The sequence below is a fragment of the Crotalus tigris genome, unplaced genomic scaffold, assembly GCF_016545835.1.
Source record: "Crotalus tigris isolate CLP2741 ecotype Arizona unplaced genomic scaffold, ASM1654583v1 scf7180000021643.52994198:917841, whole genome shotgun sequence".
Taxonomy (NCBI): domain Eukaryota; kingdom Metazoa; phylum Chordata; class Lepidosauria; order Squamata; family Viperidae; genus Crotalus; species Crotalus tigris.
Genome location: NW_024098611.1, coordinates 270,265 through 340,716, shown reverse-complemented (window position 1 = coordinate 340,716; position 70,452 = coordinate 270,265). Strand labels below are relative to the sequence as shown.

Below are 70,452 nucleotides of genomic sequence, written 5' to 3'. Positions count from 1 at the left end.
ATGACCGCCTTCTTCACCAGTGTTCCCAATTGGATTCAAGATGCCAAGCAGGAAGAGGAGGAGGAGGTGGGCTGGAAACTAGTGCCCAGGCCCAGAACCCGAGAGAGCCAGAGCCCAGGCAAGTGCCAGTATGAGCTGTCAGAAGCTGCCTTCCCTGGCGTGGAGAAGCTGAGAGCCAGTCCGGAACCCAGACCCTATTGCTGCCCTCAGCTGCACTGCGGCAAGGCCTTTGCCTCCAAGTACAAGCTCTACAGGTATGCTGGGCGATGTGAGGGGAGTTTAGGGCCGGGCAGGGCCGGGTTCAAATCCTCCGAGCTCACCTGGTTTGGGGGTGGGAGGGAGGGAGGGAATATTGGCAGGTAGGCTGAGCTGCCCAAGAGCCAGTTTGCAGGGGGGAGGGTTGGAATGGAAAATAAATGGAATGGAATGGAATGGAATCAGAATAGAATAGAATAGAATAGAATAGAATAGAATAGAATAGAATAGAATAGAATAGAATAGAACAGAATAGAAAATATGGAATGGAATGCAATACAAATAGAATAGAAAAGAAAATATGGAATGGAATGGGATAGAAAATATAGAATGGAATAGAAAATATGGAATTGAATAGAAAATATGGAATGGAATAGAATAGAAACAGAACAGAATAGAATTAAAAGAATAGAATTAAAAGAATAGAATTAAAAGAATAGAATAGAATTCAGAATAGAATAGAATTCAGAATATTCTATTCCATTCCATAATTTCATTCAATTCCATTCTATTCTATTCTATTCTATTTTTATTTCTTACTCTGTTCTATTCTATTCTTATTTCTTATTCTGTTTTATTCTATTCTATTCTATTCTTATTTCTTATTCTTTCTGTTCTATTCTTTTCTTATTTCTTATTCTGTTCTGTTCTATTCTTATTTCTTATTCTGTTCTGTTCTATTCTTATTTCTTATTTATTCGGTTCAAATCTTATTTCTTATTCTGTTCTATTCTTATTTCTTGTTCTATTCTATTCTGTTTTAATTCTATTCTATTCTATTCTGTTTTTATTCCATTCCATTCCACTCCGTTCTGTTCTGCATTGCAATACCTATCCTATCCTGCTCTGTTCTGTTCTCCATTCCCTTCCTTGCTCCTTGTTTCATTCCGTTCTCTTCCGTCCATGTCCAGCAAAGGCAGAGACGGCAGCTACAGTTATTCTTCCCTTCCTTCTTCCTTTCCCGAAAAGGCACCTGGCCACCCACTCGGCCCAGAAGCCCCACCAATGCATGTACTGTGAGAAGATGTTCCATCGGAAGGACCACCTCCGCAACCATCTCCACACCCACGACCCCAACAAGGAGGCCCTGCACTGCCCCGAGTGCGGCAAGAACTACAACACCAAGCTGGGCTACCGGCGCCACCTGGCCATGCACGCGGCGGCCAGCGGCGACCTGAGCTGCAAGGTCTGCCTGCAGGTGTTCGAGAGCACCCAGGCGCTGCTGGAGCACCTGAAGGCCCACTCGCGCAGGCCCTCGGGCGGCGCCAAGGAGAAGAAGCATCCCTGCGACCACTGCGACCGCCGCTTCTACACCCGCAAGGACGTGCGGCGCCACCTGGTGGTGCACACGGGGCGGAAGGACTTCCTGTGCCAGTACTGCGCCCAGCGCTTCGGCCGGAAGGACCACCTGACCCGGCACGTGAAGAAGAGCCACTCCCAGGAGCTGCTGAAGATCAAGGCGGAGCCCGTGGACATGTTGGGCCTGCTCAGCTGCAGCTCGGCCGTGGCGGTCAAGGAGGAGCTCAGCCCGGTCTTGTGCATGGCCTCCCGGGAGGTGATGGGCGGCAAGGCCTTTCCTGGCATGTTGCCCATGGGCATGTACGGGGCGCACGTCCCGGCCCTGCCTGGCTCAGGGATGCCCCCTTCGCTAGTCCCCAACCCTCTCCCGATGGGAATGAGCTACCCTCTGGAACCTTCGTCCCCGCAGCCGCCCCCCAAATACCAGCTCGGATCTACCTCATACTTCCCCGACAAAATCCCCAAAGCAGAGGTGGACAGCGGCCTGGCAGAGCTGCCCGGCAGCCTTTCGCTGATCGCGGGCGAGCCCTCCTCCTCCCCCCCTCAGCCGGCCAGCCTGGAGGACAGCCTGCTCTCCAAGAGCCCGGCTCTCCTATCGGAAGCGCTCTGTGCTGCTAACATGGATTTTTCCCACCTCCTGGGCTTCTTGCCCTTGAACCTGCCCTCCTGCACCCCCCCGGTCTCCTCGGGGGGGCTGGTGATGGGGTATTCCCAGGGAGAGACCCAGTCCCTCCTCACCGCCCTGCCGCCGCAGGAGTCCCCTCCGGGAGCCGCCCCCTCGCTCGGCTTTGGGGCGCTGCATCCCTTGCCCTCCATGTTCTCCCCGGGCCTGGGGGCCACCACTTTGCCACGTTTCCACCAAGCATTCCAGTGAGCGCGCTGGACGAAAGCAGAGCGTCTCCGGGCAAAGGCGGATTCGGGGGCACCGCCAGCGTGCTCGGCTTCGTCGTCTTTCCAGCAGGGGGGGAGAGGGGAAAAAAAAACAGCTCGAGGGGGGGAACTGGAACTTGTGTACACCCCAAATCCTGGACAGGGGAAATAGGTTGCAGTGAATAGCATTTCAGGTATTTTATTATTATTTTTTTTCCTTCTTCTTTTTACGTTGTTGGTAATCGGGAACCTCGCCGGAGTCTTTTTTTTTTCTCCCCCCCCCCTCCCCAGCCTCGCTCCGTGTTCGGAGGAGCTGAAGTCACGGTCGATTCCCAACGAGGGCCCAACGCGCCTCCTGCAGTTGTGTGTCGCTTGGTCCGTGCGGCAGGAATCCCCTTTTTCTCTCCCCTCCCTCACCTCTCTCTCCCCCACGACTTCCGGCGGCGGTAGCGGCGATTCCCGCGACGCCGCCTTTGTAAACCGAGACTCTTTTTTTCCCCCGACCCCCCACCCCTTTTGGATCCGTTTCCCGACCATGCCTGGCTGCAGGATCATGTTTACTCCACCGTTTCCCGCTATTACGAATCAGGTAGTGTCGCAGAGATCCGTCAGGGTCCCGGGCACGGCGAAGACACTGTTTACACCGTGAAAGCGGCTAGCTCCAGTTTCACCTCACTACTACTACTTCCATATCTTCCCCTGTGGGGAAATCAAACTGACTGGGAATGGCTTCAGCTTTTGCCAATTTAGTTTAGCACTCTAGAGGGTTGTGTGTGCGCGCGCGTGTGTGTGTGTGTTTTTTTTTTTTCTTTCCTCCCAGATCTCTGAGCGGGTCAAAAGAACCCTTCAACAGAAGAATCCTCCCTGTGATTGTCTGCTTTTTTGTTTTCTCGTTTTGAGTGGGTTTCCCAAAGGATGTTAGGGTCTAGCAACAGCAGCCATCGGCCGTGGTCTTTTCCCGAAAAGACTTAACTGATCAGGAGCCAGGCTCGTCGTTCTGCCCGGCTGAGATTTCCTCTTTTTTTTTTTTTTTTTCCCTAAATCTCGGCCGTTTGGACACAAGCAAGCTTATTGAGGGATGAGGGTGTTTGGCCTCGGGGCTCAAGAAAAACAAAGTTTGTTTCAGCTTCTCGGTGCCTTCGGGGCAATTTTCGATAGCGAGTGTGCAAATCACCTTTTCACCAGCAGCCGCCGTGCCCCTCCCCCCGAGCCCCACCCGCAGCCTGAGCACGCCAACCTTGCAGGAAGGGAAAAACGTGGGGTGCAGCGGAGGTGAGGCAGCCTTGCTTTCTGCGGACTCAGCTTCTTAGCGGGGAAGTCAGTAACCTTTTTTGAATGGGGGGGGCGAGTGTAACCCAACAGCCTCTTATTTGCACACCCCCTTCCTTCCCTGCACGGTTGGCTCGCCTCTTGAGCTCCAGAGCCTTGATGCTCCCTTCTGTCTCCCTGCAAGGTGCCCAGCTGTGGCCTCCCGGGGCCTCACATTCCTAACATGAACTCGGCCCGGAGCAAAAATCAGAACGAGGATCATGGCCTGCGGCATTTGTTTCTGCCTTAGCAAGCGACGGGCGATTCGGAGAGGGTCGACACGGCAAAAGCGAGCCGAGTCCTCCGTTACGCTTCCCGTCGTGCAGAGTTGTTTCCCAGCCTTTCCAGTTTTGCAGTCTGGGGGCGGAGGGGGACTGGGATGGTCCCGCAAGCGGGCGAGTAGCTCCCTTTGCACGAAGGGGTTGGGCACGCACGCCTGCCGCTTGTGCCGATGGAGCACGCGCACGTGCCCTGCTGCTCGTGCAAGGGGGAAGCACGCGCGTGCTTGCTCTCCTCTGCTTCTGTGGCTGGGTTTGAAACGGCTTGTGGCCCGGTAGTGGGCTGTGGGTCTGGGGTTGGGGACCCCCGCCATAGTGTCTGCCTGCTGTCTTCTTTCTCCTCCGTTCCTTCCCAGGCTTAATTTAGAAGACGTTCAGCCGCCCGATCTCCCCGAGGGCTGCAGGACGTCGCTGAGAAGGGGCGGCAGGAGGTGCCCCCATTTTTTTAATTACTGAGCCTGCTCAGAATGTCACCTGTAACTGATTTAATCCTGGGGGATTAAATACGGGAATTAACAGGGACTTTCAAAGGGGTCCTGTTCCCATTCTCACCTTCAACTCTCCCCTCCCCAGCTCAGGGCTCTTGTGCAAATTCCAGGTCAGCCATCTCTGTCTTACTTGCCCGTAGTTTCCTGAGCGAGCAGTCTTACTGTCTTATTACAGTGAATACCTCATGATAAGAGCCTCTGCTCTTAACCTCTCAATGCCTCTCCAGTGGCTGCCGGAGGCCTCATTTGGGGAGGGTCCACCTCCATCCATTTCAGGGGTACCCCCACAGGCCCCTTCCTTTTACCTCACTGCGTAGGGAGCAGCGCTAAGGGGGTCTGCTGTGGCTCTCCTACTTGCCCAGATACGTTAAGGTGATCTCTGCAGTGCATTTGCTGGCTTCTTTCAACGCCTGTCCTTAGCAGATGCTTTAAAAAGAAAAAACACCTGTTCATTTCTTCCTTGTAATTCCAGATTGCTTTGGAAAATCTAGCCTCCATCCCCGTCGGCAGGATCCCGTCTGTCCCAGGCGTAGGCCTTCTGCGTCGGGCGTAGACGGCCTTGTTCTTTCTCGCGGCGTGTCCTTCGCGATCTGTCTCGAGATTTTTGTGTAAGACTTACCTCATCGACGGCATGTGGCCTTGAGTTCCACAGGCCCTGCTTCCTGGTCTTTCGCGGTCAGACGTTGCCTTTCCGATTTCAGCGTGTGCCTTCTTGCCCTGGAGAACGGCTGGGCGTCTCCGGATGGTTTCAGTATTCTTAAATACCTCGGTTGCATTTCCTGTTAACTCCCTTTCCAGATAGAGTTGCACATTGTCCTCTTATGCAATCCTCACATCCCTACCTCAAAACTTAACGAGAAGGAAAAAAAAAAAAAAAAAAGAAAGATTATTCCACGTTTTCAGTTTCTCCAGGATGGCATTGGACTTAGACATAAAAGCTGATTCAAGAGATCCTGTTTTGCCGAGTTGGCTTAGTTCGCAGCTTCGGGCACTTCTCCGTCTCTTCTCTGTCCTTCCGCTCGATCGTTTTAGCAAACGCGACATGCCAAGAGTGCGTTCTGGCTCATAAGCCCTCCTCCGTTGGGGCTGCTTGTCCCTTTGTTTCAGGACCCAACCAAAGATAATTAAAAACAGGGAAAAAAAGACAGAGCATTCCTGTCCGTATCAAAAGACGACTCTTTCCTAACGAGAAAAATGGGTTTATTTCAGCCCTAGATTCAACGCCGATGCTGAAACAGCAGCGGTGAGTGAGTCTTCTATCCACCCCGATCTCTCTGCTGCTGTAGAACAGTGTTTCCCAAACTTGACAATTTTAAGGCATGTGGACTTCAACTCCCAGAATTCCACAGCCAGCAACGCTGGCTGTGGAATTCTGGGAGTTGAAGTCCTCATGCCTTAAAATTGTCAAGTTTGGGAAACACTGCTATAGAAAATGGCATTCAGTTTAAAAACAAAAAACAAAAAAACCTACAAGAAAAGATGGGGGAGATCTAAGCTTCAGTCATCTTTCTTACAAAAGAGCTGTAAGATCAAATATTCCTAAGTACTACTGATCCAAACTCTCTCCAAACTCCAGTTTTCCAAAGGAAGGCGGTGATCCTGCAGAGGATCCACAAATATTTTTTGGGGGGTTGGTCGGTTTTTGTGCAGCGTGACGGGCAATGAAAAGGACGCTTGTTTAGTCTTTTGGTGAGGTCAAGGACCCAACAGGGGTCTTTATCCATGTAGCTACAGGTGTAGCTTTTTAAAGAAGAGATGGTATAACGTTGTGCCTCGCCAATCCAGGCGTGTGCCGTGGCTTGTATTTTGCTCAGAGCAGACCCCTGGGAGGGAAGAATTTCTGTTCATAAAAAATAAAGCTTTCGATCACGGTGTTGGAAAAAAACAAAAACGAACCCAGAACGAGGGAAAAATAGGATAATATTTCTGCACCGTGGAGGAAAAAGGACCGTCGCTATTCTAGGTGGCTCTCCATTTTGAGCCAAAGTGCTCCCGGTTTGGGGGGGGGGGAGGAAAGAGGACTTTGTAAATGTTCACCCTGGAGTAAAATTAACCAGGCGTGAAGTCAATATCCTGATCAATTGTCACTGCTGGCGAGTGAGCACTTAAAAAGGAAGATTGAGGTCTCTGCCTTTGCCAGGGCTAGGAGGGAGGGAAACTCAAGAGAATTTATTTGTACGTGACCTCATGTTTTGGGGCGCAGGAAAAAAATGGGAGCGCTCTTGCTTTGCCAGTTCATATTTCCTTTTTGGTGACGGGTTTATGTGTTCATCTGCAGGCATTCTCCCCTTACTGGCAAGGAAGTATAAACCATAAAGGGGGGAAAATTCTATTTAAACTCTGGGTGGGTTGGCAACCAACTGGCCTTTCATTAATTGTGCTTTCCAAATAAATGTTTTTTTGTTTTTTTTAAAAGTCTCACATCCTTTCGAAAGGTAGTTTGCGGAAACATCTCTTGTCCCTTTAAGCAGGGTTTGTTTTCCTGGCATGCATTTTGTTGCCGCAAAACTTTATTGGCAAAAAAAAAAAGGTGTTGTCCCAAGCTCCTCGAATTTACAACTGGATCGCTCACTACGGGGTGATCCTTTCTAGGTCCTGAAAGACACGATAGGATCAGATCCTTGGGATCAGGTCTCTGGGGTGGCAGATGCCAGCCGCACAAAAACCGATAACAGAAAGGTGATTTTTAAGACATAGTCAAAGGACAGGAAGGGGGTCAACCACGGCAACTTGGCAACCTGTGGACTTCAATTCCCGGGATTCCTGAGCCGGAAGTAACATTCCAAAGAAAGATGAAGATTCTGTAGAGTGGCCCACAAAACATATTTTGGGTTTTTTTTTTTTTTCCCTGTGGTATGATGCGTAATGGAAAAAAAGCTTGCTTGGTCTTGGGGAGACTTAAAAAGAGTATTTGGATAGCTACAGGTGTAGCCTTTTAAAGTGTGGAGAGTGTAAAGTTGTGCCTCTCCATTCCAAGGAAGTGACTTGTATTCCTCGGCAAGGGAAGAGGCGGCTGTCTCAGGAATGCTGGGAGTTGAAGTCCATGGGTTGTAAAGCCGCCATAGTTGATCACCCGGGTCAAGAGGAATTAATGTGAGGTGCTTCCCTACTCGGTAATCTCATCTCCTGCTTTCTAAAGCCTTTGAACCATTTTTATTAAGGACAGTTGCTCCTGTGGTGGCGCAGTGGTTAGGATGCAGCATTGCAGGCTAACTCTGCCGACTGCCAGCGGTTCGATCGTGACCAGCTCAAAGTTGATTTCAGCCTTCCATCCTTCCGAGGCCGGTAAAACGAGGATCCAGATTGTTGGAAACCCTGACTCTGTAAACCGCTTACACAGGATTGCAAAGCACTGTGAAGTGGTAGATAAGTGCTATGGCTATTTTGCACTCTTTAGTGCCAGGTTTAGCTCGTGTCTCTGGTGTGTGTGTGTGTGTGTGTGTGTGTGTGTGTGTTTCCCCCACCCAAATTTTGCTTTTGCTGGCTTTGTCGTCTCCACCCTGCCGCTCTTTTGTGACGCTAAATCCACAGGATGTTCGAAGCTCTTCGTTCAGAGTCATTTCTTCCCTTTTTCTTAGCGATAAGCAGTGTGACTGTTCGGCTGCTTTTGTGGTGATCTGTTTCCGGTGTATATATTGAAATGTTTCTCTTCGGCTGGCTAAAATCCTGAGATTTTATTTTAGTTCCCCCCCCCCCCCCGTCCCTCCTAAAAGAACAAATTACTCAGGATTTGACAGCAACACCTACTGGGTGCTCCTGTTCCCGTGGTTTTCCATCCTCCCCTTCTGTAATTCAGAATATGCCTTGGATTTAGGGGGGGGGGGGCTGTCCCTCTTAGGAAAACTTCCCCAATTCTTCCCTCACCGCCAGTGGGATTAATTTTAATCTCCCCCATAAGAAAGAGGGCCCTACGTAGTCCTAATGGCTTTTAGAGTGATCTATATGGGAATCAATAACTTAAACTGAAAATAGCCCCACGAAGGGGAAGTATTTTAAGCAAACTCTGTAATAAGAGGATCAACTTTCTCTCTGTTTGTTATTTGTTTTCTTCAGGATTTATTTTATTTGATACCCCCTCTCTTCCCCCCCCCTCCCCCCGTGATTCTGCTTTGTTTGAAGACTTTATGCATTTGATAGTATGGGGACTATGAATTTATTTTGGGTGACAGGTCCCACTGTCCCCTTGTAGTAGTTAAGGCTAATAAAATCCAAAAGATCTGGAAAAGATCCGCCTCTGTGCTAGGCTCACAGCTAGCGTTCCCCTCTCCCGTTCGCACGTCCTGTATTAAACGAATCCAACTTCTCCCAATTATTGTACGTGATTCCTCACCTTGGGACTTCATCCCAAGAAGCCAAACGGAAAAAAAAAAAAAGATTTGGAAAGGGACAATTTGGTGCGGCCAACTCAGCCTACCAGGGACAACTCAACCATTTTTAAGTATTTACACTGATTTAAAAAAATACCATTTTTTTTTTTTTTGGTTCGTTCAGCATTTCAGTTTGACCCTCCCATCATTGCCTCCTCTGCCTTTCAAAATTCTCTTCCGCCATTCCTGCAATATTTAGGGTTAACTCGTGACCTGCAGTGAGTTGTCTCATGGCAATGTTGTCCAAGACCCAAATGGGTTGCTGCTTCAAGCTTTGCAGTCGCCCCAAAGTTAGGCATCTATTCTCCCCCTTTTTAAAAAAGATAATCGAAAACCAATTTTCCGCCCCATTTTTGGGGGATTGGTTCTCAAACTCCATATATATATATATATATATATATATATATATATGTATGTATGTATGTATGTATGTATGTATGTATGTATGTATGTATGTATGTAGGTTTTTGGTTATTCGGGCTTTCTCCCGCATAAAATTGGAAGTGTCTTGGCGACGTTTCGACGAAGTCCCATTTGACGTTTCGACGAAGTCCCATTCGTCATCTTCAGGCTGGTGTTTTCGGCTTCGTGCTTCTAGGAGCTCCTAGAAGCACGAAGCCAAAAACACCAGCCTGAAGATGACGAAGCCAAAAACACCAGCCTGAAGATGACGAATGGGACTTCGTTGAAACGTTGCCAAGACACTTCCAATTTTACGTGGGAGAAAACCCGAATAACCAAAGACCAACATACAAACACCCGCGAAAACCTCAGAATATATATATATATATATATATTATATATCCTTAATAACTATATATATATATATATATTGGTAAGCAGAGGTGGTACAGCGCCCTCTTCCAGTTGTTTGCAACGGGAAAAAATAGCAAGTGTTCCTTGCACAAGGATTACAAAACGGCAGGCAAGACCCACAATGGCCATTTGGGAGGAGGTGGGATATTGACTTCCTCACCCCCGACCCCCCCACCCACAAATAACTCCCCAGAGCTTAAGAGTTTGTGAACTTTCGGTCGGCCTGTCTTGAGGATGGAACAGCTGGCCTCTGCTGTTCTTGCTGATCTGATGATCACGTCTCCCAGGTCTTACCTGTGTGTGAGGAGAGGGCATCTGTGAGAACAGGTGCCTCACCTTGATTTGAAGAGGAACTAGGAATTCAGCCCTTCCGGTTACTCTCTCTGCAATGATTGAACGAGCAGGCCCTGCCAGTTGTTTACACCCGAGTTTTCAACTTGAAGAGGGGTGGGCTTCAACTCCCAGAATTCCTCAGCCAGCGATGCTGGCTGGGGAATTCTGGGAGTTGAAGTCCACCCCTCTTCAAGTGGCCCTGGTTGAGAAACAGTGGCTTATATACAGGTGGCTTTGTTGTACAGAGGAATTTTGTTTGTGTGTGTGTGTGTGCTTTTTTTTTCTTCTTCAAAAAATCGGAGTACACCCACCCTCCTTCCCCCCCCCCGCCCGACATGGAGCCCCTCACCCAACCGAGCACTTTTTTTTTTGTTTTTAATTTTCTAAACACAGCAAATGACCTCTTTTGATCGGAGTAATGTAGGACTTTTTTAGAGTCCCCGGTTTCGACCAGATTTTTTGAAGTGCCATTAGGAAACATAACAGGCTCATCAACTCTTCAGTTAGGTTTTCCTTTTTTTTTTTTTGTTTCTTTTCGTCTTACAGAATTAAGTTTTGAAAATGAAAGAGGGTGTCTGTTGGTGTTCTTTTTTTTTGGTTTTTGTTTTTTAAATGAAATCGCTTATTAAAAAGTTTGAAGTTATGACGCCTTCTGTTTTGTTTTGTTTTGTTTCCTGGCGCCGGGCAGAAATGACTCAGGCGTGTTAAGTAGAGTCCACGACGACGAGCTAAAAAGTCAGGTTCCACATTTTAGGTAAGAAAAACCAAATGCACAGGTGTAGTATGGGTGGTACCTTGCTTAATAGTAGTAACTGTGAAGGGGATCTCGGAGTCCTAGTGGAGAATTCCTTAAATAGGAGCCAGCCGTGTGCTGCAGCTGCCAAAAAAGCCAAAACAGTGCTAGGCTGCATCAACAGAGGGACAGAATCAAGATAACGTGAAGTATTAATACCACTTTACAAGGCCTTGGTAAGGCCACACTTGGAATACGGCATCCAGTTTTGGTCACCACGATGTAAAAAAGATGTTGAGACTCTAGAAAGAGTACAGAGAAGAGCAACAAGGATGATCAGGGAACTGGAGGCTAAAACATAAGGAACGGTTGATAGAATTGGGTATGTCTAGTTTAACGAAGAGAAGGAAAAGGGGGGACATGATAACCGCCTTCCAGTGTCTCAGGGGCTGCCCCAAAGAAGAGGGAGTCAAGCTCTTCAAAGCGCCTGAAGGCTGGACAAGAAACAACGGATGGGAACTAATCAAGGAGAGAAGCAACCTAGAACTAAGGAGAAACTTCCTGACAGGACAATTAATCACGACTTGTCTCCACGTTTTTAAGAAGAGACTGGACAACCATTTGTCTGGAATGTATACTATAGGGCAGTGGTGGTGAACCTATGGCCCGCGTGCCAGAGGCGGCACTCAGAGCCCTCTCTGTTGGCATGCGTGCATGATACTCACCAGCCCTTCCCCGTTCTTGTGTGGTGCAGCGTCTTGTGTCTTGTATGTGCACCCCACGGTGTAGCTTTGGCCGTTTTTGCGCCTTGCAGCACGGTGGCCCCTTTTTGTGCCCCTGGTTTTTGCGTGCCAGAGGCGGCACTCAGAGGCGCCTTCCTGCCCCCCCCCCCCGAGGGCACTACAATGCTGATGCGGCCCTGGCACTTTGCAATAAATAAGTGGGTTTTGGGTTGTAATTTGGGCACTCGGTCTCAAAAAAGTTTGCCATCACTGCTATAGGGTCTCCTGCATGAGCAGGGGGTTGGACTAGAAGATCTCTGAGGTCCCTTCCCACTAACCAAACTAACTAACCAAAAAGAGAAGCAACCTGGAACTAAAGAGAAACTTCCTGACGGTTAGAACAATTAACCAGTGGAACAAAAGCTGTGAATGCTCCAACACTAGAAGTCTTTAAGAAGAGACTGGACAGCCATTTGTCTGAAATAGTATAAAGTTTCCTGCCTGAGCTGGACTAGTTGACCTCCAAGGTCCCTTCCAACTTTATTATTATTATTATTACTCTGTTATTCTGTTACAAGTGTGAATTGCTTTTGCACAGAAAGGAAGGATTTGGCTCCTTACCCATGTAGTAAAGATAGTCCTCGGCTTACAACCACAATTGGGACCAGAATTTCTAAGGCAGGTAGTGGTTAAGCCAGTCGTGCCTGATTATACCACCTTTTCCCCACAGTTGTTAAGTGAACCACACGGTCGTTAAATGAATCCAGCTTCCCTCATTGACTTTTCCTAGTTGGAAGCCGGCTGGGAACATCACAACATGGCGATCCTGTTGTAAATACATGCCAACTGCTGAGTGCCCGTGACTCTGGGATGCTGTGATGGCCATAAAAGCGAGGACCTGCCGTAACCCCCCGTTTTCAGGGCTTTTGTAACTTCAGGCACTAAACAAACAGTTGCAAGTCTACCTGTCGTAGTTTGCAACAAAAGAAGGTGGGTTGAAAGTCCCCCAACCAGGTTTTTAAAGGGGTTTTAAAATTCTCTGCAAAATTGGGCCTTGTTGAGTACAGGGTCAAATGTTCCAGTGCAAAACCAGTGGTGCACTAATAAAGTGCTATTTTTCAATTAAATAATAATAATAGTAGAGTTGGAAGGGACACTGGAAGTCTTCTAGTCCAGCCCCCCACTCAGGCAGGAGATGCTATAAAGTTTCAGAATAACAGAAGGGATCCTGGAGGTTATCTAGTCCAGGGCTTTTCAACCCGTGGTGCAGGTAGCACCTGTGGTACATTGGCACCTGGCAGGTGGGACGCGACCATCCTAGAAAAGGGGTAGCGGGGGAGGGGAATGAGCTGAACCGGTGGCAGCACCGCACAAGCCTGAGCAAGAGACGGCTGGAGCTGTAGGGCTGTCAGGGCTCAGCAGAAGCGCCAGGATCAGTGCTGCTTTCCAGCTGGAAAACAGCACTGATCCTGGGGCTTCCGCTGAGGCCAGAAGCACTGATTAGCTGGAATGTTGCAGCCTCTGCAGGATCTTGTGATTTACATTCAGAGTCTTGGCAACTGATTCCTATTTAGGACGGTCACAGTCTCCCAGGGTCATGTGAAGTGACCCAAACCTGCTGCAACCACCCAGCAGACGGGGGGGGGGAATAAAAACCAAACACCCCCCCACCCCCTCGCTGCCAATCCTCCACAGAAACGCTCACAACCATGAAAACCTCGGACAGGAGGAAGAGCGCCACCGGGTGGGCAGGCAGGGGTCTTGCTCAGCTGTGCCTTGGAGGGCACTTTTTTCAGGGCCATTGTAACTTCGAACAGTCACTAAGCGAACTGTTGTAAGTCGAGGACTACCTGTACTTTATCACTTTTTTTCCTTTTTGGGGGGGGTCATCAAGTTTTTGACACCTTGCTAGGCGACTGGTGGTCCTCGGATGTTGCCATATCCTAAAAGTGGTACAATGGGTGAAAAGGTTGAAAAGCCCTGCTCTAATCCAGCGCCCACCTCAACCCCCCCCCCCCCCCGCTCAAGCAGGAAACCCTAATATCATTTCAGACATTTGAATCTCTTCTTTAAAAACCTCCAGGGTTGTCCTCTTCTATTTAAAATTGGATTGCGATGAAATTAGTTTCATTTTTTTCCATGTTAACTTTTAGCTTTTTGAACGTTCTTAAGTTTAACTTTGGATGTCCGAAATCCAGAAGTTGCTAAAAAAAAAAAAAAAAAAGGCCTCTAAGGCAGTGTTTCTCAACCTTGACCATTTTAAGGCATGTGGACTTCATCTCCCAGAATTCCACAGCCAGCATTGCTGGCTGTGGAATTCTGGGAGTTGAAGTCCACATGCCTTAAAATGGTCAAGGTTGAGAAACACTGCTCTAAGGAAACAAGAGACTAGGCGCAGCTAACTGCCGTCCACAACTCCTCAAAGGTCAAAATAAGAGGAACGGGATGTGGTTGTCGAAGCCAGGCTGGTGCACAAACAGGGAACTCACCGGCCAGGAACGGCGTTGCTGTTTCAGCTGCATGAGCCATGCGCACTTCTCTTAAAAGATGTGCTGACGGTTGGCAACCACAATCACACTGGGTGTTAAGGTTGCGGTTGTCCTGGGAGGGGGAGGGGGTGATCCCAGGCTTTGCAAGCCCTCAATTTCCAATCTCAGGGTTTTATCATTGTGGAAGAGAACCCCAATAAAGGTAGTCCTCGACTTACGACCGCAACTGACCTCCCCGATTTACGTTGCTAAGGGAGACATTCGTTAAATGAGTTTTGCCCCGTTTTCCGGCTTTTTCCTGCCATTAAACCAGCATAATCCCTTGTACTCCAGGCAGCCTCTCTTATTGTTTACCCCAGGATAGTGTTTCTCAACTTGAGCAACTTTTGAGCTGTGCTGGCTGGGGAATTCTGGGAGTTGAAAGTCCACCCAGCTCAAAGCCGCCCGGGTGGAGAATCGCTGAAGGCCGGAAGGCAGTTAAGAGGGATCCAAATTCCTTTGCGGTCTCCATTCCCTCCTCAATTCGGCATTTGCAAAAGGAGCGCTTCTCCTCAATGAGATACAGCAGCTTTAATCTTCTCAAAAGCAGGGAGATTGCTTAGACCAGAGGCCCCCAACCTTTTGGGCACCAGGGACCGGTTCCGTGGAGAGAGGTTTTTCCACGGACCAGAAAGTGTGTGGTTTTGTGTGCTGCCTGCATCCCACAGATGGGGCGTTGCTTATTTGTGTGGACCGGTTGCTGGCATGCTGTGGCCCAGTACCGGTCCATGGACCGGGGCATTGGGGACCCCTGGCTTAAACCACCCGGTGCCACCTAAGAAAGCGTCTTCTCTGCCTTACTCTCCTTGGAGGTGCAAATGCCATTTATCAATTAATTACCAAAGTTAAAGTACGTACTGTCAAGGCCATGGTTTTCCCAGTTGCAAAGTATAGCTGTTTCGTGTCTGGTGTGGAGTTTCCTATATCTGTCGCCCTGCCTGTTTAACTTATATGCAGAGCACATCATGAGAAAGGCAAGGCTAGATGAATCAAAAGTTGGAATTAAGATTGCCGGGAGAAATATCAACCACCTAAGATATGCAGACGATACCACTCTAATGGCAGAAAGTGAAGAGGAACTAAAGAGCCTCTTGATGCGGTTGAAGAAGGAGAGTGCAAAAGTAGGCTTGAAACTCAACATTACGAAAACCAAAATCATGGCATCCGGCCCTCTCAATTCCTGGCCAATTGATGGGGAAGAAATGGAGGTAGTGACAGATTTTATTTTTCTGGGCTCCAAGATCACCTCAGATGGGGACTGCAGCCAAGAAATTAAAAGACGCTGGCTCCTGGGGAGGAAAGCTATAACAAATCTAGACAGCACACTAAAAAGCAGAGACGTCACTCTGCCAACAAAAGGGTGTATAGTCCAAGCCATGGTTTTCCCAGTTGCAATGTACGGCTGTGAAAGTTGGGCCATAAGAAAGGCTGAGCGCCAAAGAATGGAGGCCTTTGAACTCTGGTGCCGGAGAAGACTCCTGCGAGTCCCCTGGACTGCAAGGCGATCCAACCGGTCAGTCCTGGAGGAGATCAACCCCGACTGCTCTTTAGAAGGCCAGATCCTGAAGCTGAAACTCAAGTCCTTTGGCCACCTAAGGAGAAGGAAGGACTCCCTGGAGAAGAGCCTGATGCTGGGAAAGATGGAGGGCGAGAGAAGAAGGGGACGACAGAGAAGGAGGTGGCTGGATGGAGTCCCTGAAGCAGGAGGCGTGAGCTTCAATGGACTCCAGAAGATAGCAGAGGACAGGAAGGCCTGGAGGAACGTGGTCCATGGGGTCGCGATGGGTCGGACACGACCGCAGTTAACAACCCAATTCAGCAAAGCCTCCCATTTTACTTCTGCCTTCTGCAACCAGACGTAACTTCCCCACTGTCAAATGATCTGCACCTTGAAAACCAAGAATCGTGGCAGATATTAAAAAAACACCTACAAGGCGCATGGGGACAACAGAGCATTTATTTACATTTGGGCTCAAACAGGACAGTAAAAATACAGCGTGGCTGGAGCAGATCCCGTGGGGCAGGGGAGAATGACCCACTCAAATCAAACCCAAAAGTTCACCCCCCAAGGAGTCCCTCGGCCCAATCTCGGTCCTGGCTGATGGGGCCTCGGTGTGGTAAGCGAGGAGGTAGCCAGGAGTAGATAGCCAGTCTTTGGGTCTTGGGAGAGAAACCCTTCATCCTTCCAGGCAGGGCAAAAGCTGGGGAGAGGGCCGAGGAAGGGAAGGGGCTGTTAAAACAGAGGTCATAACCGGTGAGAAATGCATTTTGACCTCTTTTTTAAGATACGTTCACCGAAAATGGGAAGCACACGTCGGTTTCACCATCAGGCCCAAAAGAATGGAATTATTTTTTTTATTTTTTTAAAATCCTCAGAGGAAAACCCTGTGAACTGCTCTAGGGTTGGGGGTTTTTGTGTGTGTGTATGTGTGTGTGTGTGGGAAATCTCACTGCAACTTGTGTTTTTTTCTTCGGCGGTCTTAAAAACAAACAGACAAACAAAAAAAAAAAAACCCATTTTCTGTTGGCACAGAAATTAAAAATAAAAGGAAAAACCCAAGGAGCGCCTTTAGTGGGGTTGTTTGTTTGTTTTCCAGCAATTCGATTTCGGGGTGATTTTTGCAAACCCCCTCCAGCATAAGCCAGTTTTCCAAATTGATTCCCCCCCACACACACACCAGTCAGCATCAGGATAAGATGGGCGGTCCTGTGAATTAATCAACTCCCCAGGTCATGTTCCAAATACGGCGACCGATAAAAGAGACAGGACCGAATCTCTTGCTTTCTAAGGACCCAGCTGAACAGGGGAAGGACGGAGGTCTGCTCACTAGAGTGGGGTGCAGGGCAGGGGAGCATGGGTGTACAAATACTTGGGGAACCGATGGCAGCGATTCCCGCAATGCAGAGCTGGCCCCAAGTCCTTCCCTCGCTTCCCCCTTGCTAAAATCTCTTTCTGAGCCATGGATTCCTTGGCACATGAACACGGCAAAAATGGCTGATCTGTTCGCTGTTGTTTTTTTTTGGTTTTTTGGCTCAGGGTCTCTTATAATCCAGAAGATTTGTGTGTGGGGGGTGGGGTGGGGTGGGGGGAAAGTCCCAAAATTTTTCCCCAGCATGTCGTCGTCCTCCAATTTGCTGACTTGTTCGGATCCACAGTCCCGCCGTCCTTTATCGTTCCTCCTGTTAAAACGCGAGCTGCCGTCGCCGTCTCTACCCAATTTTTCGCCACGAAAGAGAGCGAGACGGTGAGAAGATGACGACGGTTTGAACGCCCCTTCTGGAAAAATTGCACTTTTTTTATCTCGCTCGGAAAGAAGCACATCCGCAGCTCCGGATTGAGAGAGTTGCTGAAAGCCGGTTGATCCGAGGAAGGTCAGCAAACCAAGTGTTTAGGCGTCCTCCAGGCACGGCGGCATCCACCGTCTCCTCCCCGGCAAACGGCGACGGGAGAACTCCGGAGGGACCGCTGCCATCGTGGGTGACTGGTCGAAAAAATAGACAGAGGAATATTCGTCCAAAGGGATGGACTGGCGTGTTTTGTTTTTTCCTTAAAAATCCCTTAGATCCAGAATAGCGTAGAATTAAAAGGTAAAGAATCCATACACCCATCCCTCCAGGAGGCTCCCCGATTCCACGGATATTGTGCCAAAAATTACATTCCAAGAGTTGAACTTTTTTTATTATTATTATTGTTATTGTTTCCTGCGTCCTGCTCCCAAAGGATTTATCCTGTCCTTGGGAGAAACAGGAAAAAAAGTTCCCCGCTTTCCTTCCCAGGAAAGAAAACCAAAAGCCTGGTGGTGGCTCGGTGGTTCGTCCGGGCGTGCCGGCATCTTCAGTCTATTTTCACCGCGGCGTAAATTTTGCGGACAAACATGTAAGCTGCATAGAAGCCGATGGTCCCGGTCAGGAGCCAGAAGGACAGCACCATGAGGGCAGTGTAGCCGAAATACAACAGGGAGGGGATGAATTCCACAATGTCCAGCTGGAAGAGAAGAAAAAGGGAGTTAGGGGGAGGGAAATTAAGGGGAGGGGGGAGAGCTGAACCCCAACAGTCCCCTTCAGGGAGGCAAGGAAGGACCAGGGAGGACAGGATAGCAGCCTTCTAGTATCTCAGGGGCTGCCCCAAAGAAGAGGGAGTCAAGCTATTCCCCAAAGCGCCTGAAGGCAGGACAAGAAGCAACGGGTGGGAACTAACCAAAGAGAGAAGCAACCTAGAACTAAGGAGAAACTTCCTAACAGTGAGGGACAATTAACCAGTGGAACTACCTGCCTCCAGAAGCTGTGGGTGCTCCATCACTGGAGGTCTTCAAGAAGAGATTGGACAGCCATTTGTCCAGAATTGTATAGGGTTTCCTGCTTCAGCAGGGGGTTGGACTAGAATAGGGGTCCCCAACCTGTGGGCCGTGGCCACTATTGGGCCGTGGCCTATTAGCCACCAGGCCGCATGAATGGCTGGCAATTGTGGGAGCGTGTGTGGGCATTGCGTCCCCAAACAATAGGTTCACTTAACAATGGTGAGTTCACTTTATGACCATTGCCTTTGGTTTATAACTGCTGCAAAAACAATGGTAATCGTGAGGGCAGTGGTGTAGTATCCTGCTTAACAGCCAGCATGGCTTAGGTCAGTGGTGGCAAACCCATGGCACGGGTGCCAGAGGCGGCACTCCGAGCCCTCTCTGTGGGCACGTGCGCCGTCGCCCCAGTCCTAGGCCTTCAGCTGGGTTTTATAAAACCTTTTCGCTTTAGGCCTCTGCCGCCGTGTGCAAAAAAGAAAGAAAAAGGTTCAATCAATCAGTCAATTTCAACTTCTCGCGGAAAAAAAAAAAGATCTTGCAAAGTTGGAATTGATTGATTGAACTTTTTAGTCCCACCCAGTCTGCCTTTACCACCGCAGCCACGCCCACTCAATGGGCAACACCTACCAGGCACCTGACCAGTTATTTTAAAATAAATAATAAAATAAAATAAATAAAAATAATAAAATAAAATACTAAATAGAATTATAAATTAAAATAAAAAGAATAAAAATACTAAAATAAAATAAATAAGATAAAAATAAAAATACTAAAATAAAAATATTAAAATAAAAAAATAAAAATACTAAAATAAAATAAATAAAATAAAAATGAAAATAATAAATTAAAATACTAAAATAATAAATGAAATAGTAAAATAAAATAAAATACTAAAATAATATAAAATAAACTAAAATACTAAAATAAAATAGATAAAATAAAAATAAAATTAAAACAATAACATAAAAATAAATAAAATAAAAATAAAAAGGAGTACCTTATTCACGAAGTAGAAGACGGCATAGATCAGCACGTAGAAGGCGGATCCTCCGGAGACCAGGAAGGTCCTCCACCACCATCGATAATCCTGCCAAAATGAGCAGACCCACCTTGGATTACCTCCAGTTACAACCGTCATTTAGTGACCGTTCAAAGTTACAAAGGCACCGAAAAAAGGTGACCGGCAACCGGTCCTCGTCATTACAACCATCGCAGCATCGCCATAATGGGTCACATGATCAAAATCCGGGCGCTTGGCATCTACCTAGGACGGTTGCAGTGTCCCTGGGTCACGTGATCACCGTCTGTGACTTTCTTGGATGGCTTCCAACAACCAAAACCAATAGGCAAAGCCAGATTCACGTAATGATCTCATAATTGGCTTAACGACTGCAGTGATTCACTTAAGAATGGTGGCAAAGAAAGGTCGTAGGAGCCCTGGTGGCACTGTGGTTAGAAGGCAGGATTGCAGGTTGACTCTGCCCACAGCCGGGAGTTCGATCCTGACCAGCTCAAGATCGACTCAGCCTTCCATCCTTCCGAGGTCAGTAAAATGGGGACCCAGATTGCTGGTGGCAAATAAGGCTGACTCTATAAGCCGCTTAGAGAGGGCTGTAAAACAGTGTTTCCCAAACTTGACAATTTTAAGGCATGAGGACTTCAACTCCCAGAATTCCACAGCCAGCAACACTGGCTGTGGAATTCTGGGAGTTGAAGTCCACATGCCTTAAAATTGTCAAGTTTGGGAAACACTGCTGTAAAAGAACTGTGAGGCGGTAGATAAGTCTAAGGGCTCTTGCTATAAATGAGGCGCAAGAGCATTTAGCCTTATACATCGCCCCGTGGCGCTTTACAGCGTGGTTTACAAGGACAGCATTCTTGGCATGTTGCCCTCAACCATCTAGGTCCTCATTTTACCGAACTGGGAAGGATGGAGGAAGGCTGAGTCAACCTTGAGCCGGTGAGAATCGAACTGCTGGCAGTCGGCAGAGTTAACCTGCAATGTGGCTGTTATGGTTCCGGCTAATGAAACATTTCAAAGAACTTCCAGGCATTTATTTTCCTAAAAGTCTTTTATTGAATCGAAATGTCAGCACAGGCACAACGGAAGGATGCTAGGATCTAAGTTCTCTTCCTCTGAGCAGTTAAATTACCAGCATGTTCTCTCCCTAAATTAGCCGTCATATATCACATTATCCAATTAGTGTGAAGGTCATAGGTTTTCTTCCTCTTTCTTTCCCGGGCTTTACCCCCAACCCCCCTTCTGCTCTGTATTAACCCCACAAATACCAGACAGTTCTGCATATTGTCAAAAGCAAGAATATACAATATTTGCAGCGTTGACATCGGCATTCTAACTACGTCGCTATCCAACATCCCGAACCTCAGAGAGCACCAAGGACCCCCCACAATTATCTTCCTCCTCCTCCTCCTCCTCCCTTCTAGCACTGATGATGTTCCCTAGTCAGGTCATGAAACGTCTGCAAGAAAACCACCCAGCTCAGAGAGCACCAAGGAGCCCACAATTATCTTCCTCCTCCTCCCTTCTAGCACTGATGATGTTCCCTAGTCAGGTCATGAAACGTCTGCAAGAAAACCACCCAGCTCAGACAGCACCAAGGAGCCCACAGTCATTCCTCCTCCTTCTCCTCCTCCCTTCCAGCACTGATGATGTTCCCTAGTCGGGTCACGAAACGTCTGCAAGAAAACCACCCAGCTCAGAGAGCACCACGGACCCCACATTTCAACCCGAGCTACCAATATTCCCTTCTACTGGGTCTCCCACTGCAGCGGTAAATACTTTCTCTCCGATTTCCTTCTCTGGGTCCCGATCCCTACACCTAGCTCTGCAGGACACAGACTCCTTCCTTGCACCTCAAAGGCCGGGGATTCTGGATCCGTGGCAGACCTCGGTTCCCCAACCCTGCGACCTGCCCCCCCTCGTCCCCCCCCACCTTACCTCGGCACAGAGCTGGAAGTACACCATGACGATGCTGATCTGGGAACAGGAGACCACCAGGATGATGAACACCAGGAATAAGAAGCCAAAGAGGTAGTAGAACTGATTCTCCCAGATGGCCTGGATCGAAGAAAGACCGGCAGATACTCAGGATCTTGGTTAGGACTTTTAAAACTCTTCAGGAACTATCTCACCCCCTCTGTGGATCTCCCCTCGAGGGGGTAACGTGCTCCAGAGGGCAGGGGCCACAGCAGAAAAGACCCTCCCAAAATTCTTTGGCCAACTGGGTTCTCAGCAAGCTCCATCATCCAGGTCCTGGTTGTTCCAAAGGTGCTTTATTCAAAAGACACCTGGAGTTCCTTGTTTCTTCCCCTTTTTTTTTCTCTTGGAAGATGTTTCTATCCCCATCTGAGAAGCTTCTTCAGGTTCTGACTGGATGGTGGGGAAGGGAAGGATTTATACTCCTTGCAGACAGCTGGTCCTTTGCACCCTTTTAGAGAGTCATTGAGGCCACCTGTGTCCTCAGTTTGTCCCAAAGGTGCTTTTTCATGAAGCAACTGGACTGTTTTTCTCTGAAGACCTTTCACTCCTCATCCCAGAAGCTTCCTCTGGATGGTGGGGAATGGAAGGGTTTATACTCCTTGCAGACAGCTGGTCCTTTGCCTTCTTTTTTTTTTTAAAGAGAGTCGTTGAGGCCACCTGGAGGTTTATCTGTGCCCTCGGGGTCACCCGAGCGTTGCAAATGGGGGTGGAGCTTTCTTGGAACCAGGGGTCCAAGAGGTCAAAATTGAACCACCCTCCTTCAACAGAGGGGGAGGGGCACAACATCATCTAGCTCCAGTCTACCACACGGTGCTTCCAGGAAGGCTCCACCCCCATTTGCACCGCTCAGGTGACCCTGAGGACACAGGTAAGCCTCCAGGTGGCCTCAAGGACTCTCTCAAAGACGGCAAAGGACCAGCGGTCTGCAAGGAGTATAAATCCTTCCCTTCCCCTCCATCCAGTCAGAACCTGATGAAGCTTCTGGGATGAGAAGCGAAAGGTCTTCCAAGAAAAACAGTCCAGTTGTCTCCTGAAAAAGCACCATTGAGGACACAGGTGAACCTCCAGGCGGCTTCAACGGCCCCCTAAAAGATTGCAAATGACCAGCTGTCTGCAAGGAGTATAAATCCTTCCCTTCCCCATCATCCAGTCAGAACCTGAACAAGCTTCTCAGATGGGGATAGAAACGTCTTCCAAGAGAAAAAAAAAAAGAGAAGAAACAAGGAACTCCAGGTGTCTTTTGAATAAAGCACCTTTGGAACAACCAGGACCTGGATGATGGAGCTTGCTGAGAACCCAGTTGGCCAAGGAATTTTGGGAGGGTCTTTTCTGCCGTGGCCCCTGCCCTCTGGAGCACGTTACCCCCTCGAGGGGAGATCCACAGAGGCCCTCATCCTGATTAGCCTGGGGTCCTGATGGGTCAGTTCCACGCTGGAGGGAGTCAGTGGGTTAAACACCACTCACCATCATCCCGTCGTAAGCCAATTTTATTAATTTTAATGCGAATACAGGTAGTCCTCAACTTACGACGGTTCATTGAACGGCCACCCAACATTCCAACGGCACTGAAAAAAGTGACTTGCTACTGTTTCTCACTTAGGACCGTTGCAGCCCCCCCCCGTGGTCACGTGATCAAAATTCGGCCGCTTGGCAACCGGCTCGTATTTATGACGGTTTGCAGCATCCCCAGTATGTGTGTGTGTGTGTGTGTGTGTCTGTGTGTGTGTCACATGATCCCCCTTATGCGACCGTCCGAGCAGCAAAGTCAGCGAGGGAAGCCAGATTTGCTTAACGACCGTGTGACTTGTTTAATAACTGCTACGAATTGTTTAACGGGGACAAGGAAGATCGTAAAGCGGGGCCTAATTCACAGACGTCTCGCTTAGCAACGCCAACGTGGTCGTAAGACGAGCACTGCCTGTTCTTCGTTGTTTTGCATTTAAAAAAAAATCTGGCTGGAAGTCGCCCCGAGTCTCTTCACAGCGAGAGGGCCAGCGTAGAAATTTAACGATTCGCTAACTGGAATAGAGAACAACTTGTGGAGAGTGCGATAGGAAGCACCACACTGGGTTGTGAGTTCTCGGTCTGGGCAAGGAATATTTCGCACGAAAGGCGCAAAAGCGGCTGTGGGCCGGAGGGAGGGTGGGTGGGAACACAGGACTTACGCTGAAAATGAAGAAAAGTTCAATAAACATGGCTCCAAAAGGCAGAATTCCAGCCATCAGGATCCTAGGAAGGGAGGGAGAGAGGGAGGGAGGAGAAAGTGTTATGATAGAAGCCTGTGATCTTGTTCAAACGGATCGTTACAAAACTGCTTAAATAAAACCAATAAAATAAAAGGCTGTTATCGCTGTTTAAATAAATAAAACGGCTACTTATTATCCTCCGTTTAAATCGGGGGTGGGTCTTCAAACTTGGCCCTTCGATGACTTGTGGACTTCAACTCCCAGAATTCCTCAGCCAGGCACGCGTGCCTGGCTGAGGAATTCTGGGAGTTGAAGTCCACAAGTCATCGAAGGGCCAAGTTTGAAGACCCCTGGCTGAAATAAATAAACTCTGATTTTATTATCCTCGGTTTAAAACACACACAAGGCTTTTCTGAACTCGGATCAGCACCTAGCTAGGTAGAGTCAGTAATACTTTCTGCTCTGCTGATTCGTTATTGTTATTGTAATTATTAGATTTTTTTTTTGATTCTGTCTTTTCAACTATGACTCAAGGCGGCAAGCGTATCTCCTTCCTCCTCCTGTTTTCCCCACAATGACAACCCTGCGAGGTGGGCTGGGCCAAGACAGAGGGAGTGGCCCAAAATCACCCAGCCAGCTTTCCTGGCTAAGGCAGGACTAGAACTCACCGTCTCCTGGTGACTGGCCCAAAGTCACCCAGAGGCTTTCATGCCTAAGGCAGGACTAGAACTCACCGTCTCCTGCTGATTGGCCCAAAGTCACCCAGCCAGCTTTCATGCCTAAGGCAGGACTAGAATTCACCGTCTCCTGGTGATTGGCCCAGAGTCACCCAGCTGACTTTCATGCCTAAAGCAGGACTAGAACTCACCGTCCTCTGCTGATTGGCCCAGCCAGCTTTTGTGCCTAAGCTGGAACTAGAACTCACAGCCTCCTGGTCCCTAGGCCAATCCCTTTCACCACTATCCCAAGCTGGCTCTGTTATGACAGCTACTTTAGTTCCTATCCCCGACTTGCGACCAGATTGGCCCGGAAGAACTCACCCCACAAACCGGTTCATGTACCACCTCTGCTCCGGGATCTGCCTTGGGATCTGATTGGTCCGCACGGGATTGTCGTAGGGCTGCTTGCGGAAGCCGAAGTAGTAGCCCAGGTACACCAGGGGCAAGGAAATCCCGAACCACATGCAGAGCAGCGCCACCATGGTGGGGAACGGGACCTGGAAGTGAGAGCCGGATCCTCAGACTAGGGGTCTTCAAACTTGGCCCTTTGATGACTGGTGGACTTCAACTCCCAGAATTCCTCAGCCAGCCACGCTGAGGGGAAAGGGAGAGGTTTCCAAGCTGAGCCACGCTGGCTTAGGAATTCTGGGAGTTGAAGTCCACGAGTCATGAGGGGGCCATAATTCCCCCATGCTGGCTCAGGAATTCTGGGAGTTGAAGTCCACGAGTCATGAGGGGGCCATAGTTCCCCCATGCTGGCTCAGGAATTCTGGGAGTTGAAGTCCACGAGTCATGAGGGGGCCATAGTTCCCCCATGCTGGCTCAGGAATTCTGGGAGTTGAAGTCCACGAGTCATGAGGGGGCCATAGTTCCCCATGCTGGCTCAGGAATTCTGGGAGTTGAAGTCCACGAGTCATGAGGGGGCCATAGTTCCCCCATGCTGGCTCAGGAATTCTGGGAATTGAAGTCCACCAGTCATGAGGGGATCATAGTTCCCCCATGCTGGCTGAGCAATTCTGGGAGTTGAAGTCCATGAGTCATGAGGGGGCCATAGTTCCCCCATGCTGGCTGAGGAATTCTGGGAGTTGAAGTCCACCAGTCATAAAAGAGCCCAGGTTGCCTACCCCTGGGCTAGGAGAACAAACCCACCAGGACCAGATACGGCCACCCATCTGTATTTAAGAGACAAAAGCCGCTCTTTTGAAGACAGCAAAGTCCACCTTTTGGACAGAGAGGACCGCTGGTTTGAAAGAGGGGCCCAAGAGGTCATCTAGCAGCTCACAGGTCCCCAACCTTTTGGGCACCAGGCACCGGTTCCTTGGAGAAAGGTTTTTCCGCACACCGGAGGCTGCGTGGTTTTGTGTGCTGCCTGCATCTCACGGATGGGGCTTTGCTTGTTTGTGCGGACCGGTTGCTGGCATGCCGTGGCCCGGTATCGGGGTGTTGGGGATCCCTGATCTAAATTAAAATTAAAAGGCCCTCTCTCAACAGAGGGGGAGGGACACAACATCATCTATTTCCGGTCTACAACACAGTCCTTTCAGCGGTTCCAAGAAGGCTCCACGCCCATTTGCACCACTCAGGTGACCCTGAGGACACAGGCCAACCTCCAGGTGGCCTCAATGACTCTTAGAGAGAGTACAAATGACCAGATGACTGCGAGGAGCATCAATCCTTCCCTTCCCCACCGTTCAGTCAGAACTGAAGAAGCTTCTGGGATGAGCAGCGAAACGTCTTCAAGGAAAAAATCCTGAGAAAAGCACCGTTGAGGTTTCTCTCTCAGACCCACATCACGGAAAGGAGTAAGCCACAGGGGGTAGCAAGGAGAGACCTACCGCCCCCGAGGAGTGTTTGCCCCAGATGAAACAATTCAGGATGAAGCATATGCCAAAGACGACCCCGGGATACAGCATGGCGGTCTGCGAGGGGAAGAATAAACCAAGGTTAGTGGGCTCCAGCTGCGGAAATCTTCTGGTGCCACCCCTGTTTGTGTGCCCGGCAGCCAAAGGGCTCCGGTTCTTCTTCCCGCAATGCTTAAGTCAGCATGAAGAATGTGGCATGGACAGGTAGTCCTAGGCCAGGGGTAGGCCACCTTGGCTCTTTTATGACTCATGGACTTCAACTCCCAGAATTCCCAAGTCAGCCACGCTGAGCGGAAAGGGAGAGGTTTCCAAGCTGAGCCAGGCTGGCTCAGGAATTCTGGGAGTTGAAGTCCACGAGTTCATTAGGGGGCCATAGTTCCCCCATGCTGGCTGAGGAATTCTGGGAGTTGAAGTCCACCAGTCATAAAAGAGCCAAGGTCGTCTACCCCTGCCCAAATGCCTGAATTTTGATCATGTGACCGTGAGGAAAAAATATTTAAATATTTAAACCAGGGGTCTTCAAACTTGGCCCTTTGATGACTCGTGGACTTCAGCTCCCAGAATTCCTGAGCCAGCATGTCTCAGCTTGGAAACCTCTCCCTTTTCCCTCAGCATAGCTGGCTCAGGAATTCTGGGAGTTGAAGTCCACCAGTCATAAAAGAGCCAAGGTTGCTTATCCCTGTCCTAGACTTACAACACACAATTTAGCCCAGACGTTTTGTTGCTAAACAAGACAATTGTGAGTTTGTCTCACTTAAAAGTTTACCATCTTTCCTGCACATTTATTAAGTGAATCACTGCAGTTGTTAAATGAGTAACACCCTACTAGCCCTGATGCCGTTACCTAGCTGGGTCATGAAACGTCCACAAGAAAACCATCCAGCTCAGAGAGCACCAAGGACCCCTCAGTCCTCCTCCTCCTCCTTCTCTCCTCAAACTCCACTCTAGCCATGACAACATTACCTAGTTGGGTCATGAAACATCTACAAGAAAACCACCAAGCTCAGAGAGCATCAAGGACCCCCACAGTCCCCCCCTCCTCCCTTCTAGCTCTGATGATGTTGCCTACTTAGGCCATGAAACGTCCATAAGAAAACCACCCAGCTCAGAGAGCACCAAGGACCTTCAGTCCTCCTCCTCCTTCTCCTCCCTACTAGCCCTGATGACGTTACCTAGTTGGGCCATGAAACGTCTGCAAGAAAACCACCCAGTTCAACCCAAGCTGGAAATATTCTTTTCCACTGGGGCCTGTTTTCTGTTTGGGTTGAAATCATCTTCAAACTCCCGTCGCTTGCAAGGCAGTAGTTCTCCACCTGTGGATCGGGACCCCATTTGGGGTCAAACGACCCTTTCACGGGGGTCGCCAAACAACGCAGTCCGCCATTTCCCCCCCCCCTTTTCCTTAGCTGTGCTCCTCCCTTTTATTCTATTGGCTTTTGAAAGCCAATAGAAGAGACTCTCTTGAATAGAGTTTAATTCTGTTGGCTTTCAAAAGCCAATAGGAATTGTCCAGGCTGTCTCTGCCCTGCTGAGCCCGCCAAAAGCCCCATTCTGCAAATGGTGCTCCACCAGTTGAGTAGTCCTCGACTTACGACCGGTTGAGCAGTCCTCGACTTACGACCGGTTGGGGGGGGGGTCGCGGCATTAAAAAGGTTGAGAATCACTGCCCCAAGGGATTTCCTCTCCCTGTCTGACCCCAGTTAGGCCCCACCTTTTAGTCCTGACCGACAGCCCCCCCCCCAAAACCCCTTCCCCCTCCCCACCCAGAGGCAGCAGCTCCACTCACGCAGAAGGCGCCTTTTTTCCACCGATGCCCTTTGAGGGTGCGGTACAAACGGCCAGCCGAGAAGCCCCCGAAGACCCTGTGTGAAGAGAGAGCAGGGTTACTCCCCTCCCTTTATGGACCCCCCACCCCCGGGAGGAGGGGCGCCCAGGCAGCAACTGCGCTTACTCACCCCATGAACATGAAGAGGAAGCAGGCGGTGGTCATCAGAGCCCCTCGGCTGGAGGGAGACAGCATCCCCAGCATGGCCACAACTGGAAAAACAAGAGGGAAGCGTTGGGGTTTTTTAAAAAGGCCGCTGTCCTCGGGGGTCGCACGAAGCCGCTGGCGGGCCAGGATCCGTTTCTCTTGGTTTTTTCCCAACCCCACCACCTCCACCCCCACACCAGCTGCAATTCAAACCCTGCATTTGAATTGATGTTGAGATGTTGAGACTCTAGTCTAGAAAGAGTGCAGAGAAGAGCAACCCAGATGATCAGGGGACTGGAGGCTAAAACACGTAAGGAATGACTGCTGGAATTGGGGATGTCTAATTTAAGGAAGAGAAGGACGAGGGGGGGATAGGATAGCCGTCTTCCAATATCTCAAGGGCTGGATTAGTAACGAGGAAGAGAAGGGAGAGGAGGGAGAATGAGAAGGGAGATGAAAACGGAGGAGGAAGAGAAGAATGTGTAGAGAAGAGAAAGAGGAGTAGAGAGGAGGAAGAAGAACATAAGTAGACAGGAGTAGGAGGATAAGTAGAGGAGAAGGAGGAAGATAAGTAGAGAAGAAGAGGAGGATAAGTAGAGGAGAAGGTGGATAAGGAGGATAAATAGAGAAGAGGATGATGTAGAGAGGAGAAGGAGGATAAGTAGAGAGGAGGATAAGTAGAGAAGGAGGATGAGGATGAGAAGGAGGAGGATAAGTAGAGAGGAGGATAAGTAGAGAGGATGGTAAGTAGAGAGGAGGAGGATAAGTAGAGAAGAAAAGAAGTAAAAGTAGAGAGGATAAGTAGAGGAGAAAGTGGATGAGGAGGATAGAGAAGAGGATGATGTAGAAAGGAGAAGGAGAATAAGTAGAGAGGAGGATAAGTAGAGAAGGAGGATGGTAAGTAGAGAGGAGGAGGAGGATGAGAAGGAGGATAAGTAGAGAGGAGGAGGATGAGAAGGAGGATAAGTAGAGAGGAGGAGGATGAGAAGGAGGATGGTAAGTAGAGAGGAGGAGGAGGAAGATAAGTAGAGAAGAAGAGAAGTAGAAGTAGAGAGGATAAGTAGAGGAGAAAGTGGATAAGGAGGATAAATAGAAAAGAGGATGATGTAGAGAGGAGGAGGAGGATAAGTAGAGAAGGAGGAGGATAAGTAGAGGAGTATGAGGATAAGTAGAAAGGAGGAGGATGAGAAGGAGGATGGTAAGTAGAGAGGAGGAAGAGCATAAGTAGAGAAGAAGAGAAGTAGAAATAGAGAGGATAAGTAGAGCAGAAGGTGGATAAGGAGAATAAATAGAGAAGAGGATGATGTAGAGAGGAGAAGGAGGATGTAGAGAGGAAGATAAGTAGAGAAGGAGGAGGATAAGTAGAGAGGAGGAGGAGGGTAAATAGAGAAGAAGAGAAGTAGTAGAGAGGAGAAGGTGGATAAGGAGGATAAATAGAGAAGAGGATGATGTAGAGAGGAGAAGGGGGATAAGTAGAGAGAATAAGTAGAGAAGGAGGAGAAGTAGAGAGGAGGAGGAGAAGTAGAGAGGAGGAGGATGAGAAGGAGAAGTAGAGAGGAGGATGGTAAGAAGAGAGGAGGAGGATAAGTAGAGAAGAAGAGAAGTAGAGGATAGGTAGAGAAGGTGGATAAGGAGGATAAATAGAGAAGAGGATGATGTAGAGGGGCGAAGGAGGATAAGTAGAGAGGAGGATAAGTAGAGGAGGAGGAGGAGAGAGGAAGGGCACAGAGGAGCATCATGTTTGTGTTTTGGAAGCACCCTGGGGTCCCCTGGGGCCACAGAGACCAGGCAGGGCCTCCCGAACCAGCAGGTAACCGCCTGGCCGGAGGAGTTGGGAACTGCCATTTCGTGCCACTGGGAGAGGCTGGGAAACAAGACTGGTGGGGAGGGGGACTAAGTGCCCAGCCCTGTCTGGGTTTTGTGGTCCCCCAGCCTCTCCACACGGCAAAACGCTCAGCCCTGCCGGGCTGTACTCACAAATCACAATCAGGATCATGCAGAAGAGCTGGATGCCGGAGCCCAGCAGAGAGCTGAGGATCATGGGATACTGCGGAGGCCGGAAGACGTCCCCGTGCACCAGCTTCCACCCGGATTCCTCCATGGTGTCTTCCTGCAGCGGGCGAAGAGGGCCGCACGATCAGCCGGCAGTCTGCGACAAACCTCCCCTTTTTACCCACACACACAAGTACCCGCACAAAGACACGCAACCAGGTCATGGTTGTCCCAGAGGTTCTTTGTTCCCAAAAGGCAACTGGACTTTCTTGGGTTTTGCTTTGTTTTTTTTTCCCTTTTCTTTTGGAAACCTTTCGCTTCTCCTCCGGAGAAGCTTCTTCAGTTCTAACTGACTCCAGGGGAATGGTAGAATTTAATAAAGGAATGAATGAATGAATGAATGAATGAATGAATGAATGAATGGACAAACAAATACAGTCCCCCGACTTATAACAGTTCATTTAGTCACTGTTTGAAGTTACAACGGCACTGAAAAAAGTGACTTAAGGCCTGAGGAATTCTGGGAGTTGAAGTCCACAAGTCCTGAAAGGGCCAAGTTTGAAGACCGCTAATTTAGGACTACATACCTGTATTACATTCTTTATGAGGGGGAAAAAAGCAGAAATCTTACCCTTGTTCTACATATAGTGATAATTACCTCTCTTCCAGCCGCGGAGCCACAAAGCAGCCAAGAAAAATCTGAACTAGGCCTCTCTCTACTTTTCTTTTCCAAAATGTTCCTTTAAGATTTCCTCAAAATACTCATACCTGCCTTATATATTCTATAGCAGGGGGTTGTCAAACTTGGCCCTTTGATGATTTGTGGACTTCAACTCCCAGAATTCCTCAGCCAGGCACGCCTAGACCCATGTTTCTCAAACCTCCTTAAGATGGGTGGACTTCAACTCCCAGAATTCCCCCCTCGGATCCATGTTTCTCAACCTCAGCCACTTGAAGCACGCTGGCTAAGGAATTCTGGGAATTGAAGTCCAAAGTCATGAAAGGGCCAAGTTTGAAGACTACATATCTGTATTACATTCTTTATGAGGGGAAAAAAAAAGCAGAAATCTTACCCTTGTTCTACATTTAGTGATAATTACCTCTCTTCCAGCCCTGGAGCACAAAGCAGCCCACAAAAATCTGAACTAGGCCTCTTTTTTTCCAGAATGTTCCTTCAAGATTTCCTCAAAATACTCATACCTGCCTTACGTACTCTATAGCAGGGGTCTTCAAACTCGGCCCTTTGATGACTGGTGGACCAACTCCCAGAATTCCTCAGCCCAGGCACGCTGGCTGAGGAATTCTGGGAATTGAAGTCCACCAGTCACGAAAGGGCCAAGTTTGAAGACTGCTGATTTAGGACTACAGACCTGTATTACATTCTTTATGAGGGGGGGAAAAAAAGCAGAAATCTTACCCTTGTTCTACATTTAGTGATAATTACCTCTCTTCCAGCCGCCGAGCCACAAAGCAGCCCACAAAAATCTGAACTAGGCCTGTGTCTACTCTTTTTTTCCAGAATGTTCCTTCAAGATTTCCTCAAAATAGTCATACCTGCCTTACATATTCTATAGCAGGGGTCTCCAAACTCGGTCCTTTGATGACTGGTGGACTTCAACTCCCAGAATTCCTCAGCCCAGGCACGCTGGCTGAGGAATTCTGGGAGTTGAAGTCCACCAGTCATCAAAGGGCCAAGTTGGAAGACCCTTGCCCGTGACTTTTCCAAACACATAAACAAAACCAGCAAAAGCCCGCTATTGCCTACAACAGGGGCCTTCCAACTTGGCCCTTTGATGACTGGTGGACTTCAACTCCCAGAATTCCTCAGCCAGTTGAAGTCCACCAGTCATCAAAGGGCCAAGTGGGAAGACCCCTGATTTAGAGGTTTAAGGTCTGGCAGGTGGCTCTAAACCAGTGTTTCTCAACCTTGGCGACTTTACGACGTGTGGACTTCAATGCCCAGAATTCTCCAGCTAGCAGTCCACACCTTGTAAAGTTGCCAAGGCTGAGAAACACTGCTCTAAACCCAAACCAGGAAGCAGGAAAACCCTTCAGCTGTTGCCTCCAGGAGCTTCTCTCAACGGCAAGAGAGGCACCAATCCGTTGCCAGGTCTCCCCCCAAACCAGAGCTGCAGAACCCGGAGACGGAGAGCCCCATCCCTGCCGGAGAGGCAGCTGGACGTACAATGTCGTCTTCCTTGTTGTAGTTGGCGATGTCTTTCCGGAGGGTCCGGATGATAATCATGCTGAGGATGCCTGCAAAAGAGAAACCCAGGAAGAAGTAGGTCTGCGCCCCCTCCGAGACTCCCCAGGAGGGGTGAGCCTGGGGAGGGGGAGGCAGCCCTTCTGCAGCTTCACAGTCCATCCTGAAGCGCCACTGCCGGTGCTCACAACGGAGAGAGGTCATTAAATGGGTATGCCGCCCCACCTTGCCGTCAGGGGGCTCTACGCAGTTCAGAAGAGGAAAAACAACACTATAAAACCATTTAATCTTAACTTTAAAAATAAAATGTGACACAGGAGGAGAAGGAAGAGGACTGTGGAGTCCTTGGTGCTCTTTGAGCTTGGTGGTTTCCTTGCAGACATTTCATGACCCAACTAGGTAACATCATCAGTGCTAGAAGGGAGGTGAGTGTGTGAGGAGGAGGAGGAGGAGGAAAGAATCATGGTGCTCTCTGAGCTGGGTGGTTTTCTTGCAGACATTTCATTACCCAACTAAGTAACATCATCTGTGCTAGAAGGGAGGTCAGTGTGGAGAGGAGGAGGAGGAAGACTGTGGGGTCCCTGGTGCTCTCTGAGCTGGGTTTTCTTGCAGACATTTCATTACCCAACTAGATAACATCATCAGTGCTAGAAAGGAGGTGAGTGTGTGGAGGAGGAGGAGCCCACAGTTCAACCCTGAGCTACAAATATTCTCTCAGTAAACATTAAAATATGAAGAAAATAAGAAGGTGGATAGATTATATTCAGAATAAATATGGAACTTTAAAGTTCCATTTATTTTATGATTAATTTTTTCTTGAGGTTATAATTACTATTTATAGATTTTTATAATATTTCATTTATAGTAGATTTGTTTATGTTATTATTATTATTATTATTATTATTTTAAGTTTAGAGAGAGTTAAGGGTAATGTATGAATTTGTTTATTGTATAGAATTTTTTTTTTAAAGTTATAGATTGTGTTTGTTTTGTTTATAATAACCCTGTATTTTGCTCTGGGAAGTGGGGGGGTGTTGGGGGGGAGGGGATTAAGTATATATAGAAATATTAAAGTATGAAATAGATGGAGTCATTTAGAGGGAGGTGCCGCTCGGGTGCTTCCCCTGAACTGTATCCGAAGAGGGATAAGAGGGGAGGAGGAGGGAAGGAAGGAAGTTGGATGGGAGGAAGGGGTGAGGGGAGAGAGGAGAGGAGAGGAGAGAGGAAGTAGGGAAGGAAGGAAGGAAGGCTGAGAGGGCGGACGCAGTTGGGGGGGGAGATAGACGAGCGACACCTAAGGTCTTATTTTAAAGGTATTTTTCTCTTTTTTTTAGTTTTATATATAATGTATGGAAAGTATTATATGTATTGAAAATTTAAATAAAATTTAAAAAAAAATATGAAGACAATAAACATTAAAGCTTAACAAAGATGGCTAAGGAAGGAAGCGATACACCAGGCGGTGCAGACAGAATCCCCTCTCAAGCCACTAATCACCTCCAGGAGGCAATATCATCAATGAAGTCATTGATTAATTAATTAATTGGCATTCATCTGTTACGAGTGGAAGGAAAACGCTCTGCCATCCAAAGAGATGCCTCCTGCATCCCAGGGGCTGCTGTTTGAGGTACCCACCTTCCTGTTTTTTTTCAGCACATGGGTGTTCACCAACAGCGGAGGAAACAATTTACTCCTACGTAAACCACTAGTTTCCTCACTGCACTGCACGATGTTTGGGTCCTTCTTTGGCTTAATCAAAGATTCCCCAGGCTTTCAAATGCTCTCAGTCTCCAACCTTGGCAACTTTAAGACAGGTGGACTTCAATTCCCAGAATTCCCCAGACAAGGAGTTGAAGTACACAAGTCTTGAAGCTGTCGAAGCTGTAGATCCCTGGTCTAAGAGAAGGCTGGCTGGGGAATTCTGGGAGTTGAAGTCCACAAGTCTTAAAAGTTGCTAGGATTGGAGATACCTGTCTTAGACAATGGCCTATCCCAGGAGGTAGGCAACCTTGGCTCTTTTATGACTCGTGGACTTCAACTCCCAGAATTCCTGAGCCAGCATGGGGGAACTATGGCCCCCTCATGACTCATGGACTTCAACTCCCAGAATTCCTGAGCCAGCCTGGCTCAGCTTGGAAACCTCTCCCTTTCCCCTCAGCGTGGCTGGCTCAGGAATTCTGGGAGTTGAAGTCCACGAGTCATAAAAAAGCCAAGGTTGCCTACCCCTGGCCTATCCTGTCTCAGGTAGTTTGCTTTGGGCAGGTAACAGACCTGCTAAAGCCTACAAAATGGGCCCTGCCCAGCCAAATAAATAATGACAAAGCAACAAAAAGGAAAGTAAACTGATCTGCAGTCCCAAATCCTGAACCCTCCTTCTGCCTTTAAATTAACCTTCAGTCTGTTTTTTTTAATTCAATTTTGCCTTTTTTTGAATTCTAAATTTTATATACGTGTTAACATTTTATTTGCACGCTTTCCAGAGCCACTCTGTGAAGGAGACAGATTGTTTTCAAAATTTGATCAGCCATTTGTCTGAAATGGTATAGGGTTTCCTGCCTGAGCAGAGGGTTGGACTAGATGACCTCCAAGGTCCCTTCCAACTTTATTATTATTATTATTATTAAATAAATAAATAAGATGAAAGGACGGTGGGAAGAGGAAGGGAAAGGCCGCAGAGCTGAACTGGCCAGGAACTGGTAGATTCCCAGAAGCTGGAGGCTTCTGAGCTTGGCTTTTATTTCAAAAATTAGCGATTGTTCTTGCTCCGAATTATATCAGTTTAATTTTACTTTTGGCTCTTTTAAAAATATCTCATAAACATCTCGACTCCAGAAGTTGTGGGTGCTCCATCACTGGAAGTTTTTAAGAAGAGATTGGACAGCCATTTGTCTGAAATGGATTTCCCGCTTGAGCAGGGGGTTGGACTAGAAGACCTCTCAAGGTCCCTTTCAACTCTGTTATTCTGTTGGTCCTCCTGCTCCTTTTATCCCCCCCCCTTCTTCTTCTCTTTCAATGGAACGACCTGCCTCCAGAAGTTGTGGGTGCTCCAACACTGGAGGTTTTCAAGAAGAGACTGGACAGCCATTTGTTCGAGAGGGTATAGGGTCTCCTGCTTGAGCAGGGGGCTGGACTAGAAGACCTCTAAGGTCCCTTCCAACTCTTGTTATTCTGCTATTCTGTCCCGTGGAGGTTTTAAAGGGCCGTCTCCGCATCCAAAATCCCCTAGCCCCTGCTGGTTCCGAGTGCTTCCAGTTCCCTTCTCACCTGAAAGGAAGAAGACCACCACCACTTCCAGTTCCCTTCTCACCTGAAAGGAAGAAGACCACCACCACGGAGTTCACGATGGAAAACCAATGGATCTGGACGTCGCTCATGGTGAGGTAAGTGTCCCACCGGGAAGCCCACTTGATGTCACTCTCCTGGAAAACAAAAGGGGATGGGGAGGGAAGGGAAGAGACAGATCTGTAGGAGCCCTGCTAAAGGCTGGCCGAGCAGCTACTCCTGATTCAGGGATGGCTGCTTTAAGAAGGGCCCTCCTCCAAGCCCTAGGCCAGGGGTCGGCAACCTTGGCTGTTTTACGACTCCTTCAACTCCCAGAATTCCTGAGCCAGCTCGGAGGGCCATTTTTAGAGATCCTGAGAAAGCACTGAAAACTGAGAACTAGCTTGGTGTAGTGGTTAAGGAACTGGCCTGGAAACTAGGAGATTCTGAGTTCTAGTCCCGCCTTAGGCACGAAGGCCAGCTGGGCGACTTTGGGCCAATCACCAGGAGACGGTGAGTTCTAGTCCCGCCTTAGGCATGAAAGTCAGCTGGGTGACTTTGGATCAGTCACCAGGAGTCGGTGAGTTCTAGTCCCGCCTTAGGCACGAAGGCCAGTTGGGTGACTTTGAGACAATCACCAGGAGACGGTGAGTTCTAGTCCTGCCTTAAGCATGAAAGTCTGCTGGGTGACTTTGGGCCAATCACCAGGAGTCGGTGAGTTCTAGTCCCGCCTTAGGCACGAAAGCCGGCTGGGTGACTTTGGGCCAATCACCAGGAGTCAGTGAGTTCTAGTCCCACCTTAGGCACGAAGGCCAGCTGGGTGACTTTGGGCCAATTACCAGGAGACAGTGAGTTCTAGTCCCGCCTTAGGCATGAAAGTCAGCTGGGTGACTTTGGATCAGTCACCAGGAGACGGTGAGTTCTAGTCCCGCCTTAAGCATGAAAGTCTGCTGGGTGACTTTGGGCCAATCACCAGGAGTCGGTGAGCTAGTCCTGCCTTAAGCAGGGAAGTCTGCTGGGTGACTTTGGGCCAATCACCAGGAGACAGTAAGTTCTAGTCCCGCCTTAGGCATAAAAGCCAGCTGGGTGACTTTGGATCAGTCACCAGGAGTCGGTGAGTTCTAGTCCCGCCTTATGCACGAAGGCCAGTTGGGTGACTTTGGGCCAATCACCAGGAGTCGGTGAGTTGTAGTCCCGCCTTAGGCATGAAGGCCAGTTGGGTGACTTTGGGCCAATCACCAGGAGTCGGTGAGTTGTAGTCCCGCTTTAGGCATGAAAGCTGGCTGGGTGACTTTGGGCCAATCACCAGGAGACAGTGAGTTCTAGTCCCACCTTAGCCATGAAGGCCAGCCAGGCGCCTTTGGGCCAATCACCAGGAGACAGTGAGTTCTAGTCCCGCCTTAGACACGAAGGCCAGCTGGGTGACTTTGGGCCAATCACCAGGAGTCGGTGAGTTGTAGTCCCGCTTTAGGCATGAAAGCTGGCTGGGTGACTTTGGGCCAATCACCAGGAGACAGTGAGTTCTAGTCCCACCTTAGCCATGAAGGCCAGCCAGGCGCCTTTGGGCCAATCACCAGGAGACAGTGAGTTCTAGTCCCGCCTTAGACACGAAGGCCAGCTGGGTGACTTTGGGCCAATCACCAGGTGGCTGTGAGTTCTAGTCCTGCCTTAGGAAAGAAAGCTGGCTGGATGACTTTGGGCCCGTCATTCTCTCTCAGCTCAACCCACCTCACAGGGTGGGTTCTTCTTGTGGCGAAAATAAAAGGGGGAAGGGGTATTCGGTAGGTTTGCTGCCTTGAGTTAAATTTTAACGTGATAAAGGCGGGATGAGAATCTCTTCCCTTTCCTGCCCAGCTCCATTACTCACCTCCCAGTGCACAGAATAGGTGAAAAAAAGCTCATTTGGCTTATTCGGGTCGATTTCTTGAGCGGACGCGCTGCCAGCTTCAGGCAGGACACAGACCCCATTCTCGTCCACCTTCATGTCTGCGGATCGAAGAAAAGAGTCAGGACAGCTAATCTTTCTTTGGCCAAAGATTTCCCCTGTATACAGTCGTGGCCAAAATTGTGGAAACCTTTTGGGAAAAGTGTATTTTTTGCGGTTGGATGGCTAATAACGCCACTTTTTTTGGGGGGGAGCAGTACCATCAAATGATATTATCAATGGAAAGATCATTTAATCGAGAATGTCATGCAACATAGTTTGTTCAATTATCCGTAATGTAGTCTATGAAAAGTTATAGCCAAATAACCAGAAAAAGGAAGCACAACTCGCTTAGGTTGATCTCAGGTAGCTTTCCTTCCTCCGATGGGAGCCAATGAGCACGAATGTTTCGAGAGCCAATCGGGTGTCATCTTGTTTTGGCCATGAGCCAATCAGATCACAGCAGGATCCGGTTATCGATGTCACGTATTGAAGCTGAGAGGAGGACATTTGTCAGTGAGTTATGTGATCGCTATCCAGTTGGCTGGGTGTCAGAATCCAATTATACTTCATCTCCAGTTATCAATTATAGAAAACCCCATTTCTGCCCTCTCTGGATTCTGTCATAAAGAAAGAGAAGGGGGTGAACAAAGGGGCTTTATGGCCCTCACTTCCTTTGGTACAACTTCAAAGGGATTGAATGTGGTTAGCACCAAAAGGCCTTACCATAACAAAGGAGGCTATTTACCTTTCATGTAGTTTATCTGAAGTCTCCATCCAGCCGGAAGAAAGGAAAAAAGGGGTGGGATTGTGATGCCTGAAACTGTCACTGGAAGAGGGGGGTGATTGGGTGGGACTACTGGGGAACCCCTTAAAACCTCGAATGGGAGAGCTTGAACCCCAAGTCCTGTCTAGAACGCCTGCAACCATTTTCTCTTAATAAAGGATTCCTGTTGGAAGAATTATTCCAAGAGTTCTGTCTTCTTAAGATGCAAAGTGGGGTGGGTCCTTACACTGGGGTTTTTTGTGTTCTTTCATTGAGTGAGCTTGTAAAACATAATAAAATTAAAGTCATGGTGCAAAGAGTTGACCGGTCGCCCAGAAAGCGATGTAAAATAGAATTATTAAATGAACGAGGCTACAGTTATAAAGAAATTAGAAGAAACATGGGTGGAAACTTAACCCAAGGGGGCATTTCTACTGTACACTTTTCCCAAAAGGTTTCCACCATTTTGGCCACGACTGAGCCCGGGGCAGCTCAGACCGAACCGAGAAGAGCCGCAGGGCCCTCTTACCTGCCATTGCGATGCTCTGCGGGATGACCTCGAAGCGAACCACCCGATAGGTGGGCTCCTGGCTCTCCTCCACCTCCTCTCGGTGGTAGTAAAGGATGAAGGAAAGATGGTTGTGCAGGAAGAACTAGAACAGAGGACAGGGAAATACACATTAGAAGGCCCGGAACAGGGGAAGCGGAAGAGCGCAACTCGCCACGGGCAACTCGCCACGGGACAATTGAACCATTCAATTTCATTATTTAAAATAATTTTTTTAAAAAAAAAAACACAAATATTTTAAGATTGCAACCAATTTTGGTCACCATACTACAAAAAAGATGTTGAGACTATTGGAAAAAGTTCAGAGAAGAGCAACGAAGACGATCCAAGGCCTGGAGACTAAAATAGACGAAGAACGGCTGCGGGACTTGGGTTTGGCTAGTCCAGGGGTAGGCAACCTTGGCTCTTTTATGACTCATGGACTTCAACTCCCAGAATTCCTGAGCCAGCATGGGGGAACTATGGCCCCCTCATGACTCGTGGACTTCAACTCCCAGAATTCCTGAGCCAGCATGGGGAACTATGGCCCCCTCATGACTCGTGGACTTCAACTCCCAGAATTCCTGAGCCAGCATGGGGGAACTATGGCTCCCTCATGACTCGTGGACTTCAACTCCCAGAATTCCTGAGCCAGCATGGCTCAGCTTGGAAACCCCTCCCTTTCCCCTCAGCATGGCTGGCTCAGGAATTCTGGGAATTGAAGTCCATAAAAGAGCCAAGGTTGCCTACCCCTAGGCTAGTCTAAAGAAAAGAAGAAATAGGGGAGACATTACAGCAGGATTCCAGTATTTGAGAGGCTGCCACAAGGGAGAGGGGGTCACTTTGTTCACCAGAGGGAAGGACGAGAAACAACAGTTGGAAACTGGTCAAGGAGAGAAGCAACCTGGAATTGAAGAGACACTTCCTGACAGTGAGGACAATTAACCAGTGGAACAGCTTGCCACCAGAAATCGTGGGTGTTCCATCACTGGAGATTTTCAAGAAGAGACTGGAGAGTCACCTGTCTAGATGGTATAGGTTCTCCTGCCTGAGCAAGGGGCTGGACTAGAAGACCTCCAAGGTCCCTTCCAGCTCTATTCCAATTGATTGGCTACGGTGAATTATCATAGACCCTGGGGGGGGGGGGACTAGACTTTGGAGTAGACTGTGGGGCAGTTTTTCCCGGATAGTCTCTGGAAAAACCCCTCTGAGATAGTTTTTCAAACTGTGGTCCACGATAGCCAGGATTCCATGAAACGCCTACTGGAGTTCTATAGCCCGGGGTCCCCAACACCCTGGTCCATGGACCGGCACCGGGCCACAGCATGCCAGCCACCAGGCCACACAAACAAACAAAGCTCCACCTGTAGGATGCAGGCAGCACACAAAACCACACACTCTCCGGTCTGCGGAAAAACCTCTCTCCATGGAACTGGTCCCTGGTGCCCAAAAGGTTGGGGTCCTTTGCTATAGCAGATTATACTTATATTTTATTTGGCCAAGTGTGGTTAGACACACAAGGAATTTGTCTCTGGCACAGACCCCACTCAGTGTACTTGTGAATGACAGAATATCACACAGGCAGTCCTCAACTTACAACAGTTCATTTAGCGACCGTTTTGAAGTTACGTCCCTGACAACGGTGCTTTGGATGACCCCTTTTCAGGCTTACGGCCATTGCAGCATCCCCACAATCACCTGATCAAAATTCGGATCATTTTCACCCTGACTCCTATTTATGACGGTCGCAGGGTCCCGGGGGGGGGGGGGCGGGTCACGGGACCCCCTTCCAACACCTTCTGACCAGCCAACTCAATGGGGGGGGGGTGGAAGCCAGATTGCCTGTGACTCACTTAGCGAATCGAATTAATTCACTTAACAAATGTGACAAGTCAAGTCAGAAAATGGGACCAACTTCCCTTCAGAAATGTTTTACTCCGCAATATAAATTTGGGGCTCGTTCATGGCCGTTAACTGGACCCTCCTCCTGACTGCAGTGGGAGGGAAATTTGCCAAGTGTTTCTTTAAAAAGAAAAAAAAAGAAATTAAATATGGCAGGAAGAAAAAGAGATAAATGTGCCTCGCCTTTGTTTCCACCGGCTGAAGGAAAGTTATTTCCCCATTCTCCCACTTACCACAAGGGAGAATTACCCACCTTCCATTGGCTTGCACCAATCTGCGGCGTGCGGTAAAGGTAACACTAATCCGTTGTGTGACCGGGAGACACACCCTTCTGGAGCACAACTCATCAGGTTGCTGTAATCTTTATTGGGTTTTTTTTTTACTGGGGGTTTGAGCAGGACTCACAATTCCTTATTTTTAACATCATAGAGGCCAAGAGAGAGAGAGAGAGAGGGCCCTATCTAGTTAAAAGGGTGTTTCTCAAGGCTGCCCACATGAAGATGGGTGGCCTTCAACTCCCAGAATTCCTCAGCCAGCTAGGCTGGCTGGGGAATTCTGGGAGTTGAAGGCCACCCATCTTCAAAGGCCCAACGTTGGGAAATACTGACTGGAACCCACCCAATATAGATAGTCCTTGATTTACAACTCTTTTAGTGACCGTTCCAAGTTGCAATGGACCCAAGGAAAAAAAAAGGTTGCTTACAACGAGTCCTCGCACTTATGACCGTCACAACATCCCCGAGGCCGCGTGATCAAAGCTTTGGCACTTGGCAGCCAGGATGTACTTACTACAGTTGTAGGTCGTGTGATCGCCATTTGCGGCCTTCCTAACCAGCTTCTGACAAGCAAACTCAGTGGGAAAAGTCAGATTCGTTTAACGACCGCAGGATTCTCTTAACAAGTGCAGTGATTCGCTTAACAACCAGGTCAAAAAATAAAAAAGGCCCAATGAATTACCTCCTGGCTTAGCCACGGAAATTCTGGTCCCAGAATTTGGGAATCCTAAGTCGAGGGTAACTGGAATGAAGGGAGAGAGCAAAAGGCCCCCTCAAGCGTGCACGCGCGCGCGCACACACACACACACACACACACACACACTCACACACACAATGGTCCCTGGTCCCCCTACCCTGTTCTTCTCCATGAACCCAAGTCGGTAGCCATGTTCAAACTGAAGGTCTCGGTCTTTGTTCTTCTCCTCCTCTTCGCGGTTTGAGAAGAATTCCAGCCTCGTGGCCACCGGCAAGTTGTCGGCAATGCTGCAGGGACAAATCCTGGGGTGGTCAGACCCACGGTCTCCCCTCCACTCTAAAGCAGAGCCCCCCCAATCTTTCCAGGAGAGGGGAGAAAGAGGGGATGGTTTTGTGGGAGGGGTAGGCGCGTGCACGCACGAGCACCCGCTGCTCGTGCAAGTGGGGCCAAGAGCACTTGCGGCGCTCGTGTGAGGACCCGGTGGCCCCAAGGCTCATGTGAGTGAGTGGGGCTCCAAGGCTGTGAGTGGGGCTCCAAGGCTCATGTGAGTGAGGCCCCAAAGCTCATGTGAGTGGGGCCCCAAGGCTCATGTGAGTGGGGCCCCAAGGCTCATGTGAATGAGGCCCCAAGGCTCATGTGAGTGAGTGCGGCTCCAAGGCTGTGAATGGGGCTCCAAGGCTCATGTGAGTGAGGCCCCAAAGCTCATGTGAGTGGGGCCCCAAAGCTCATGTGAGTGGGGCCCCAAGGCTCATGTGAGGGAGGCCCCAAGCAGCCACAATGCTCATGTGAGTGAGGCCCCGATGCTCATGTGAGGCCCCGATGCTCATGTGAGGCCCTGATGCTCATGTGAGTGAGGCCCCAATGCCCATGTGAGTGAGGCCCCGGGCAGCCCCGATGCTCATGTGAATGAGGCCCCGGGCAGCCCCGATGCTCATGTGCGGCCCCAAGTGATCACGATACTCGGATGAGTGAGGTCCTGAGTGACCACGATGCTCCTGTCAGGCCCTGATGCTCGTGTGAGTCAGGCCCTGAGTTGTCCTGATGCTTGTGTGAGTGAGGCCCCCAACAGCTACGATGCTAGTGTTAGGCCCTGAATGGCCGGGATGCTCATGTGAGTGTGGCCCCAAAGCTCATGTGAGTGTGGCCCCAAGGCTCGTGTGAGTGGGGCCCCAAGGCTCATGTGAGTGGGGCCCCAAGCAGCCACAATGCTCATGTGAGTGAGGCCCCGATGCACATGTGAGTGTCCCAAGACTCATGTGAGGCCCCAATGCCCATGTGAGTGAGGCCCCGGGCAGCCCCGATGCTCATGTGCGGCCCCAAGTGACCATGATACTTGGATGAGTGAGGTTCCGAGTGACCACGATGCTCGTGTCAGGCCCCGATGCTCGTGTGAGTGAGGCCCTGAGTTGTCCCGATGCTCGTGTGAGTGAGGCCCCCAACAGCTACGATGCTAGTGTTAGGCCCTGAACGGCCGGGATGCTCATGTGAGTGAGGTCCCAAGCGGCCACAACGCTCGCCCGAGCAAGATCCCGCAATGCTGGGGTGAGGGAGGCTGTGCCTGTGGCCCAGTTGCGAAGAGGCCACGGACCGGTAATGGGCAGCGGCCCACAGGTTGGGGACCCCTTCCTCTAAAGGACTCACCCAGCCCCACCGGAGGCAAGGCAGAGCGCCGCTTATTTTGAGGTCAGGAGAACTCACAGGTGAACGTAATATTCTTCCTGGATCCGTTCCACCACCAGTTGGCTGCTCTCCTTGGTCAACATCTGGGGCTTGTTTGAGACATGACACAACACCTTGCACTTCTTTTCCACGTTCATGGAAACGTCGAAGGGCGTGTTGACAATGCGATCTCCTCTCAGGACCTCCCCTGTGAGCAAGGCCAGGCAGGGGTGGAAGAAGAAGAAAACAATTCAGAGATTCAAACCTTAGGGGCAAAACAAAGAGCTATTGACGCAAATATATTTGGCTTATATATAAATGTATAAATAAATTTGAAATATGCTTATAAATTTTATATATTTATATATAAAACCTCAGAAAACACACACACACACACACACACACACACACACATATATGTATATGTATATGTAGGTCTTTGGTTATTCGGGGTTTCTCCCGCGTCAAATTGGAAGTGTCTTGGCGATGTTTCGACGAAGTCCCATTCGTCATCTTCAGGCTGGTGTTTTCAGCTTCGTGCTTCACATTGCTCCTTGAAGCACGAAGCTGAAAACACCAGCCTGAAATGACAAATGGGACTTCGTCGAAACGTCACCAAGACACTTCCAATTTGACGCGGGAGAAACCCCGAATAACCAAAGACCTACATACAAACTGGGCCCTTTGATGACTGGTGGACTTCAACTCCCAGAATTCCTCAGCCAGACAGGCGTGATTCGTCAAGTCAATCTTGACTCCTAATGACTATGTTTCCTTACCCAACTAGGGAATTCTGGGAATTGAAGTCCACAAGTCATCAAAGGGCCAAGTTTGAAGACCCCACTTGTGGACTTCAACTCCCAGAATTCCTCAGCCAGCGTGCCTGGCTGAGGAATTCTGGGAGTTGAAGTCCACCAGTCATTAAAGGGCCAGGTTTGAAGACCCCTGCTATAGAAGGCAGGTAAAAGTATTTTGAGGAAATCTTGACGGAACATTCTGGAAAAAAAAGAATAGACAGAGGCCTAGTTCAGGTTTTTGTGGGCTGCTTTGTGGCTCCACAGCTGGAAGAGAGGTAATTATCACTAAATGTAGAACAAGGGTAAGATTTCTGCTGTTTTTCCCCTCATAAAGAATGCAATACAGGCATGTAGTCCTAAACCAGGGGTCTTCAGACTTGGCCCTTTCATGACTTGTGGACTTCAACTCCCAGAATTCCTCAGCCAGCGTGCCTGGCTCAGGAATTCTGGGAATTGAAGTCCACCAGTCATCGAAGGGCCACGTTTGAAGATCCCTGTTCTATAGAATATGTAAGGCAGGTATGAGTATTTTGAGGAAATCTTGAAGGAACATTCTGGAAAAAAAGAGCATGATTGGTGGACTTCAACTCCCAGAATTCTTCAGTGTGCCTGGCTCAAGGTTGACTCAGCCTTCCACCCTTCTGAGGTTGGTGAAATGAGGACCCAGATTGTTGGGGGCAAATAGACTGACTCTGTAAACTGCTCAGAGAAGGCTGTGAAGCACTGTGGAGCAGTAGATAAGCCTAAGCGCTATTGCTAAGGGGTGCTGGAGATCCGATACCCAGAGGTGTCCATCTTCAGGGACGCCAAACGAGAAGTGCCAGCACCTGGACAATACGGCAGGTGGAAGGCGATGCTAGGGCAAGGCGGACTGGGGCATTACCTAAATTTTCAGCTTTATATTTGATGGTGTCCGGCCGGCAGAAGGGCAGAGAGTAATACTCGTACGGTAACTGTGTCCGCGAACTGGTGAGTTTCACAGCCTGGGAAAAAGAGAGAGAGAGAAAGAGAGGCTGTCTGTCCCAAATCCTCACATCAGAGTGGATCCCAGTGGAGGATCCCCTGATCCTCCTCCTTTCACCCCCCCAAATAAAGTCTGTTTATAGACAAAACATTACAGACCTTTGGCTGGGAGCACTGTTATTGTCTCTCTGTCTAATCTGATCTATAGGTCTATCTAATATATCTGTCTATCATTATCTGTCTGTCTGTCTGTCTGTCTCTCTATCTATCCATCCATATCTTTCTATCTATCTGTCTGTCTGTCTGTCTCTATCTATCTATCTATCTATCTATCTATCTATCTATCTATCTATCTATCTATCTATCCATATCTATCTATCTATCTATCTATCTATCTATCTATCTATCTATCTATCTATCTATCTATCTTCTGTATCATCTCTTATCATCTCTATACGTACCCTCTATCATCTACCTCCTGTTATCTATCTATCTATCTATCTATCTATCTATCTATCTATCTATCTATCTGTCTGTCTGTCTGTCTGTCTCTGTCCATCCTATCTATCTATCTATCTATCTATCTATCTATCTATCTATCTATCTATCTATCTATCTTCTATCTATCCTCTATCAACTGTCTGTCTGTCTGTCTGTCTGATCTATCTATCTATCTATCTATCTATCTATCTATCTATCTATCATCTATCTATCTATCTATCTATCTATCTATCTATCTATCTATCTTCTATCTATCCTCTATCAACTGTCTGTCTGTCTGTCTGTCTGTCTGTCTGTCTGATCTATCTATCTATCTATCTATCTATCTATCTATCTATCTATCTATCTATCTATCTATCTATCTATCTATCTATCTTCTATCCTCTATCAACTGTCTGTCTGTCTGTCTGTCTGTCTGTCTGTCTGTCTGTCTGTCTGTCTGTCTGTCTATCTATCTATCTATCTATCTATCTATCTATCTATCTATCTATCTATCTATCTATCTATCTATCTATCTATCTATCATCTCCTGTATCATCTCTCTGTACGTCCCCCTCTATCATCTACCTATTTATCTATCTGTCTGTCTGTCTATCCTGTCTCTGTCTGTCTCTCCCCCCCCCCCCCTCATCTGCCTGCCTGCCTGCCTACCATAACCCTAGGTCACAAGTATCCCTTCCCAGGGAAGTCCAATGTAATTTTAAACAATCATGTGCCTGTAAAACAAACAAGTGTTAGGAGATATGTGGGGGGGGGGGTTTGGCAACAGCTGTACTCAAATACATCTGGAAGGGATCAGGTTAGAAAAGCTAGTATATATTTCCTATAATCGCTGAATTATTGGACTTACTGAGCTTTTAAATTGCCTCATACTGCATGGCAGGGGTCTTCAAACTTGGCCCTTTGATGACTGGTGGACTTCAACTCCCAGAATTCCTCAGCCAGGCATGCATGCCTGGCTGAGGAATTCTGGGAGTTGAAGTCCACCAGTCATCAAAGGGCCAAGTTTGAGGACCCCTGGCATACAGCAAAGGTATAATGGTGAATGACCCACATGAGAATCTATAGTCAATCTGCCCCAAATACTTTCCCCATACACTGAATGTGCCCTAGAATTCTACCAGACGGGACAGTGCAAGCTTGGGGAACTCATTGTAGATCAATGCAGCTTGCTGGACAGTAGAATGGCTTTAATGAAGCAAAGCTGTGTTAATTTACTCGCTATTTATTTACCCTATATTCATTCATTCATTCATTCAATCAATCTATCAATCAATCTTCATTCATTCTAAGGTTCAGACATCATAAACAGCAACAACTGTCCCATGCATGAATAAGCACAATCTAAGAGGCTGCTAATCACCCCAAATTCTGGCCATTTGTGGTTTTAGAGAAGATAACAACAACTGCATTAATAAAGTTGGAAGGGACTATGGAGGTCATCTAGCCCAACCCTATGCTGAGGCAGGAAACCCTATCCATTTCGGGCAAATGACTGTCCAATCTCTTCTTAAAAACTTCCAGTGTTGGAGCACTCACAGCTTCTGGAGGCAGGTTGCTGTCTCCTATTTAAGTGATTGTCCACTAGGACTCTGAGGTCCCTCTCACAGTTGCTACTATTGAGCAAGGTATCCTCTATACTATATCTGTACATTTGGTTTTTCTTGCCTAAATGTAGAACCTTACTTTTTTCACTACTGAATTTCATTTTGTGAGATAGCGCCCAGTGTTCAAATGTGTCCAGATCCTCCTGTATCCTAAGCCTGTCTCTGGGAGTGTTGGCTATTCCTGCCAGCTTGGTGTCATCTGCAAATTTGATGAGTTCCCCATCTATCCCCTCATCCAAATCACTGATGAACATGTTGAAGAGCATTAGGCCCAGAACAGAGCCCTGGGGCACCCCACTACACACTTCCCTCCATGTAGATGCGGTTCCATTGAGGATCCCACGCTGAGTACGGCCGGTCAGCCAGCTACGAATCCATCTGGTGGTGATGCTGTCTAACCCGCATTTTTCTATCTTATTGAATAGTAGGCTGTGGTCTACTTTATCAAATGCCTTACTGAAGTCCAAGTAAATGATATCCACAGCATTCCTCTGGTCCACTAATTTTGTCACCTGGTCAAAGAATACAATAAGATTTGTCTGGCATGATCTGTTTTTGACAAACCCATGTTGGCTTTTATTAATGACTTTGTTTGCTTCTAGGTGTTTGCTGATTCGTTGTTTGATTATCTTTTCCAGGATCTTCCCAGGTACTGAGGTCAGGCTGATAGGACTGTAGTTTTCTGGATCTATTTTTTTCTCTTTTTTGAAGATGGGAACTACATCAGCTCTTTTCCAGTCCTCCGGTAGTTCCCCAGTGCTCCAGGATCTTTGAAAAATATAGTTCAGTGGTTCTGAGATCACATCTGCCAGTTCCTGGAGAACCTTGGGGTGTAATCCATCTGGTCCTGGCGATTTGAACTCGTCTAGGCTGGACAGGTGCTCACTTACCATCTTTTTCCCGATCTTGTGTTTCTAGTCTGTTTTTTACGGCACTATTTTCCATAGGTTGGACTGTTTTTTCCCTTTGTGTAAAGACAGATGCATAAAATGAGTTAAATAGTTCTGCTTTCTCCCTGTTGCTTGTCACCTTCTTGCCACTTTCCCCCACTAATGGACCAATCATTTCCTTCACTTTTTTCTTGTTTTTTACACGTCGAAAGAAGCTTTTTTTTTTTGTTATATAACTTCCTGCAGTATTTGATTGCATATATTCCAAAATGCTGAAATGCTGAAAGGCAATATCTTCCGTTTCTAGTGGGTACATTCTGTGACCAGAATTACTCAGTTGTGAAAGATCCGGCATCCATAACAAGAAAATCACCTAGATTGAGCGGGAATGATGGAAGCTATAATCCATAATATAATATCTGAAGCTATAATATCTAAAGGGGGCCAGATTGAAGGAAATTCACTCAAAACCCTTCACATATCCACAGTTATCCCTGTAAGGTAACTGAACAGACCAGAAATAACTTTTATTCTTCTGTAATTTGTATAACGATCCAGTCTTCTTTTCATTTTATTTTATGTAAGATGGTATTAATTTTTTCCCATAAATATAAGAGTAAATTTGCTGTCTGAGTTTAAATACACTAATACATATTGAATTCCTAATCCTTTATTCTTTCCTCTAACCCAGTGGTTCTCAACCTGTGGGTCGGGACTCCATTTGGGGTCGAACGACCATTTCACGGGGGTCGCCAAACAACGCAGCCCGCCATTTTTTCCCCCCTTTTCCTTAGCTGTGCTACTCCCTTTTATTCTGTTGGCTTTTGAAAGCCAATAGAATAGACTCTCTTGAATAGAGTCTAATTCTATTGGCTTTCAAAAGCCAATCGGAATTGTCCAGGCTGTCTCTGCCCTGCTGAGCCCGCCAAAAGTCCCATTCTGCAAACGGTGCTGCACCAGTTGAGTAGTCCTCGACTTACGACCGGTTGAGTAGTCCTCGACGTACGACTGGTTGGGGTTCGCGGCATTAAAAAGGTTGAGAACCACTGCTCTAACCATCGGTAAAGCAGGTCCCAAGTTTGATAACATTCTGTTTCTTCTTTTTCTTTTTAGATTCCTTTCCTTGCCTTACAGCTACAATGAGTCAGGAGAAAAACAGTTTCAGGTCAAAATCTGTAAATTCCCCTGCTCCGGGGGGGGGGGGGGGGAGAGCAAAGCTGAAACTAAGCAGGTGAAAGGATCAACAGGTGAAAGCATCTTTTCCCACGTCAATTAAAATATTTGAAAGGCTTAACAGGCGAGACTGCTTGCCGTGAGTCAGAAAAACCACACAAAGCAATCTGTGGCACTCTCAACGTTAACACATGGCGTAACTGGACCTGCAACCACTAAAAGTTAGCAGGAATGTAACCCCTCTGGCAATGTGGGCAAAAGATCAGCCTCCCCCTGGTGAGGTTTTGTGCAGGTCTATTGGGACTATTACTCCCAGTATTCTCCAGTTTTCAACCACCCTAATAATAATAAAGTTGGAAGTAACCTTGGAGGTCATCTAGTCCAACCCCCTGCTCAGGCAGGAAACCCTATACCATTTCGGACAAATGGCTGTCCAGTCTCTTCTTAAAAACCTCCAGCGTTGGAGCATTCACAGCTTCTGGAGGCAAGTAGTTCCACTGGTAATTGTTCTCACTGTCAGGAAGTTTCTTCTTAATTCCAGGTTGCTTCTCTCCTTGATGAGTTTCCATCTGTTGCTTCTTGTTCTGCCTTCAGGCACTTTGGAGAATAGCTTGACTGCCTCTTCTTTGGGGCAGCCCCTGAGAGATTGGAAGGCTGCTATCCTGTCCCTCTTCATCCTTCATTAAACTGGACATAACCAATTCCAGCAGCCGTTCCTTATGTTTTAGCCTCCAGTCCCGATTATCTTTGTTGCTCTTCTCTGCCCTCTTTCTAGAGTCTCAACATATTTTCTACATTGTGTTGAACAAAACTGGATGCAGTATTCCAAGTGTGGCCTTACCAAGGCCTTGTAAAGTGGTATTAACACTTCACGTGATCTTGATTCTGTCCCTCTGTTGATGCAGCCTAGCACTGTGTTGGCCTTTTTGGCAGCTGCAGCACACGGCTGGCTCCTATTTAAGGGATTGTCCACTAGGACTCCCAGATCCCTCTCACAGTTGCTACTATTGAGCAAGTTACCCCCTATACTACACCTGTGCATTTGGTTTTTCTTGCCTAAATGTAGATGTACTTTTTTCACCACTGAATTTTATTTTGTTAGATAGCGCCCAGTCTTCAAGTAGGGTCACTTTAAGAAATGCAGCCGTCTGCAGAAAGGAAAATTTAATTTTTTCTTTCTTTTTCGGGGGGGATGACAAACTACTACAATCAGACTTGGCCAGGATTCTAAACCGGGTCAAGTTATAGAGGACATTAAACTCGGTGCCATCTTACCTTGATTTCTACAGGAGCGTTCCGGTGGAAATTGATGGGAGCCACTCCTGGCACGTAGAAGCAACTCACCCCATGCCACAAGAGGACGAATGGGCACGTAAGCCTCTGTCAAAACATAAAAAAAGACGCTTTGTCACCAGGGTGACCTCTGTTCGGAAGACAGGGAGGAGAGACTCAAAAAGGATCGTCTCCAGGGTCCAGTTTTTGTTTGTTTATTTAGCATATGGCACAAAGCACATGGATAACAGAGCACAGAAGGAGCACACAGTACTATGGTACGTGTATGATAGAATAGAGTAGAGTATAGTAGAGTAGAGTAGAATAGAACAGAATAAGGGATAGAACAGAATAGAGTAGAGTAGAGTAGAGTAGAGTAGAATAGAATAAGGGATAGAATAGAATAGAATAGGGGATAGAATAGAATAGAATAGAATAGAATAGGGGATAGGATAGGATAGGATAGGATAGGATAGAATAGGGGATAGGATAGGATAGGATAGGATAGGATAGAATAGGGGATAGGATAGTATAGGATAGAATAGAATAGGGGATAGGATAGGATAGAATAGAATAAGGAATAGAATAGAATAGAATAGAATAGAATAGAATAGAATAGAATAGAATAGAATAGAACAGAACAAGGAATGGCACATAATATGGAATGGAACAGAATATGGAATTTTTACTGTCTCATGTTTAAACCAATACAATTCTTATTATATCAATTAAATAAACTTCCTTACATTGATCCATAGTGTTTAGTTTATACGTATCCTAATTATTTTAACATTCAATCTTTACAGACTTATCAATGTCCTAGTTAGTTTTTCCCAATGTTTAGTTTCCCATTAATGTTTGAATTTAACATTTAATATTCATCGTTTCCAAGTTTTAAACAACCACAGTTCCCTTGATCCCAATTCATCAACAAAATCTGATGTTCGGGACACACGTCTTATCTACTTGAATATGTTCCTATTTGTCACCATCTTACACCAACCAATTAATAGTGCCGCGTAAGCACAATTTAAGACATTTGGAAATTAATAGAAAATAAGAATGTCATGCTGCGTTATAAATCAATAAAAGTTTTGTTCCATTTTATTCACTTGTAGATCCCAACCCCAAGTTAACCCAAGGTAAGTCAGGACTATGAGCCGGACCCAGAAATAAAACATCAGCCAGTGTAGCCTGAGACAAGGGGAGGGGTTAAGCGTGTCATTAGCCTCGAATCCCTTCGCACCTACAAGAGATCTTAAGTTCAGCCCACCTAGAATTCCGTTCACTCTTATCTACCGCCCATTTGTTTTGACCGTTTTACTTAGCCATATAAATTCGGGGCTCAGTTGTGGTCGTAACTTGAGGACTACCTGTATCATTGGGCTACTGTTGATACCTCAACCTACCCTGAGAGCGGTTCCATGGAGGGGTCCGAAAGCACCTCATGGAACTATTACTAGGATAGAATAGACCTTGGAAGGGACCTTGGAGGTCTTCTAGACCAGCACCCCCAATTCAAGCAGGAGAACCTATACCAGTGGTGGCGAACCTATGGCACGGGTGCCAAGGGCGGCACTCGGAGCCCTCTTTGTGGGCACGCGTGCCGTTGCCCCAGCCTCGCCTCCCCCACGACCCCCTCACCAGCAGCTCCCTTGGAGGAGAATCACCCCTGAGCGTGGGCCACGCGGAGCAGCGCAGCCAAGTGTCAGACCCTGCGAGGCCTTGCCGACCGGAGCTGCTACCTGCTTACAGTTCCGGGGAGGCTTCCGTTCGCCATTCCGCCGCCCCGCGTCTTCCTGCGCCATTGTGGTGGCGCTGATGTCCGACGTCATCAGGAGGTGCCGCTGGCGTCAACAGGGGGCACCCGGCTCCATTTGCAGTTCCAGCGTGATTTGTGGGCGTCCTAGCCTCGCCGGGTCCAACTGCATTTCGGCGGGCTAGGTGGACATGGCAGCTAGGCAGTATGTAGACAAGACTCTGCTCTCACGCCCCATCCCGTACAGTTGATGCTGCGGGGCATGGGCAGAGGGCGGGGCCGCCATGGTGCTGCTGGGCTGCCTGGGCAATCTGCGGCGGGGCCTGCGGGCAGGTGGGATAGGGGCGGGGCCAGTTTTTGGGCACTCGGGTTCGCCATCATTGACCTATACCATTTCAGACAAGTGGCTGTCCAGTCTCTTCTTGGAGAACCTCCAGTGATGGAGCACCCACAACTTCCGGTGGCAAGCAGTTCCACTGATTTAATTGTCCTCGACTGTCAGGAAATTCCTCCTTAATTCCAGGTTGCTTCTCTCCTTGATCAGATTCCATCCATTGCTTCTTGTCCGGCCTTCTGGTGCTTTGGAAAACAGAACAGAGTTGGAAGAGACCTCGGAGGTCATCTAGTCCAACCTCCTGCTCAGGCAGGAGACCCTATAGTATACCATTCCAGACAAGGGATTGTCCAGTCTCTTCTTAACAACGTTCAATGTTGGAGCATCCACAACTTCTGGAGGCAAGTAGTTCCACTGATCAATTGTCCTCACTGTCAGGAAGTTTCTCCTGAGTTCCAGGTTGCTTCTCTCCTTGATGAGTTTCCATCCGTTCCTTCTCGTCTTGCCTTCAGGCGCTTTGGAGAAGAGCTTGACTCCCTCTTCTTTGGGGCAGCCCCTGAGATATTGGAATATTGCTATCATGTCAACCCTCGTCCTTCTTTTCTGTAGACTGGCCATACCCAATTCCTGCAGCCGTGCTTCATCTTGATTCTTCTTCCCACTCAATCAAATGTGAACTGTCTACTTAGGAGTAGGACCTGTGCAGAACCCCAGAAGAATACAGGTAGTCCTCTCCTCAACCCTTCTTGTAGATCAGGGCTTTTCAACCAGTGGGACTGGTACCACCTGTGGTACATTGGCACCTGGCAGGGGATACACGACCATCTTAGAAAAGTAGCAGGGGAGGGGAATGAGCTGAACCGGTGGCAGCACCGTACAAGCCTGAGCGAGAGACGCTGGAGCTGCAGGGCTGTCAGGGTTCAGCGGAAGTGGCAGGATCAGCACCAGGCTCCAGCTGGAGCTCGGCGCTGATCCTGGCGCTTCTGAGCCCAGAAGAAGCACCGATCAGCTGGAATGTTGCAGCATCTCCAGGGTCTTGTGATTTACATTCTGATGCTTGGCAACTGATTCATGTTTATGACGGTCACAGTGTCCCAGGGTCATGGGAAGTGACCAAAACCTGCTGCAACCACCCAGCAGACGCGGGGAATAAAAACCAAACACCCCCCCACCCCACCCCCACTGCCAATCTTCAACAGAAACGCTCACAACCATAAAAACCTGGGACAGGAGGAAGAGTGCTGCGGGGCGGGCGGGCAGGTGTCTTGCTCGGCTGTGGCTTGGGGGGGCACTTTTTTCAGGGCCATTGTCACTTCGAACAGTCACTAAGCAAACTGTTGTAAGTCGAGGACTACCTGTACTTCATCATTTCCCCCCTCTTTTTTGGTCAAGTTTTTGACCCCTTGCTCGTCGACTGGTGGTACTTGGATATTGCCATATCCTACAAGTGGTACAATGGGTGAAAAGGTTGAAAAGCCCTGTTGCAGAGAGCTTTAGTGTGCAATAAACCAATAGTCATTTGAACCACTCTGGCTCCTGATTTCTTACACTTTACCATTGGGACAATCGGTCCTCGATTTACGACCACAATTGAGCTCAAAATTTCTGTTGCTAAGTGAGACATTTTTTTTCCAATGAGTTTTGCCTCGTTTTACTTTCTTGTCGCCCTTGTTAAGCGAATCCCTGCAGCTGTTGAGTTAGTGACACGGTCGTTAAGCGAACCCTGTTGACTTTGCTTGCCAGAAGATCGCGTGACCTCTGGGACGCTGCAACAGTCATAAGTATGAGTCAGTTGCCAAGTGTCCGAATTAGGACCCTGTGACCGTGGGGAGGCTCCAACGGTCGTAAGTGCAAAAAAACAGCCTGTAAATCAGTTGTTTTTTCCAATACCACTGTAACTTCGGTCACTAAATGAATCGCAGTATGCTGAGGACTTTATACATGCCGGTTGCCAAGTGCCTAAATTTGGATCAAGGGACTCTGGGGATGCAGGTGTGAAAAACGGCTGTAGGTCACCTTCCAAGTGAAAACGGGCAGCCTACGAATTTTATACTTCGAATCATCACTAAGTGAACGGCTGCACTACATGGCTGGATCTGGTTTTTGGCTTAATGTCGTGGTTCCAACAGATGAAACTCTTCAAAGAACTTCGAGGCATTGTTTACCTCAAAGAATCTTTTATCCAAGAAGCATAACATCGGCATGAACATAAGCGAAGCCAAAAACTGAATTTCCCCCCCTCCTCCCTTGAGCACATAGTATCAAAGCACAATTCCCTCCTCCAATTAACAGTCATAAATCACATTCTCCAATTAGCTTGAAACACAGGCTTTCCCTCCAGACCTCCAGCCCGCCAATTCTTATCCTCTCTTACTTCAACAACCTTGATTCTCATGCTAGGTTCAGTATTATTCTGTCCAGTTGAACTCGTTGAACCGTTTTCCAAGTTGCAATATATGGCTGTGAAAGCTGGACCATAAGAAAGGCTGAGCGCCAAAGAATGGAGGCCTTTGAACTACAGTGCTGGAGAAGACCCCTGCGAGTCCCCTGGATTGCAAGGCGATCCAACCGGTCAGTCCTAGAGGAGACCAACCTTGACTGCTCTTTAGAAGGCCAGATCCTGAAGTGGAAACTCAAGTCCTTTGGCCACCTAAGGAGAAGGAAGGACTCCCTGGAGAAGAACCTGATGCTGGGAAAGATGGAGGGCAAGAGAAGGAGACGACAGAGAAGGAGGGGGCTGGATGGAGTCCCTGAAGCAGGAGGCGTGAGCTTCATTGGACTCCAGAAGATGGTAGAGGACAGGAAGACCTGGAGGAATGTTGCCCATGGGGTCACGATTCGCAACTAACAACAACAGTTGAATTCCGTGCACATCCCCCCCCAAGCATCATCTAACTCAGTGCTTCTCAACCTTGACAATTTTAAGGCATGTGGACTTCAACTCCCAGAATTCCACAGCCAGCAATGCTGGCTGTGGAATTCTGGGAGTTGAAGTCCACATGCCTTAAAATTGTCAAGGTTGAAAAACACTGACATTCTAACTCTAAGAGCGGAAAGAAGAAAACAGCTGCATCTTCATCTGTTGTCAAAGCAAAAACATCCGGTGTTAGCAGCGTTTGACACTGCCCCTTGGAAGCAGAGGACACCGTGGAAAATAAAGTTTCTGAATCATCTAGGCAGGCTATGCTCCCCCCCCCCCACACACACACCCAGTGCAGAGTGCAAGGCAATGACTGATGACATGGCAAGGTGACAAAAGGGCCTGACTCACACACTTCCTGATCCAGGAAGGACGACAATGGGCAAACCACTTTGCGGTAGATAATGACACCCTTTTGTCTCTGGCACTCCCTGGCAGGAGATCAGGCAGATTCCTCAAATCGCTGACTGGCACCCTTCTCGGAACAATCTTTGAAAAGCGACGTGTGCATCTGGCTGGGATTCTACTCGGAGCTGGCCTGGAGCCACCGTCACAATTTTGAAAGCATTTCCTGCTCGGCCTGTACCTCAGTACAGCCCTTGACTTACAAACAGCTCCCTTAGTTGACCGTTCAAAGTTACGACGGCCCTGGAAAAAAAAGGGATTCGGGACGGATTTCCGCACTTAACGACCGCTTCAGCGTCCCCGTGGTTCACGCGTTCAAACTCCAGACGGTTCAGAGTGATGACGCTCGCAGAATCCCGGGGTCACCTGATCTGCTTTTGCAAACTTCCCACAACTTCCCACGTGCCCCGAAGCACGTCGTCCCATTTTTGTGTCCCAAGGCACAGCGGCAGCCCGTTTTTTGCGCCCCATGGCGCAGCGTCCTGCTTTTGCGCCCCGTGGCCACGGCGCTAGCACAATGAGGGGCTATGTGCCAGCAGCCCACAGGCTGAGGACCACTGCTCTCACTCATTCAAACTGCAACCGCCTGCCTACTGTGTTTCACTAAAAATAAGACCGGGTCTTATATTAATTTTTGCTAATTTTAGGACTTATTTTCCAGTTTGTCTTATTTTGGGGGGAAATACAGTATTAAATTCGTCTGTCTGATGATCTTAACTGGGGCTTATTTTGGGGGTGGGGCTTATATTACGAGCATCCTGAAAAATCACATTAAGGCTTATATACCGGTAGGTCTTATTTGGGGGAAAACACAGTAGGAAGGAGTGGAACCAATGCAGAACTCCGAAAGAACACAGGCAGTCCTCAACGTACGACCACAACTGAGCACGCAGGACATTTGTTAACTGAGTTTTGCTCATTTTACAACCTTTCTCGCCACTGTTAAGTCAATCACTGCAGCTGTTAAGGTAGTAACCTGGTTAAGTGAAGCTGAGTTCCCACAGTTCCACAAGACTTTGCTTGTAAAAATTGATCATACGACACGGGAATCGTCATAGATATGAGCCAACTGCCAAGCGTCCCAATTTCGATTATGTGATCTACGGTCGTGTGAAAAATGGTCCTTTTTTCCCCAGTGCCATTGCAACTATGAACAGCCACTACCCAAATGATCATAAGTCGAGGAATACCTGTAGTTTTTTCCTTCCATCCATGAAGAACCAACTCAAAGGCTGAGGTGACCGGTTTAATTTAGAAACTGGTGCATAAGCCTGCTTCCAGAAACAGATCATTAGATTGTTGGGGTTTTTTTGTGATTCTCCAGACCAGAAACTCTTCACAAAATAAATGTGGGTGATTTGACTTGACAAGACTTCCACATCTTTAATACATACTTCTTCATTCCTGCTCTGGTGGAATTTTTCATTCCAAGTGGAAAGCTCCAGATTGCACTGAGCAATCTGTGGTAGGATGTAGCTTTCCCATGCCATCGAAATGTTCAAAGGCCAACTTTTTTTTTTAACTGCTTTTTTCTATCGTGTAACCACCACATCCTCTGTGGGTTGGAAAAATGAGATTTTTTCTTCCCTTACCAACCCCTAAAAGACTGTCCATCCCAGCTGTAGAACATGCATTTGGATATTTTGAGTACTTCCAACTTGCACTTTTCCTATAAAAGATTACCACTTTTCATATAAAAGATTACCACAGGTAATCTTGCTGAAATGCCAATTACTTTAACGGGCGTCTGCAAAAAGATCCTCACACATTCTACCCACCACAGACGTAAAAGTCAAAAAAAGAACACCGTAAAATAGTTACAATAAATTTGTCAAAAATAAGGGATGGGGGAGCCAATGTAATAATCAACCACTTTTGGATATGAGTAATTTATAAGAATAAACTTCAGGCGATCCCAATCATTCATCTCCCTTAAAGTTTCTAAAAGAGATGACAATTTAAAAGAGAATAAAAGGTAGTGCTGAAAGTATTAAAATGAACTTACAGATAATATAAATAATGTACCATGAGGAATCCAATAGAATAGAATAAAATAGAATAGAATGGAATGAAATAGAATATCTTTATTGTCAGTATGTAACTCACAACGAAATTAAGCACTGTCCACAGTCCACACTACACACAAGTAAAAACCACAAATAAGAACATACATTATATACACACATCCTTCACATTCGATTCACCACTGCGCTGCCATTAATATTGCACTTCAATGTTGCACTATACCAGTGTTTCCCAAATTTGACAATTTTAAGGCATGTGGAGTTCAACTCCCAGAATTCCATAGCCAGCATTGCTGGCTGTGGAATTCTGGGAGTTGAAGTCCACATGCCTTAAAATTCTCAAGTTTGGGAAACACTGCACTATACCAGGGGTAGGCAACCTTGGCTCTTTTATGACTGGTGGACTTCAACTCCCAGAATTCCTGGCCAGCATGGCTCAGCTTGGAAACCTCTCCCTTTCCCCTCAGCGTGGCTGCCTCAGGAATTCTGGGAGTTGAAGTCCACGAGTCATAAAAGAGCCAAGGTTACCTACCCATAGCCTATCCTGTCTCAGGTAGTTTGCTTTGAGCAGGTAACAGGCCTGCTAAATCCTACAAAATGGGCCCTGCCCAGCCAGATAAATAATGACAAAGCAACAAAAAGGAAGGTAAACTGATCTGCGGTCCCAAATCTTGAACCCCTCCTTCTGCCTTTAAATTAACCTTCAGTCTGGCTTTTTATTCAATTTTACCTTTTTTTGAATTCTAAATTTTATATACGTGTTAATATTTTATTTGCATGCTGTCCAGAGTCACTCTGTGAGTCATAAAAGAGCCAAGGTTGCCTTGCCTACCTCTGCACTATACAGTGGTATTTAATATGGTTACACCTCTGGGATAAAAACTATTTTTTCAGCCTATTTGTGTTTGTTTTTATTATCCTGTACTCTCTGCCAGATGGTAATAGTTCAAAAAAAGAATGTCCGGGATGAGATGAGTACACATTGTCAATGTACATTCAGATAGGTAATCATATAACATAACCAACACAGATAACTGGAAACAAAAAAAAAATAACCTATTTTAACAATGTTAAATCTTTACTAAGATTGTTTGCTGTACCCATGTGAAGTTTCAGAAGGCCTCAGTCTCTGGAGAAGTCTACAATGTTGGGAATGGTGGAACGAAAGAGAAGAAGAGGGTGACTAATAGTGAAGTGGAGGGACTCCGTTACACAGTGGCCCTGTTGGAAGTCCTAAAGGAACAGGTTGAAGACAGATTGTCTTAGAGAATCTATCTTTGAGAAGATCTACCTATGTGGTTCCTAAGAGACAACGGTGGAAAATAATCAATGAATCAATATGAAGACCCTGGAGAAGGTGATACGAACATTGATCAGTGGTTCTCAACCTTTTTAATGCCGCGATCCCCAACCGGTCGTAAGTTGAGGACTACTCAATTGGTGCAGCACCGTTTGCAGAATGTGACTTTTGGCGGGCTCAGCAGGGCAGAGACAGCCTGGACAATTCCGATTGGCTTTTGAAAGCCAATAGAATTAGACTCTATTCAAGAGAGTCTATTCTATTGGCTTTCAAAAGCCAACAGAATAAAAGGGAGTCGCACAGCTAAGGAAAAGGGGGAAAAAATGGCGGACTGCATTGTTTGGCAACCCCCGTGAAATGGTTGTTTGACCCCAAATGGGGTCCCGACCCACAGGTTGAGAACCACTGATATAGTTGCTAAGAGGTGACAGTGACTTGACGGCACATAATCAATCAGCATCAAGACCGTCCCTTTGAGAAGTCCACAATTTTGACAAAGGTAGTAGGAAAATGAAGAAGAGACTGACCAGCAGCAAATGGACTGAGTTGTGGTGATGGGGGTACTGTAAGAAGTTGGTCACAGTGGACTTTCACTTTGGAAAAAAAATCTACGTTTGTGGTCACCAAGTGTCAACTATGACTTCATACTTGATGGCACATAATCAAGGGTAACAGTATATAAAAGCAGGCAGTAGTGGTGGGGGCACCATTAGAAGACCTAAAGGACCTGGTTGGGGACAGTTCATCTTAGAGAAAATCAAATTCATCTGGTTGCTAAAAGGCGACACTGACTTGATGGCGCCTCAGTCAATCAATCAATGTCAGGACCAAGTTCCTTTGAGAAGAAGCAACGGATGGAAACTAATCAAGGAGAGAAGCAACCTAGAACTAAGGAGAAACTTCCTGACAGTGAGGACAATTAACCCGTGGAACAACCTGCCTCCAGAAGTTGTGGATGCTCCAACACTGGAAGTTTTTAAGAAGAGACTGGACAGCCATTTGTCTGAAATGGTATAGGGTTTCCTGCCTGAGCAGGGGGTTGGATTAGATGACCTCCAAGGTCCCTTCCAACTTTATTACTACTACTATTACTACTACTACTACTACTACTTGATGCTGGGAAAAGTGGAAGGGAAGAAGAAATGGATGACCAAGGTGGATGGACTCAGGTTACAGTGGTGGTGAGGGCACCATCAGAAGACCTGTAAGGACCAGGTGGGAGACAAATCATCCTGGAGAAAAATCTATAGATGTGTCACCAAAAGTCAACTATGATTTGATGGCACAGATAATCAATCAATCAATCAAAATATAGTGCTTGTGCTAAAAAACAGGTGAGAATCCATCGGGGGGGGGGAACCCAGTCTGACACCCAAGCAGGGACCCCCCCCACACACTTTTTAAAAACCGTGCCCATAAGTCTCTTTTTTTTTTTTGCAGCGCCGCTGTAACGTCGAACGGCCACTAAACGAACGGTTGTAAGTCGAGGACTACCTGCCCGTCCCAGAAGGGAGCCAGCCAAGAGTTCAGACCCCGCTCCCGTGTCTTAACAGACACCCAAAAGCCCCCCCAGGAGACCCTCGGGCCACCCCTGTGAGGAGGGGGCGGTTTACACCCCTCCCTGAGACACCCCCCCCCAGGCGACCCTCTTGCCTTCGGAAGGGAAGGGGCTTGGGGGGAGGTCGCGGGGGGAGATGCCCCTCCCCTGACAGGGGGTTCAAGGCCCCGCCTCGCCCCCCTCCGAAGGGCCCGGCCGCCCCACAGTCCCCCCCCCCGGGACCCCCGTCCCTCCCCCGACCTCTCCCTCAGGGCCCGAGGGCCGGCGACGCGCTCACCAGAGCCCTCGAGGCCGCCATCTTGGATCCACGTGTCGGCGCCGACGTCGCCGGAAGTGGCTTGCGATTGGCCGAGGCCGCCGGTCGCCATGGTGACGGCGTTTGAAAGGCCCAGCCCGATCTGGCCTGGTCCTCAGACCCTTCCTCGTGGTCACCACGCCCGGGAAAGTCCGGGCTAGCAGCTGCAGCCCTTGGGGGAAAGGACGGAGAGGGTTTTGGGAAAGGGAAGCGTTGGGCCTTTTCCGCGTTTTCTTTTTTTTTTTTTTCCTCCCTTCCCGCCATCTTGGTTGCTGCCGGACTGGGGCTCTTTCCGCCATTTTTGGTGCGGGCGAGTTCACGGTGGCGGCGGCGGCGGCGGCGGCGCCATTTCTACCGCGGGCAAGGTAGCAAGGCGCCATCTTTATGCACGGAGGTGGAGAGCGGGCGCCATCTTTTTTAAGGGCAGTGCTGGAAAACCCCCAGGAGGTTTTTTTTAAAGGACTTTTTACAGGAGAAGATTTGGGGGGCTATCAAGAGCCAATATTGGCTTAATGGTACACACAATCATCAGAATCAAGCTTTAAAGGGCATCTTCTCCAGTACAGATGTATTTTTTCCATGCCCGTAGTGCCCTTTTGGATGAAACGACTTTTAAGTGGCTGCTGCGGTCGTTAAGCAAGCGCTGTGGTCGTTAAGCGAGGCAATTCTGAAATTGCCAAGGTTGGAGACCCCTGATTTAATGTGTTGTATGAACTCGGTCACTGTGGCTTATCAGTTATTTAGTGCCCCATGTTATGACCTTTTTGCCACAGTTGTTAAGTAATAATACAGTTGGAAGGGACGTTGGAGGTCATCTAGTCCAACCCCCTGCTCAGGCAGGAAACCCTATACCATTTCAGACAAAAGGCTGTCCAGTCTCTTCTTAAAAACTTCCAGTGTTGGAGCATTCACCACTTCTGGAGGCAGGTAGTTCCACTGGTTAGTTGTTCTAACTCTCAGGAAATTTCTCCTTAGTTCCAGGTTGCTTCTCTCCTTCATTAGTTTCCATCCATTGCTTCTTGACCTGCTTTAGGCGCTTTGGAGAATAGCTTGACTCCCTCTTCTTTGGGGCAGCCACTGAGATACTGGAAGACTGCTATCATGTCCCCCACCCCTGTCCTTCTCTTCATTAAACTGGACATACCCAATTCCAGCAACTGTTCCTTGTATGTTTTAGCCTCCAGTCCCCTAATCATCTTTGTTGCTCTTCTCTGCACTCTTTCTCTAGAGTTTCAACATCTTTTTTACATCGTGGTGATCAAAACTGGATGCGGTATTCCAAGTGTGGCCTTACCAAGGCCTTGTAAAGTGGTATTAATACTTCACGTGATCTTGATTCTCTCCCTCTGTTAATGCAGCCGAGCACTGTGTTGGCCTTTTTGGCAGCTGCAGCACACTGCTGGCTCCTATTTAGGTGATTGTCTACTAGGACACCGAGGTCCCTCTCACAGTTACTACTATTGAGCATGGTGCCACCTATGCTGTACTTGTGCATTTGGTTTTTCTTGCCTAAATGTAGAACCTTGCTTTTTTCACCATTGAATTTCATTTTGTTAGATAGCGCCCAGTGTTCAAGTCTGTCCAGATCCTCCTGTATCCTAAGCTTGTATTCTGGAGTGTTGGCTATTCCTGCCAGCTTGGTGTCGTCTGCAAATTTGATGAGTTCCCCATCTATCCCCTTGTCCAAATCGTTGATGAAGATGTTGAAGAGCACTGGGCCCAGAACTGAGCCCTGGGGCACCCCGCTACACACTTCCCTCCATGTAGATGCGGTTCCATTAAGGACCACACGCTGAGTACAGCCAGTCAGTGATTCACGTGCTCATTAAGTGAAGCTGGCTTCCCTTATTGTTTGTCAGGAGCCAGAGGGAAGGTTACAAATAGTGATCACATTGGCCCCGGAACAGTGCAACTGTCATGAGTACATGCCAGTTGCCAAGCATTCGAATTCTGATCAACTGACCATGGGAAAGCTGCAATGACCACGTGAAAAATGCTCATAAGCTGTTGTAACTTTAAATGGTCACTAAATAAATAGCCGTAAGTTGAGGACTACCCATACAGTGGTTGGAGCTGATCTGGTACACCAGTGTTTCCCAAACTTGACAATTTTAAGGCATGTGGACTTCAACTCCCAGAATTATTCTGGGAGTTGAAGTCCACATGCCTTAAAATTGTCAAGTTTGGGAAACACTGTGGTACACTAAGGCGAAATCAATCCAGTACATAGCTTGGTATAATGTGTGAAGCCAGCTATTTCTCCCACGATTCAGATGTGACTTCAAAATTTAGCATTTGATATAGATAGCTGCACATCGATCCTTTGACAGTTTCGTCCCTGGGCGAAAAAGGAAGAGGTGTTTTCTTACTGAAGACAGAAATAAAAATAAGGGAGATATTTGGAGTGGAAAAATGGTTCCCATGGAAAATAAAGAGTTATTGAAGAAAAATAGTCTCAGTACTCTTTGGTGGTTTGGAAAAGCACCAAGCAAGAACAGAATTAATCTTCAGGCATATCAGCCAATCATTAGAAATCAATCTGTAGGCAAGAGTAATATAACAACGGAAGCAATGTTAATATAGATCAGTGGTTCTCAACCTGTGGGTCAGGACCCCATTTGGGGTCGAACGACCATTTCACGGGGGTCGCCAAACAACGCAGTCCGCCATTTCCTCCCCCCCCCCTTTTCCTTAGCTGTGCTACTCCCTTTTATTCTATTGGCTTTTGAAAGCCCATAGAAGAGACTCTCTTGAATAGAGTCTAATTCTATTGGCTTTCAAAAGCCAATCGGAATTGTCCAGGCTGTCTCTGCCCTGCTGAGCCCGCCAAAAGTCCCATTCTGCAAACAGTGCTGCACCAGTTGAGTAGTCCTCGACTTACGACCGGTTGAGTAGTCCTCGACTTACAACCGATTGGGGGTCACGGCATTAAAAAGGTTGAGAACCATTGATATAGATAAGAATAGAATAGAATAGACTAGAATAGAATAGAATAGGTTAGAATAGAATGCAGAATGCAGAATGCAGAATAGAATGTAGAATGTAGAATAGAATAGAATGTAAAATAGAGGAATAGAATAGAATAGAATAGAATGTAAAATAGAAGAATAGAATGGAATGGAATGGAATAGAATGGATTGGAGCAGAATGGAATGGAATAGAACAGTGGTTCTCAACCTTTTTAATGCCGCGACCCCCAACGGGTCGTAAGTGGAGGACTACTCAACCAGTCATAAGTCGAGGACTACTCAACTGGTGTAGCACCGTTTGCAGAATGGGACTTTTGGCGGGCTCAGCGGGGCAGAGACAGCCTGGACAATTTCTATTGACTTTTGAAAGCCAATAGAATTAGACTCTATTCAGTCTTTCAAAAGCCAATAGAATAAAAGGGAGTAGCACAGCTAAGGAAAAGGGGGGGAAAAATGGCGGACTGCGTTGTTTGGCGACCCCCATGAAATGGTCGTTCGACCTCAAATGGGGTCCCGACCCACAGGTTGACAACCACTGGAATAGAATATAGTATAGAAAATAGAATAGAATACAATAGAATATCCGAAAGATGCTCTTTCATGAGTCAATTGGACTTTCTTCTCCAACAGAATAGAATAGATAACAGAATAGAATAGAATAGAATAGAATAGAATAGAATAGAATAGAAAATAGAATACAATAGAATAGAATACAGTAGATAGCAGAACAGAATAGATAACAAAACAGATTAACAGAGCAGAATAGAATAGAATAGAGTAGAATTCTTTATTGGCCAAGTGTGATTGGACACACAAGGAATTTGTCTCCGGTGCATGATCATAACCATAAAATGCCATCATCATAAATCATAAGATACAATACAATAGTGATAGTTGTTGTATCTCATACAAAACAATGATAAGATACAACCGTGATAACCAATTCCAAGTAAAAGCCAAGACTACTTTGATTTCTTTTTAAATTTAAATTTTTATTGAAAATAGTTAACTGTTTATTCTGTTAGAATAATTATCATTTGTAGCTTAAACAACGATTTAAAAATTTGCCATTGTCTCATCATCATCCCTAATTTGGATCTCGGCAGTGAATCAAATCTTTGTTAAATTAGGCATATTTCACGTTCATTTTTATTTCACGTTCTTCCACGTTTAGTCGTCTTGCAATGAGAAAGTAGCATGAGGAATCAGTTGGCAAAGCTTTTTCTAAGGCCACTAACGAATCAAAACATATACAGGTATTCCTCGACTTACAAACATTCGGTCAAAGTTATAACTCATGACTGATTTTTCACACTTAACGACCGTTGCAGCATTCCCCTGTGCTCACGTGATCAAAATTAAGACGCCTGGCAACTGACTCGGATTTATGATGGTTGTCACGGGGTCACAGGATCCCCTTTTGCAATCTTCTGACAAGCGAAGTCCATGGGGAAGCCAGATTCTCTTAACAACGAGGTTACTCACTGAATGGCAGTGATTCGCTTAATAACCATGCCAAGGAAGGTCGTAAAGTGAGGAAACACTCATTTAACAATTGTCTCATTTAGCCACTGAAATTTTGGGGTCAGTTGTGGTGGTAAGTCAAGGACTATCTGCAGTCATATCCCAACTTAATCATCCAGAGTTCACAATATATTTATTTCTCTCTCTCTCTCTCTCTCTCTCTCTCTCTCCCTCTCCCTCCCTCTTTATCTCTTTTTCCTCTCTCTCTTTCTCTCTTTTCTATCTCTCTTTATCTTTCTCTCTATCCTCTCCCTCTTTCTCTCTTTCCTCTCACTTTCCTCTCCCCCTTTTCTCTCTCTTTCCTATCCTCTCCCTCTTTCCTCTCTCTCATCTCTCTCATCTCTATTAACATTTATCTTTCATCTCTATATTATCTCTCTCTCCCTTTTTCCTCTCTCTCTTTCCTCTCCCTCTCCCTCTTTCTTTCCTCTCCCTCTTTCTCTTTCCCTCTATCATCGCTATCATTTATCGTTCATCTCTATATTATCTAACTCACTCTCTCCCTCCCTCCCTCCCCCTCTCTTTATCTCTTTTTCCTCTTTCTCTCTTTTTTCTGTCTCTTTCTTTCCTCTCCCTCTTTCTCTCTTTCCTCTTGCTTTCCTCTCCCCCTTTTCTCTCTCTCTTTCCTGTCCTCTCCCTCTTTCCTCTCCCTCCCTCTCTCTCATCTCTCTCATCTCTCTTTATCATTTATCTTTCATCTCTATATTATCTCTCTTCCTTTTTCCTCTCTCTCTTTCCTCTCCCTCTCTTTCTCTCTTTCCCTCTCTCTATCATCTCTATCATTTATCGTTCATCTCTATATTATCTAAATCTCTCTCTCTCTCTCTCTCTCTCTCTTTCTCCCTCCCTCCCTCATATACACACACACACACACAATTTCTCTCGTATGGACACACGCGTTCCGTGACACACACACATCCCAGGAACTAACTTCCACCATAATACTGCGGCTTCGCAACAGCCATTAGGATAAAATCTCTTCCATTTTTTGAAGCGGTTTCTGCTGACTGCAGTCTGATTCGTTTGCAGCGAAGAGCAAAGGCATGGCATAATTCAGTTCCTAATCCAACTGGGCTTGCGAGCCAGTCTATGAGCCACATTTGCAGGCAGGAAAAAAAGTCTCTGGCCTCTAAACCACAGATTCTCCACGCCGAAAACTTCCACCTCCGTGGCCTCCTGCGACAGCAGCACGCTGGCAACGCCGGTGTGGCCACGCGTCCTTTCTAAGGCTGTTGTTGGTACTGCTTTTCCGTGCCGGTGAAAAAGTCCTCCAGGATGCTCTGGATGTACTCAAAGGTGGGCCGATCCTCCGGTTTCTCCTTCCAACATCTCATCATGATCTCGTAGAGCTCCTGCGGGCAGCCCTGGGGACGTGGCATCCGGTAGCCACGCTCGAGAGCGCGCATCACTTCCAGGTTTGTCCTCCCTGAATTGGACAAAAAAAGGAGACAGGTGGAACATCCTGACGCGCAGCCCAACTTGGAAAATATCAAGAGAAGAGAATAGGAGTAAATGGCGAAGGGGATTCCTGCAGTTAATGAGGCACACACACACACACACGCACATACCACGTCATGCAGAGTTGTCGGGGGTCCTAAAGGAATCATTGGCACAGTCAGGCTGGCCGTGAACTTGTGGGGCCTTGGTGCTCTCTGATTGTTTTCTTGCAGACGTTTCATTACTCAGCTAGGTAACATCATCAGGGCTAGAAGGGGTTGGAGGAGGAGGAGGAGGGAGAGGAGGAGGAGGAGGAGGAGGACTGTTGGATCCTTGGTGCTCTGAGCTCGGCTGATTTCTTGCAAACGTTTCATTACACAACTAGGTAACATCATCAGTGCTAGAAGGGAGTGGGGTTTGCAGAGAGGAGGAGGAGGAGGAGGAGGAGGAGGAGGAGGAGGAGGAGGAGGAGGAGGAGGAGGAGGAGGGCTGTAGGGTCCTTGATGCTTCCTGAGCTTAGTAGATTTCTTGCAGACGTTTCGTTACCCAACTATTTAGCACCATCAGTACATGAATGAAAGGCGTACAAGAAAACAACCAAGCTAAGAGAACATGAAGAACCCCTCCTCCTCCTCCTCCCCCTCCTCCTCCTTCTTCTCCTTCTACTTCCTCCTCCTCCTCCTGCTTCCTCCTCCTCCTCCTCCGCAAACTCCACTCCCTTCTAGCCCTGATGATGTTCCCTAGTTGGGTCATGAAATGTCTGCCAGAAAACAACCAGTCTCAGAGAGCACAAAGGACCCCACCGTCCTCCTCCTCCTCTCTGCAAATCCCCACTCCCTTCTAGAGATAATGACCCACCCGTTTTGTGACCATCATGAGTATGACCACATTGGGCAGACCCCATTACGTCCATAACTCAAGGACTGTAGTGCAAGAACGTTTGGAAAAAGGCCAAGGCGGCATGTTCCTTGCAGTGTTTCTCAACCTTGACAATTTTAAGGCATGTGGACTTCAACTCCCAGAATTCCACAGCCAGCAATGCTGGCTGTGGAATTCTGGGAGTTGAAGTCCACATGCCTTAAAATTGTCAAGGTTGAGAAACACTGCAGAGATTCTGAGATCTCAGTTGGAAATGAGAATTAGAAGAGCAAGCCTTAAGGAACAATTAAAGTCCAATTTACAGTGGCCACTTCGCCTTGCAAAGCATACAGGAGCGAACGTTGGCCCACAACAGTAGCTTGTTGTTATGGAAATTGCCTGCTGCAATAATGTGTGTTTCGTACACACTGGACACGCTGTAGCATCGTCGTCCACTTGGCTTGCGGAGGACTCACAAACCAATCCTCTTTCCGTTGAAAACTTTAAAAAAAATTATGACCCTTTTCAGAGGGACTTTCCATCTCGTACGCCGGGATGGCAGACGTCCGTTCCTAAGCAAACTTAGCCAAATGAGGAAATGTGTGGGGCAGCATCTCACTTCAAAGGCCACCCTTTGTACTCGTGTTGTAAGGCGTGTTTGGCCACCTGCGTCCTCGCCCAGGGACAGAACGTGCATTGTTTCATCAAGGATATTTTTTTGAGCCTTTTTGCTACAGATTAGACCAGGGCTAGGCAATCTTGGCTCTTTTATGATTTGTGGACTTCAATTCCCAGAATTCCTGAGCCAGCATGGGGGAGCTATGTTTGCTGGTATTACAGATATCGTCACAGGATGGAGGCGGTTCCTAGTAAGGCCGCCTTTTGCAATTGACTAACAGCGAATTTGTCAATGCCAATGGTGTTCAAGAGGTGCTCCAGCTGTTTTGGGATTGCACCCAAGGAGCCTATGACTACTGATACTACCCTTGCTTGCTTTTGCCACAGTCTTTCTATTTCTATTTGTAGGTCTTTGTATTTTGTGATCTTCTCCAGTTCTTTCTCGTCTATTCTGCTGTCTCCAGGCACTGCCACGTCCACTCTCCAGACTTTTTTGTCTTTCTTATCGACAATTGTTAAGTCCGGGGTGTTCTGTTGCAGGTGCTTGTCTGTTTGAATTCTGAAGTCCCAGAGCAGTTTAATTTTATCATTTTCTATGACTTTCTCTATTTTATGATCCCACCAGTTTTTGCTTACAGGCAAATGATATTTTTTGCAGATCTTCCAATGCACCATTGTTGCTACTTTGTCATGCCGCTGCTTGTAGTCAGTCTGTGCAATCTTCTTGCAGCAGCTTACCAAGTGGTCCACTGTTTCTTCAGCTTCTTTGCATAGGCGGCACTTACTGTCTGTTGCTGTCTTCTCAATTTTGACTTTGTATGCATTTGTCCTTAAGGCTTGGTCTTGTGCAGCCAGAATTAGTCCCTCGGTCTCTTTCTTCAATCTTCCTGCTCTTAGCCATTGCCAGGTCTTGTTATTATCTGCTTTCCCAGCTATTTTTAATGTATTATTATTATTATTATTATTATTATTATTATTATTATTATTATTATTATTATTATTATTATTGGAGTCTTGCTGGATGAAACGAAAGAAGTGAGGCCATCTTAACCGTTTCCTAGGCAAGGTCAAGCTTTCCTGCTACATACCTGGATACGGGGTCCGCCCATAGGTGATGATCTCCATCAGCAAGATGCCGAAGGACCACACATCGGACTTTATGGTGAAGGACCCATAGTTGATGGCTTCGGGGGCCGTCCACTTGATGGGGAACTTGGCGCCTGCCCAGAATCCAAAAACAAGATAGTTAGATTGAGCCTGAAAACGGCAGCTGGCAACCGCTAATGTTATCAGTTTGGCTTAGTGCTGAAGGTAGCAGGCAGAGAGTGGGGGACGCTGGGTTCTGGTCCCGCCTTCGGGAGACCACACCTGGAATACTGCAAGCAATTTTGGTCACCATACTAGAAAAAAGATGTCAAGACCTTGGAAAAAGTGCAAAGAAGAGCAACTAAGATGATCCAAGGCCTGGAGGCTAAAACATATGAAGAACAGCTGCGGGACTTGGGTTTGGCCAGTCTAAAGAAAAGAAGAAATAGGGGAGACATGATAGGAGCATTCCAGTATTTGAGGGGCTGCCACAAAGAGGAGGGGGTCACATTATTCACCACCAGAGGGAAGGACGAGAAACAATGGTTGGAAACTGTCCAAAAAGAGAAGCAACCTGGAACTGAGGAGAAACTTCCTGACAGTGAGGACAATTAACCAGTGGAACAGCTTGCCACCAGAAATCATGGGCGCTCCATCACTGGAGGTTTTTAAGAAGAGGCTTCAACTCCCAGAATTCCCTAGCCACCAACTCTCCAAACTTGGCCACTTTAAGACTTGTGGTTGGCTGGGGAATTCTGGGACTTGAAGTCCACAAGTCTTAAAAGTGGCCAAGTTTGAGGACCCCTGATCTCCAGGCGCTCCGATCGGGGAGGAAGGGCGTAAAGTCAAATCTACATTGTCCATCAACGTGGAGGATGCACACACTAAGGCTGCGCTGGCT

At 47.6% G+C, this 70,452-nt stretch overlaps 3 protein-coding genes across 4 annotated transcripts in view; 1 reads left to right on the top strand and 2 right to left on the bottom strand.

Moving 5' to 3' along the window:
- The window catches only part of PLAGL2 (PLAG1 like zinc finger 2), a 15,326-nt gene extending 6,455 nt beyond the window's left edge, over positions 1 to 8,871 (top strand). Inside the window, exons 2-3 of the mRNA XM_039318882.1 lie at positions 1 to 254; positions 1,225 to 8,871. The exon at positions 1 to 254 is cut by the window's left edge and continues 83 nt beyond it. Coding sequence (XP_039174816.1) covers positions 1 to 254; positions 1,225 to 2,428 — 1,458 coding nt within the window. The 3' untranslated portion in view covers positions 2,429 to 8,871. The remainder of the gene's footprint in view (positions 255 to 1,224) is intronic.
- A 7,065-nt stretch (positions 8,872 to 15,936) lies between these two features.
- On the bottom strand, positions 15,937 to 61,085 carry TM9SF4 (transmembrane 9 superfamily member 4). Its single transcript, XM_039318894.1, has 18 exons — positions 61,042 to 61,085; positions 50,468 to 50,572; positions 44,942 to 45,041; positions 43,301 to 43,469; positions 41,760 to 41,889; positions 38,711 to 38,834; positions 37,359 to 37,477; positions 35,538 to 35,649; positions 32,213 to 32,283; positions 30,013 to 30,145; positions 28,019 to 28,100; positions 27,850 to 27,925; positions 26,037 to 26,120; positions 24,523 to 24,698; positions 23,462 to 23,525; positions 21,255 to 21,374; positions 19,293 to 19,382; positions 15,937 to 17,982 (listed from the first exon to the last, which is right to left on the bottom strand). Exons 1-18 carry the CDS (start codon positions 61,060 to 61,062, stop codon positions 17,833 to 17,835), a joined length of 1,926 nt encoding a protein of 641 aa, XP_039174828.1. The 5' UTR covers positions 61,063 to 61,085; the 3' UTR covers positions 15,937 to 17,832.
- A 5,226-nt stretch (positions 61,086 to 66,311) lies between these two features.
- The window catches only part of HCK (HCK proto-oncogene, Src family tyrosine kinase), a 41,751-nt gene continuing 37,610 nt past the window's right edge, over positions 66,312 to 70,452 (bottom strand). For both annotated transcript variants that reach the window (XM_039318901.1, XM_039318902.1), the window contains exons 12-13: positions 69,554 to 69,685; positions 66,312 to 66,978 (exon numbers count right to left, since the gene is read on the bottom strand). In XM_039318901.1, the coding sequence (XP_039174835.1) occupies positions 66,776 to 66,978; positions 69,554 to 69,685 (335 nt within the window). In that variant the 3' untranslated portion in view covers positions 66,312 to 66,775. The remainder of the gene's footprint in view (positions 66,979 to 69,553; positions 69,686 to 70,452) is intronic.

What these genes read in the sequence shown, in the direction of transcription:
- TM9SF4 (XM_039318894.1), bottom strand. Translation starts at nt 61,062, where the DNA reads ATGGCGGCCTCGAGGGCTCTG. An exon ending in GGTTCATGGAGAAGAACAGG is followed by an intron (nt 38,835 to 41,759) that starts GTAGGGGGACCA and finishes CCTCTGTTCTAG; the next exon opens with TTCTTCCTGCACAACCATCT. An exon ending in GGAAAAAAGGCGCCTTCTGC is followed by an intron (nt 26,121 to 27,849) that starts GTGAGTGGAGCT and finishes TTCCCCTCGCAG; the next exon opens with ACCGCCATGCTGTATCCCGG.